This window comes from Rhea pennata, chromosome 13 (assembly GCF_028389875.1).
Source record: "Rhea pennata isolate bPtePen1 chromosome 13, bPtePen1.pri, whole genome shotgun sequence".
NCBI classification, from domain to species: Eukaryota; Metazoa; Chordata; class Aves; order Rheiformes; family Rheidae; genus Rhea; species Rhea pennata.
In genome coordinates this window covers 7952995-8025083 of record NC_084675.1, presented here as the reverse complement: position 1 = coordinate 8025083, position 72089 = coordinate 7952995, and positions in this window count along the sequence as shown.

Here is a 72089-nt window from a genome sequence, read left to right as displayed (position 1 = left end):
TATTTCCAGAATTGAGAAAAAAAAACCGTGGTTGAATTATCAAGAGGTATTACGTAAGCAATGGCTAATTTGAGATTAAGTAATATCTTAACATTCATTTTAGAAATGTCTAAATTATCAAAAACAATTCCTCCTTTATTTCATGTGCATGCATTCTCAGGTAAACTGATCCCTCTAAAAATGTATGTATTGAGAGAAACATACTCAGGTTCATCCTGATCTGGTCTTAAGGATGAAGACTCTGCTGTGTTCTCACTGATAGACCTACTACTGATTTCCAGAATTAGTGTAGCTTAAAGAACCTTTCTCACCTTCTAGAACAGTAGTGCCATCTTGATTTTCATAATTTCAGAAGAAATACTGCCAAGAATGAAGCAGATCATCCCCTGTAGACCATATATTCTGCTGTTTTCCTGTAGGTGCTGGTTGAGCTAAGGAGAGGTTATACTTATACTAGATTCTGAAAAGTGGAAGGCAATACAGGCAAACTGAAATCTAAGAGTAACAGCTGCTGAACTAGAAATTGTATTGGATTGAAATCTTCAGTCTGCTTTCTAGTTTTTAGAATCTGAGGAAGAGACATCATGAAAATAAATAAAACAGGACATATGTATTCTTTAACGTCCTGTCTTTGTTTTTAGTCTGTGTTTAAAATTCCCACCCATTTCTTAACAGGTCTTTTCATGTCACGAGAGGTTTGCAGGGGCTTGAACAGTATTCCCTAACATAGAAGGATGGTGTCCCTTGCTTTTACCTTGAGAGCCACAATATGAGAAGTTTCTGGCACTCTGATGTTGTGTCAGTTTTTAATGCAAACTCTGGAAGTTCACAGACACCATGCTCCACAATCTGAAGAAGATAAATCACAGTTACTTCAAGCCAGCTGACAGCAGTTTAAGCAGCTGCAATCATCAACCACCAAGGGAGTTTCTTCTTTTATCTTACTAAATGCAAAAGTATACCAGGAACTGGTAATATCACCAGCTATCAGGAGTCCTGCTTTTACATAAATATCACCAAGCAGTAAGTAAATTCTGTTGACGAAATGTAATAAAACAAAGACGGTTTCAAATATGACCATTCCCTGATGCATTCTGTGGCCCCGTCTTACTCACTTATTGCATGCTGCTGAGATTATAAGGTTTGCTTTTATCTGTCAGAAATCAATATTTCAAACATCGGATAAAAGAGGAAATTGAACTGGGAATAGGCTGAAGTGCTGTAAAAACTACAAAGCACAATTATCAAAAAGCACTTAAAGTACTTAATAGGACACACATATAAAAATGCTCAAATTAATGTCAGGGAACTATAATGAGAACTTTTTCTATGCTTTTTGATCCAAATGCAATGTAATTCGAGTGCAGCCTGGTCAGTCAATACAGTTTTCAATTTATATGAAACCCTAAGGATTTCTAGCAATCCATTTGCTAGAACTGAACCATTACATATGATTGGTTAATATTTCAATTTATTGAAAATACATTATTTTGTGTAAAGTGTTTAAGTTGTTCAGGTTCAAACATTATAAACAGTTATGATAAAAATAGATCTTTGGGTAAACAAAGACTTTACAGTCAAGCTTTTAATAAACACTAGTATAACTAGAAAATTGGATTTTAAGAGGAGTAGACATCATAAGGAAAAGCTACAGATATGGGGTGGTGAGATGAGAGGGAAATGTAGTATATAACTGATGTTTATCAGCATGCATTAAGCTGAGAAGGGACATCTTTGTAAAATGCTGGAAGTAATAGTTCACTATTAACTTCGATACTTTCCCCTTACATTTATATTTTCATTTATCATCTTTAATTCTGTTGAGCTGAAGGTCCTTACAAAATATCTATGCCAGATCAGAGGTCACTGCAGACTATCAACATGTCTGTATGCACATATTAGCATTTACAGAAAATATATTGTGTAGCTTTATATATTTTGGTATGAAATATGAAAAACTGCAATACACACAGGAGTTATAGCTAGGATTTGAGCAGCAAAGGCCGATACTAACTAAATAGATGTATTAAACTACATCACTTTTCTCTTACCTATACCACATATTTTAATATGGAATAACAAGAGTTTCTTGGGAAATTTTTCTTTGTGCAAAGTAACACTTAGACTTCACTTTTATACTTTAACCACAACATTGCACTTTTTTCATAAGAGGGAACTTTAGCCCAATTACAATTAAAAGGGACTTCTTATTGGAACTACATATGACTCCTTTTAACCCCCTTTGCTTTGGATCAGACTACAGTTGTTATTAACAGAAAAAATGCTCTATCAGACCAATGTCTTCCCACTACTTCATCTCAGTTTTGGCCTAATGAAGTGAAACATCTTGGTTAAGATGTCCGACTACTTTCTCGCTTTTGGTTCTTTCATTCAGGGTAAGTCCAAGTTCTGTTTCTTCTTCCCTTTCTAAGATGCAAATTTTAATTTCAGTCCGTAAAATCCTGGTTTGGGTCGTAATCTACTGCCTTAAATTCATCTTCCTCATCCTCTACAGTTCTTCATCTGCTTTTCTCTCCATAAGCCCTTTGTTTTGCTGTCCCTTTACTCTGCAACATGCATAGAATCAGTAAGGTTGGAAGGGACCACTGGAGATCATCTAGTCCAACCTCCCCGCTCAGCAGGGTCACCTAGAGCATGTTAGACAGGGTTGCATCCAGGCAGGCCTTGAAGATCTCCACAGAAGGAGACTCCACCACCTCTCTGGGCAACCTGTGCCAGGGCTCTGTCATTCTCACCCTGAAGAAATCCCCCCTCACGGTCAGGCGGAACTTCCTGTGCTTCAGTTTCTGCCCATTGCCTCTTGTCCTGTCGCATGGGACAACTGAAAAGAGTTTGGCCCCATAAAACTGAAAACTGAAGTAGCTCAGCTGGGAAAGTGTTCAAGCCTGGGCTTTGGCAAGTGGGGAGGGTCCTTGTTGCTTCCTCTTTTAGTTAGGGGCAGGTTTAGCTCAGTTGGTTAGAGCGTAGTGCTGCTAATGCCAAGGTCGTGGATTCAATCTCCATATGGGCTATGCTGAGGGTTGGACTAGATGATCTCCAGAGGTCCCTTCCATCCTTACCATTCTATGCCATTTCATTCGTTTCCCATATGCCATTTCTTTGCTTTTCTCCTGCTTATTTTGTATGTGTTGGCCTTCATAAGTCAGTTTGTAAGCTTGCTATCTTTCAATATTTCACAACTTTCCTAAAACTTGCTTTTAGTCTGATGCAAGCAAGAAATTCCACGAGCTACAAGGATTAAGTGGGTATGCAAAATGAAAAAAAATATTTCACACAAAATATTATTTCTCTTTGTTGATTAATATTTTAAACCCATATAACCAAGCACAAAGTATGTTTGCTGTCATGCAAAGATAATCTATTCGCATACACAGAAAGAAAACTGAACACAGAGCCAGAAATATTTCCATGAATATTTATATATGATATGATATGCAATATGTGACTTACTATCTCCCAGTGTGGCCCTTATATTTTCACACAGTGTTACAATTATATAAACCATGCAACTGCTGGCTACCCATAAAGCTGAATAAAACAAAAATAACATGGGCCAAATCCTGTAATCTAAACTCCAGCTGATGCCATAGAAGTTTTGTTTGGATAACACAAAAAGAAAGGCTGGGAGCTGGGATAAGTGTATCTGTATAATTCCAGACAGCTGTTCTTTAACCTGTTCATGCAGATCTCCAAAGACAGACTTCACAACATCCCAGGTAATGTATTTCAGTGCTTTATTATATTACTATTATAAAAGGGTTTTTTAAATGTCTAATCTGAATCCTTGCTGCTGTAATTTAAGCCCTACTTCTTGGCCTGTCTTCTGTAATGAGGAACGGGTCATACTACTCCCTTTTGCAACAGATTGTTGAGTGTGTGAAGACAGCCATCACATTTTCATTCCAATCCCATTTTTTCTGCCCTTCCTCATATACCTTCCAGACAGGAAGAAGAATGGCTTGGGGTTATCATACTGAGTGAAGATTCCTGCCCAAGATGTCTCTGCCCAAGACATCTTCTGCAACTACAGAGAAATCACTCCCTCATTCTCTGAAATGGGTATAAAGTTTCTACTGCTTCAGATCGTGTGGTTTTAGGTTTTTTTCAGGCCATAAATCTTTTTTTTTTGGCGCGCACAGGCTGTGTGAATAATACAACTAGGCTCTGATCTTGACAGTTAATGACATATGCAACTCAACAAATAAAAAAAGAATAAAGAATCTCTTTAAGTTAAACTGCACGATATATAGCCAAAACCTCTTTTCTACAATTCTGGTTTTCTGCAAATGAAGCAAAACGCAAGTTGCAGTTAAATTGTGGGAACTGTGAAAGAAATCCTTCCACCCCCGAAAGCTGAGTTTTGACATCCAAAATGCAATGTTAACGAGACTAAAAATAAGTTGATCACTTCAGCTGGATACCATATCCACTTGAATTCCTTCTGATGGTGTCTTCATTTTTTCAGATTTTCTGAATCAACTCAGTGTATAAACTTTTCCAAATAATATTTCCAAATAACAAAGTAATAAAGAAATATTTTGTTTAAAAAACAGTCTGAGTGGAAAGCATAATATGATCTGGTAAGGCAATTGTAGTTATGGCAGTTATAAGTTATTGCATAATGTATTTCACAGAAGCTTCCTCTATTGGACCTCATTGTATTTTTCCTTCAGTTATTAAATGTAGAGACTTAACCTCAAAAGCAAATGCACTTGTCTTTACATGCACTTGAGTTGTTACTGCCATTTAAAACTAATCAATGTTTTCTTTAGTACCACAATAGCTTGTTTGCAAAGCACCTCTTTTAGAAATATTTGCACTGTATTCAGAAGGAAAATGTTTCACATTCTAAGAAAAACTCCACATAAGAAGAAAGAGGGCTTCATTTTTTTCTCAAAACTTAGTTTAACTAAATTAACTTCACGAGCTGAAAAATTTGTGCATAAAGGGAGTTGATACTAGAGCATACCATTGTGCTCATATCCATTACGTGGAGAAATAATGTGCTGTACGCTATGCTTACATCCCTAGAGATGTCCAAGCAATAAATTTGAAAGGATTCAACCCATAAATATTGAGTTCTAGAATATATTACTTTCATTAACGGTAAAAGGGGAAAAAATGGTTAAAATCTTAAGATTACCAATGTTTAAATACATATTCCTTGGAAATATTATACCATTTCTGACTTGGATGTTCAACCACATAAAACTCATAGGACACTGAAGTCCCATTCAGTGGTGGAAAGCCCAAGCTACTCCAGTAAAGTCAACATATGCACTCAGATGTAGTTTGACACAAATAGGAATGTCTGCACTTTCCTCTAGGAATATAATGGAGGTTTCTAAGTTAGTCTCTCTAGACTCCTTCAGAAAGATGTCAGAAAAATAAGGTTAAGCAATGCAAGCACTCATAAAGTCTCAAGTTCTGCAGTCTGTTCAATAACCATAAGTCTTAATGAAGGAAAAATGAAGTTGTATAAAACTCACGAGTAGATCTTCTTCATTTCCAAATACAAATAGCTACTACTTTAGTAAACAGTTCCAACTCCAATTCCAACTATGCTTGTACTTAACCACATACAAATCCATTGTTTCCAGTAGGGTGGCAAGTGCATCACTAGGAAGAAAGATATAAAAACTAATTAGCAAGAATTATAACAACTGAGCATTTGTAAATAGAAAAGCTATTAAAATGCCTATGATTAGAACTGAGAAGTTAATAAGGTTTGTCCCAGGCATCCTTTTAAGCTTTATCGTGATATCTGTCCATATAGCTCTGCAAAGTATTTGTTTCATTCCTATGTGGAACACAGGCTTCTCCAGAATAATGGTTGTCTCTCCTGCCACACCTTCTGCCTAGGCTTCCAAACTCTCTATCCCTACCTTAATCTATACACTGCTGAATATTGATAATGATAGTGGCAGCAGGTGATTTATTTTCCAGTGTTAGACATGTGGAAGATGCAGTGCCGGGACGGTTCTTCAAAACTTTATAGGCTTGCAAATAGGTGTTCAAATAATGCAAGGAGTTGAGTATCTTAACTAGCGTAGCTGCAGTGTAAACTGGGTAACTGCGTTGCAGGAACAAAAACAATCAGCAGTTGAAGAAATTAAAGGCATGTTGGACAAACAGTTGCCTGTCTAATATAAACCGAGTGGGGGAGCACGATTACTTATTCCCCTCCTCCTCTACATGCAGTATATTTTTGAAAAACTGTTTTTGTTACAAAATTAATAAGCAAATTGACAAATTTTCAAAATAAGGATGGAGACTTTGAACCTTAAGGACAGGAAGTCATTCCCTTGATCAACAGAATTGCTCGCCTATGATAATTATGGGGTTCAGAAACATATGCATTTCAAAATGAGATAAGAAACAGACATAAAGGAATTTAACTTCACCAAAAAAAATCAAATTTTTCAACTAATAGCATAAGTAGATGGAGGAATACAGAGTGCCAATCCTCACCAAAAAGGAAGAAAGAAAGAAAGAAATAGAATTCTAACCCAAAACATCAGACACAGTGACTTTCTACAAAGAAATGAGACACTATGCCAAAGCATTTGCCACCAACTGATTTGCTACTGAAGACTGAGGAGACTGAAGTCTTACTCTTTTGTTAAATTACATGTTTCAGAATTAATTCTGTAGCCTGCAGCAGGTAGCAGATGCTTTATAGGGCAACTTACAGCTGACAGTCCCCTATTACTGCTCATTATTTAATAGCACTGCTTTAACTCTACTGCAATTGCCTTCACTGTTGGATAGTTTCTCTTATAGGTTCATATTTTCACAGTTCTTTTCCAGGGCTTTCTGATGAGATTCACACCTGCTTCCAGAGTATAATATTGACTCCAGTTGGTCTGGTATATAACAAGCAGCACTTAGGTGAAACTTCCTGTATGGTTTATCCTAGATGAATGTAAACTATAAGCATGGATTTCTTTTTCTTATTATCCAATGATCATAAGTTCACTGCTAACAAAATGTATTCATGTTTTCAGTATTATTTACTGTCAACTGTATGCAGTACAAAAGGAAAATATGTAATTTACGACCAAAAAGATGTCAGATTCCAAGATATAACTAATCATTGTTATGTAATGGTTAAAGTAGTTATGTTTCTAAAATCAAAAACAGGTAAAAGTAGTAATGTAGGGCAAAGATTTACAGAGGCCAGCAGAAAGGACAGAGATAACAAATTTTCTATTTATTTGCTGTATCTAGAAATGGACACACTGCAGAGAAATTGCCATACCAGTGATCTATGCATTATCATATCTTTGTCACTGATTTTAATCAGATGCTTAAGTCAATAGTTATATTATAACTTATTTCTCTCTAATCCACTTGATTTCTTTTTTAATAATATTAGACTTATTTTCCTTTTCAGTGACTCTCAGTATTTCTGTGAACAAGATTTTGATTTGCTTCATCTTTGTGTGTTTACAGAGATCTTTGGAATGGGAAAGCTTATCTGTTTCATCAAATCTGAGAAACTCCACTGAATTCAATAAAGTTATCCCATTTTTCATTCTAACTGGCAACAGATTTCGGTCCAAATTCTTTTCCAGTATCAAAAATCTGTTAAGGTAACAGCTGTCATGCTATGTATAATATTAATTCCTGTAGAAGTTTAAAATCATATTGTTCTATACACTTGCATGCATGAGTAGGTAATCTATTAATCCTTTTATCATCCAGAATGCCTGGCCAATATTTTGCATATGCAGTCTTGGAAATAATTTAGTAGAACATAGCAGAATGGTGTTGCATTTTTATCAGTATACTGTATCTAAATGTTGATGATTTATAGACCATACCATAGTGAGAATTTTGTTTTGGCTTGGCTTATATATGGTTGGGTACATATGTATCTCATAAAGAGTCCTATACAATTTTATCTCAGTGTTTCATCCTTAGCATTTAATCAGTATTATTGTTAGGTTATGTCAAAAACAGGACAAATTGAGAATAGGCAAAAATCAAAATTATCCTGCATATCGTATCTGTATGGAAACAGGTCTGCAATGCTCTGTTGAGTTACACTCGTGACCAGGGACCTTGCCTAAACACATGAGCAAACCTGACCTTCCTGCAAGCTCCCTGTGAAACATCTTGTCCTACATTGAAACAAAAATTAACAAAGCTAACCACTCCACAAAGCGACCATTGCACAGCAGTATACATTACAAAAATCAGTTCATCCCCTGATTTCCTTTTATCCTCCAAGATTATCTTTCCAGCTGGCCTTTAATTAAATATTTCATTAAGGATCATTAAGAAATTGTACACACATACTTCATAGTTCCCATTGTTAATCATAGACATTTCACTCACAAGCAGCAGTGAATCTGAACTTTACCTTCCAGTTTTACTACAAGGCCTTTCTAGAATAAGTACAGAAAAAAAAAGAAAATATCTCCATTTACAAAAGATAATTTTCTAATTATATTCATTTAAAATAATCAGGCATTTCCAGCAATTAAGAAAATTAAATTGAGGTGACTGAGAAAAGAATCCAAGCATTTTTCCATTCTTCTCCACTCTGGCTAAAATAAAGGCAATTCAAAAGTATAGATTATTCCTTCTCTTTAAACAAGGTAGAAGGTAGTGAGACAGTGCTGAGTACTTGCATAGTAGTAATGGGTTATGCAGACTTTCTCTCCTGGGCCACTGGTATGAATCTGATCTGAGATAGCAGTGACGAAATGTCAATGTCTTTTTATGGCTCTTTGCATGAAATCCTGACCCTGTTAGGTCAATGGCAAAACATCAGTGGTGCCAGGATTTTCACCTTTCAAATCTCTAGTGTGCAAAAGGAATTAGAGCCTGACTCAGCATCCATTGACTTTAATTGGTGTTATATTAAGTTCAAGGTCTAGATTTTTAAAAGGCTTTAGGTACTGCTTCACTTTTAGCCTAACAGCTGGATCTTTCAAGTGACATAAGCACTTAAAACCCTAGTGTTAAAACTATAAACTTTTATCCCTAAAGTGGAATGCCTTGATGGGTAAAATAATACAGTGATGCTAAATATACACCATATCACACCATATCCACACGCTGACTGTATGCCCTGCTATCACTCCTGTGGCCCAGCATTAGCTTAGCCCCACAGTGCTTCTATCCGAGCTCTCACTTCCCACCATCTCTCTTTCCTCTTCTAAGATCTTGGAAATCATCTAAACCTGCAGGGCTTCTCTGCTCCAGCAGTGAGGAGACCAAGGAGTTGGTGGACACTGCGCTGGTTACCAGCGCTTCCTCCTCTCTGGCCAGGAAAATGAATTCTGCTCTAGTAGAGGGGGCTGTTATCAGGAATGATTCCTACATTGACATTTTAAAAGGTGTTGCCCACCATAAGCATAAGCCATATCTAGTCCAACCCGGGCTCCCTCTCAGTGCATGAGGAGGGCTGAACACCTCTAAGAGATCCACAGCAGCTGCCTGCTGAGCCAGCCAGTGTCAGCATAGACCAAACATCGTTGCCTAAAGCTCAGCTGCAAACCTTTAAATCCATTTCTTTCCAACAGCAAAACAGATTCTCTCAACCATTTGGAAGCCATGGTTTGAGATTTTCAGGAACAGAGGCTTATCCATAACAGAGGAGAGCTCAGTTTTTAAAACTAACTGGAGAATCTGTTGCCAAATTCTCTGCTGTATGTATTGCCAAACTATCTTCTTATTTAGTCATTTTACTGGCCAGAGGAAGTGCAAGACATTGCTTTTCTTGCCTCCACTGCTTGATTAAACAGATCCCTCCCCACACTGTCTGGATTAACCTGCTCCACTAGGCTGAGCTCAATGTAAGGGCTGCTTTCACCAAATTTATCCACTTCTCTTGCTTCCTTCCCTAAAAGCAAAATTCTTGTCCCATACAACAGGCAGTGCAAAACCTCTCAGATTACTGTGTCTGTGACCCTTGAGAAATTTAGCACAGTTTCTGGCTTGTATCCCCACATTCAGCCTAGATTGACTCAGTAGCAAGGGATCATTCCCAGAAAGTTCATTACTAGAGAATTTGAGGTCTCTATAGTACAGGAATAGTAACTCTTCCCTTGCATTAAAATGACTGAACTAACAAAACAGGAGAAGTCACCAAATATCCCTTCTTGAATGATTAATTCAAACAAAATACTTACTGAGTCCCAGAAAAAAGGCAAAAGTGGCTTCTGATTTTACTTCATTCCCTTTGTGGGAAGTTGTTTTGTAGAAAGGAGGTTACAAGGTGTTTTTAACCAGGAGTTGCAGGACACTAACTCTCAATTATTGCAATTTTACTTGTTTGAAAGTATTTGAGTCTGAAAAGGCAGCCAGAATAGGATCTCAAAGAGCAGTGAGAATTTGAGCATTTATCCAAAATGAAACCAAGCTCCCAATATTATGCCTTACCAAAATATTAATGTACACAGATGTAAAAATTATGTCTTGCTGTAATGCATGCTTTCCAGTGGTATTTCACTTGTACAAATGCACAGTTCAGGCATGTGTTCTTTAAAGTATTTAGCTATGCTGAAAACCACCCAGGAATTAAACCGGACGAAGGCATGCTTAAGATGTTGTTGGAGGTTTAATTACCTTTGCCTTTTTTCTCTTTAGTGGGAGTTCTGAATTCTGGAGGAGTAAAACTCCAGTCTCTACTGTATTGAAATGATATTTTTTTAGCACTCCAATCATTGTCTCTACTTGACTAAGACATTTCTGTGCTAAAGCAGGTGCATTTACTTTTCAAGTATTATTTTACTAATCAATTGAAAAATTACCTCCATGAATGACAGAAGTGCAGACCTTTGGAGTATTTCATTAAAAGGAGCAAACATTAATTACAAATCCAGCCCAACCTTTTGCAGACATAAATTATGGGACAGATCTATTTTCTCCATGCTTAATTGCAAGCAGTGACTAGCTCTTTAAATTATTATCTCCAAAGTATCAATGAAATTCAAATGGATTTGATGATATTCTCAAGACGTATTTGTATCTAAATAACTTGGGCATGTACTATCTGGTGATATAAGACAAGTAGGCGAAACACCTTTGAGCCACCAACAGCGGCTGAGATGACCAAGAAAGATATGGGAACTGCAAAATGGAATTGGAACTATCAAGTCTTTGTGGACAGGATATTCTATCTGCAGGAGTAACAAGGGGCAGTTAATATTGCCTAAGCAATTATTGTCCAAAATCTTTAGTTGCTCATAACTTTCTAGAATATTCAAGTTTCAGACAGAGTATTCCAGGCAATATCTTTACTGGAAGGTAATATTTAAATTTTAATAAAACAGCTATATTTCTAGAGAAGTAAAACATCCTTCCCACAGCATAAAAACTGTAGAAATTTTAATTTAGGGACAGCTACAATGCTGACATATTTGAGATCAAACTGAAATCTGCCAGGAAAATAGATGAGTAAAGCGCCTTTGACTGTTCTGCTCAAAACCAACTTTGATTTAACCATGTTCATAGATAAGAAGTAGAGTTTCAAAGACATTTAGCAATGGCCAGATGCTCTACTGTTCCTTTTCCCCCACTAATGCATGTTTTTTGAGCATGTTCTTTGCTAGACTTTTTGGCTTTGAAATATCAAGAACCTGTAAAAGCTTGTCTCCATTTGTGTTAGTGTACTCTGAAACTCAAGTGAATGATGAGACCATTTTTTCCTCAAGCCTTCATCAGAACTTTAAGTCAGAAACACTGAAAACAACGTCCCCTAATTTTAAAATAGGCTTTACTAAAACTGTCTCTTTACTGAGCTCTGCTCTAACTATACCAGTTTTGCAACTCTGCCTGCTTTCCAGAAACAGGAACTATTCAATAAGTAATGTTGATCATGAGAATGACACACATTATTATTAATATTATATAATAAAACTTCCTCTCATTTCTAAGAAACCCTTAGCTCAGTGAGGCACAAAGAGAAAGAACAGAACAAAATTACAAACTGAACATACATAAGACACAAATAAACTACTACAAATTATCTGATCAACTCAAGCGTGAGGCAAAATCTGTCTTGCAGTTTCAAGATGCTTAAGATACAGAGATCTTCTAGTCCTTCTCAGATCTGGTTCTAAAAAGTTAAAATATCACTGTCACATATGTAAGCAATACCATACATATGCAGATGGGATACATGCAGTTAACTGCATGTTAAGAAACGAGGAATAGATGTAAACTAAAAGGACTATTTTTAATACAAATAAAAACAAAGACAAATATCGCATGTAATCATTAATTACATAATCATCAGAAGCATTTTCTGTAAAGAAAAATCCCCAAAGGGGAAAAAAAATTTGAGAAATAGCAAGCCTTCCTCTGTAAGAACTGTGACTCTTCCGTACCACAGAGCATGGACAAAAGAGTCTGAACAAAGAATCTGAATGGGTACTGCCTGCCCCACATTTTTACTCTCCTTCTACCAAAGAAGTTAATCATTTGGCACTGCGTACTTACAAAAATAGATAATCACTTGCTTGGAATGTAATTTACTTGTGTCATGATACAATAAGTACCAAACTGAATTCTCACAGTATTAATTATTAACCCAGGATAAAGCATTAGCTTAAAATGCATTCCTTCATCTTTGATATACTTCGTGAATATGTTTATAGGTATTTTAACAACATTTTCAAATATGCAGAAGTGATAAACAAGTACAAGGTCCCTCAAAAGCCAAGCTCTCTGGCACCTTTTAACTTCTGGAGATAATACAACCACCCATCTCCACTGCCAGAATTAAGACTTTTTCCAAGTTTTCCATTCTGACAGACCTATTAGCCCATGGCACAAAGTTTCTGGTGCTGAGTTGAAGACTCTGTAACTGCATTAGAATATTACCTAAAAAAATAATACACTCTACTAAAAGGCTAGAGACTGGTTCAAAGAAGTAGAAATAACTGGGCCAGCATGTAGAATACTTCACAGGCTTCATAACTGTAAGTGGCTCATTTAGAAGAAGGAAGAGTGTGGAATCCTTCCTATTTGCTTTGATTTTGGAAGTAGTTGTGTTCCCCCCTTTTTCTTTCTCCTTAGAATTTCAACCTAATTTAGAAGTGAGGAGTTAAAGATTGATTTGGAGCTTGGGAAAAGCACTCAAGCAGAGGACCGCTGGGGACAGAGTGAACCCTTTAACCATAGAGCCTGAGAAAATCAGTGCTTGGCAATCCATTCTTGGGAATGATAATATCATAGGTAATCTATTTGCTATGAATCAAAACCAAAGCATTACATTTAAGCTACTTGATCTAAAATGAAGGTAAATGTTATAGAGGATCTGATTACCTGAATGCAATGAATTATTTTTAACAGACCTGGGCAGACTCCTCAATCTTAATAATACACCACTTAAATGATTAAAAAAAAAAAAAAAAGGTGTGGTGACTATCTTTATTCTCCCTAAAACCATCCAATCTTAAAATCTGATCTGAATCTAGTCATTAAACAACATGCTTTTTATACTTCTTCAGAAAGAAAAACATCTTCAATTGGTTTTAACACTTTGCAGCTTAGTATATATAATAGAAAGAAACATCTTAAGAACTGTATGAACATAACACCAACATAGTTTGTAAAATGTGAAAACCTTGGAGTAGAGATGTCACGATATTGGTTTAATGTGCAGCTTTAAAAATAAGATTTTTTGTTTATCAGGGAGCATGGAAAGAATGTGAAGGAGGAAAGAGTATGTATGTTTAATCAATAGATACTTCTTTTTTTCTGAAGACAGAATTTGTGAGAGAATTTTAAGAAAAGTTTCACAGATTATTAGCTGAAACATTAAGAAATCATGATTTCCATCTAAGTATTAAACACTGCTCTAGTAATGCCTATCTTGTAGGGTAAATCAGGCAAATGTTTTTTCAGACATTGCTATATACCAAAGCAACATGCATTAATTATAGCTGTGTGAAAAAAATAGTGCTGTGAGCTAAATACAATGTCACAAAGCTCGCAGGTATAGTCCAGCAGGGCAATCTGACTCGTGGATGCTACAGCGTTTGTAACAAGCTCTACAGCATTTCGTGAGGTGGGCCATACAACACTATGGGGTGAAAGTTTCAGAGCAACATAGAGCAAGACAGCAAGGACAACCACACATGAGTAACGAGCAGTGCTCCTACATCAGGACAACAACATGAGTCCATTTAACTATAGGATCCAGGATAACCGGTGCAAACATGGGCTGTAACCTGAGATCACAGCAGGACAAGTTCCCAAGGCAGATCAGCTCATCTGCAGTCTGGTTTTAGTGCACTGCGGCAGGTTGCTGTACCTGGACCAAAAAGGGATGCTTCTCAGGGAGTGCATCTGGCCCATAGCATGAACACAGACTAGGTGATCAGCAACAGGACTGTGATGAGACATGGTCTGCTGGGTAACTGCAATTTTTGGCTGTAGGAAAGATGAACGAGTTTAGGTCATCAAGGCTAATATAGCTGGATTGCCCACATCCCAGCATGACCCATCCCACATAGTAACGGAGAAGCCCCTGCAGAGAGGTGCCCAGGTAGGCAGCGTTCAGCCCATGGCCATTCTGAGACTTCATTACGTAGCTTGCAGGATAAGGAAGGCTCGTCACCCTGATTGATGGTAGTCAACACATACACACAGAGCTGACAACGGTGTGAATGGGTATCACACTGTGGCCACAAAACACAGTAGTACCTTCTTGTAAATTATGAGTTGTTCTCATTCTGCTCTTTGCTCCTTTCTTTCTCCAGCAAATTCTGAAATAAAATATAAGAATAACATCAATACTAGATCCTCACAGATGACAGAACAAACATGAATGGCACAGCGAGATGTTCAGTGATTTTGAAACAAGTTGACTCCTGGCTGTGTTACCAGTCTACCTTAATTTCCTTCACACTAGCTTGTTTTTGTGTATTTACTTGAAATATGACATGATAGAACAAAATATTATTATAATTATTATTATTATTATTAATGATCCATCTGAGCTTTTCCAGCAATTCACGTATTCAGCCAGCTGTAAATTATGAACAACCTTCTTACACTTTGTGTAATCACTACAAGCTGAATGCTCATAGGATATAGGCCCAGCACGGTTCAAATAGTTGTTGATCTGTCTTTTTCTGACAGCAGAATATGAATAACAATTTATTTTGGCTTAAAAAAGCAATTTTTTGGTAAATTTATGTCTTAATGGGATATCTGCCATCTCAAATAAGAAGGGGATGTAGTTATAAGAATCAGTACATTGTAGTCAGAATATCTTAAATCAAAAGATACAGTAGGCTGTAAGGTTGCTGTTAAACCCATCTATTAAATCTTCATAATAAAGCAACAAGTTAGAACTCATGTCTTTTGCTTTATTAAAAAGGGGGCAACCACTAGGATAAAATAATATTGAGAAATAAAATTTACCTTGGATTAGTTTCATGTAAACATAAAAAAAATCAACTTCTCAGAACTCACATGAAAAACATAATGTAGTTAATATTAAATACAATGATTATGCAACCTATTACTTTTACAGTTTGTGCTCCTGTGTCCTTGATTTCAGCACTGTTTTGCTTATGATTAATGAATGACTCACCTTCAGTACTCTTTTATTTCATACCTCATTATGAATTTGGAAAGGCCATTTGTTATTTGAAAACAGCAAACAAAACATGTATAAAAATTGAACAGTGTTCATAAACACAAATTACATATTTTTATAAATAAATTACTACTACCAAGTAATATATCTTTTTAATATTTTGTATTTTCTAACTGCTTCAAGAGCGTACATGAGTGTTATTCCATAGAGTACCAGGCGATAACTTGTGCATATGTTCTGTAGGAACATCAGGAGTGTCTGTGCACTATCTAGTCGTTCTCACACACAAACACTAAAATGCCACCCGGTATACTTAACTGTTTTCTATTTTAACTTTTCAAAAACCTACAGTACATTTTCCTAAGCTTTCTCCTTTATTTTGTTTGGAATTCATCAAAATTTGATACTTCATAATGCTATGCAATTATACTGTTAACATTCAGGTAGGGATAAAACCTTGTCTCGAAGAGTTAATAGAAGTTTTGCACATATTAAATTCATAATTGTTAAAGCAAAACTACTAAATCATTTACACTAAAAACAAAGTTTCAAACTATGCTTCATAGTAATTCCTTCTTTTTGTTATATCCTTTTTCTTTTTTGATAACTACTTTCAACTAAGCATTTGGTAGTTGAAAAACATTTTCTTGAGCACAAAAATTTGGCTTGGGTGACATCTATCCTTAATTAGATTCTGTGGAACTGACAAAGGCATAAACCAAAAAGTCCACCTTTTCTCTTAGTTTCCTGAAAGTAAATTCTTAAATCATTTGGGCATTGTTGCTGTAAGAAGACAGACATCAGCCATATGAAAATACCTGTGACAAACTGGTAGTTTGAGGAGTAGATTATGATATCTGCAGAAGCTCATGGTAATGCCATTCAACAGAGTCACTGCCATAGCAGGGGAGCTGGCCTGGGGAATTTCTCAGTGGCACAGAAACCTCCTTTTGAACAGAGGGCAAGGAATACCATTCAAAGTGTTCACCTCTAGGACTATGTAATAACGGGGCTTGTTTATAGAGCAGAGGCCTATGGTGCTGTTTACAGACTGGGCTACACTACAGACCATGCAGATGTGTCCAGGCTGACTTTGAACTAGCTGGTTTGGTGATTTATGGCAGTATGGCTGGAGTTATACATACTTCAGTGGGGGCTAACCGTGCACCTCCAGAAGACTGCACAGTCTGCTCTTCACTCATCATGACAGCTACCTTTTCTGCAGGAACAAGTGGAGTTTAAAGCCATGCAAAAGGGACTTTTGCATTACCTCTTAACTCCCCAGTGATGGGTGCACCCAGCCCCTCTGCATAAGACACTCTCTCTCTATGCATTACCCTTTTTGGAGTCTGGCTCACAATGCGTAAGCAGCAGTACCTGCCCCTACTATTTTTGCCCCGACATATTTGCAACTGGATTTTGGCTGTGAAGTTTATTCAGGTGAGGTTTATTCAGGTTGGATGCAGAAGCTATGTTTGACTGGGAATAAACCAGAGTCCATGGACTTTATAAACAGAAATGTAACAATCAACCACAACAAATTGCATACTTCATCCCCCTGCACAATATGCATGGCTGTGAGTGGTGCCAAGTTCAATAGCTTAAATGTTGTGTCATCACTAAAAATAATATAACTCTGAGCATGGTTAGTAACTGCAGGCTGACCTTCAGCCTTGGCTTCGCTTAATATTGCAGCTTTATGTTTTCCCCTAATTTGTTCAGAACTCTTTGTACCACGGATTATTAATCTATAACTAAACATTGTCCTTGGTGTTCATCTAGCTGACGATATTTGGAACCAAAGTAAATCTATTATCTTTTCTTTGAATTTTGTAAACATGTTCATTCCAGCCCTTTATTCAGCTTCCTCTTCCTACAAATTTCAGTGCAAACTGTACAAAAAAAGTAATTGTTTATTTAGGATTATTGCTTAAAATCACATCCTGCCTATGATGCACTTTAAAGTTCTGTGGAAAGGTTCTCCTTAAAATTAACAAAATCAAAGTACCAGTCCCAAACTGTACCCTTATTCCTGCCAAGCAATACAGTAATTTTCAGTGTGAATAAAGGAGGGTAAAATTTCATTAACTGGCAAATCTGACATCAGTTAGGAAGTATATTTTACCAGTGAAAAAAACCAAAATTCCTAATGCTGGAAAAAACCTGAGTTTCAGAAAAAATGAAGCTATAATAAAAAAATGGTAGACATGGCAGAAGTCAGAGAAAACCACATTAAGAAGGTCTGAATATGTTACTACAATGTTTGAATATCATCACCAGTATAAAGCCTTTGAAACCAAAGCATATACATCATGGAAGAACAGAAGTTATGCAACGATGATTTACCTCCAAGAACTTCAACTTTAGTAAGTGTCTTCCTATTTAAGCAATGGGATAACCTATTTTCCTTACTTACAAGAAGGAGAATTTACTTCCCAAAATGAATGCTTAGAGATAACTATAGTCAGCCTTAAACTTGCAGGTATTCTGTTACTTGGAGAAACGCAACTATTTTAAAATAACATTTATTCTTTCTTTAGAATAAAAATTCCAAGGAAGATTTTTGGAAACTATCCAGTCTTTATTTTGCCACAAAACAGTCAAAATGGCTTAACTGGATGCTTATGCTATCATTTTTATACAGGTTTGAAACTAGAACCTACGATAACTCATTAGCCTAGCATTTCTACATAGAATTGTGAGCTAGCCATTCTTCCACAAGTCCATGAAAAGACTAAGCAAATATAAGCAGGTAATTTACTGTTGTTTGCAGATCCCCAGAGAATGAAAACAAGTCTCCTCAGACTATCAAGAGCACTACATGTTTTTGCTTTACTGTTAACAAAACAAATATAATTTTCCCAAAGCACTCTTAAAAAAATTCTCCATCTTATATTTCCTCTGTAGAAAAACAATATGTGTATAAACATAGTGAAAAGGGATGATTGTTTCTTTCAAGTGATAAAATAATACAGTAGCAATATTATGATCCTCAAATATCGGGGTAGTTCTTCTAAATTGCATTTCTGTGCTTACTATGATCCCACAAAACAGATGGTATAAAGAAAACATCCTTTTAAAAAAATAATCCACTTATCAGCATCTGGAAACATGAAGTGTAAAACTAAGGCTGAAAGCATCTTAACTCCTTCCTTGTCTTTCCTCATCTCCATCATGGACATTTATTTTCATTTGTGCAGATAACATGCCAGAAAGCCTCTGAGGGAATCATAGTCCTAGTGTGGAGCCCTAGGAACAAGGACACTAGCTCTTGTTATACAAAGCTCTGAATCAATGAGTTTCTTAAGTGAGATGTGTGGTGATTCCCACATTGCTGTCTTGTTCTGTGGCTACAGACTCAGTGGTTGCTTCCTTCATGAGCGCAACACTGCACAGAAATTCACTTTTGGAAAATATATTCCTGTGTATTCCAGAAACCAACAATGTTTTTATGCTGCAGCAGCTGACACAAGAAACATTTGGATGTATAAAATTAAGGGAGGAGAGGTGAGGCAGAGTGATCACTGCCACCTACTCCTATTATGTGCACATTTACATTGCAGGCTATTGCTTATTGACACCCACTGTGCTTCCATAGCATTAGGACAGCCCAGGCAGAACATGTGTTATACAGACTTAACAAGGTGAAAATATCAAACTGTCATAAACATCGTAATTGTTAACTGCAAAAATGACAGAGGGCCAGATTCCTCCCTAAAGTTCTAGTGGGGCAAATTCACCAATGATGCAACTCAGGCCCATTTGAAAGCGTAAACGATATCTTTGGCATTCCCAACCAAGAGACATGCAAAACTGTGGGAGTTTAAGCTACTGTACAGATGATTAGATTCAATTTCATTGCTTTTTAAAGACTAACTTACTATGAGGATGTAGACTACATTAAGCATTCAGAGAGGAGGTCTCAAAGGAAGGCAATGCACTTGAATGTTCGGCACATTTTAGGGATAGGTCTGAATGTACACTGTGGATTTTGTGCAAAGAAAAGGACGAGCTGACTGGCAGCAAAAAACTCAGAGCTAGAGCAAATGTGATGGTAAAATAGAATCGAAAGAGTGAACCATCTGCTTTCTAATGAAAACAGCTCTACTTGTCAGCAACATCCAGAAAAAATGATTTCTTAGTTGGAGTGTGTAACCGAGGGAAGTAGCTTTTTTGCTATATGAGGTAATACACTCAAATGATGTATGACTTAGATAATAGTGCGGGTTAATGATCTTCAGCTGGATCAGGGAGTAAAACAAAGTAATTTCATAATACGGAACATGATGGATTAAATCATGTTAATACTGGGTATATACATTAAAGAAAATGATCTTTCTGGCATACTAAATGGCAAAATAAAAAGCACTTTTAGTAAGTTATATGATTAATTAGTCTGCCCTTTTATTTATGTACCATGATAAAGTAAAATGTACTTCTTTGGTTACCTCCCAGGCAATTATTCTAAAAGTTATATTGAATGTACCAGCTTCATTGTATTGCACCAGTCCATCAAGAACAACAAAGTAGGTCCCTGTCTTTGTTTTAAACCAGGGATTTTCCTTCTTCTCTCCCTTTCCTGTCCTCCTTGCTAGAGGTTCGTTGGTTTCTTCTTTATGTATTTTTGAACTCACGGAAAAATAAGTTAGAACACGATATGTAAAAATAATGTAAACAAACTGTTTTGTGTGGAGTATCACTAACTGGAGAGAATGCAAAAAATAAAAATGAATGACACTATCTATAATTCAGATGTAACACAGGCACATATTTAAATACGGGAATGTGAACACTCCAAAGTCCATCTAAACTCTCTGAGCTTTTTCATTTCCTCTCTGTATGATTAGTTGGATATGCTACAAATTCCCACTAGATTTCAGTCTCATCCAAAATCACTTGGAAATAAATTGGAGATGGATTTCCAAAGGAAATTTCAAATGAAAGTAAAAATCTCAAATTTCAGAAATAACAGTAGCTATAGAGGGGCAAATACTATTTTTGAAGAGGGAACTGTGTCCCACCCAGTCTCATTTTACATGCTATCCAGAAATCATGGCAAGGATGTAAGGCACAGAAGCTTCCTGTAGTACCAGATTTACCTGGAAGGAAAAAAAAGATACCACTAGCACCATATTTACCTGAAAGTGTCACGGTGACAAATTCCTAAGCACATATATGCTCTGTCTTGAACTCCCACTGGGATATTATCTTCCAAAACTGACTACAGCTGTTCTCTGGGGTAGACGGTCCACTTTTCCTCTTTCAGTAATATCTCATGAGTCTGTGGAAATTGATAAGACACAAAAGATAAGTAAAAGTTCATTTCACTTTTTTTTTTTTTTATCTTGATAACACAGACAATCCAAAAAAACTGCAGACCTGGACAGCTCTGAAATGCTGAATTCAAAACTCAGATGGTAAGTGTCTTTAACAAAAAGTAATTTGTGTCATAGGACGAGGGGCTTGGGACTTTTGTGTGCTTACCCTACAGACATGCATGGAAAAACAAGTCTCGATTTTAAAACACTAGGCTGAAGGAAATGACTTAAAAAAAAATCTAAGAAGAGCTATTTCCTTTTTATTATTTTTTTGCTTTGTTTTAGGTAGTGCCAGACATCTGTCTACTACAGTCAGTGCTTTAAATTTACACACAAAATAACCTTGGCGTTCTAATCCTGGATTTTCTCACACAGAGACTACACACAGGTACAGAGTCAGTATTTGCTGATTAATGTTTTGTTTGCAAAATCACTAATGCTTTCTTCCCACCCTGGGGTTTTACCTTCTCCACATGATGTGAAGCATGTTGCCACTGAAAAGAATTAAACTATAGCAAATATAAAGTCCATGTATTTTCAGCATTTGTTTCATCTGTGCATTCTGAGCTTATGTACTAGCAAAGGCAATGCTCTGTCATCAAGCTCTAAAATGGCACTTTCCATATCATCTCATTTTAGCGTGTAGGGCATTCATTCTTTCTCATACTGCTGTCCCCACGTTTAATTCTCATCAACATTCATGGGAGTGCACTGTGCAGTTTGCAGGCCTCTCAATTTGCTGTTTAATGTAGAAAGACGCCCACAAACTTTTCTCTTGCCAAAAAAGGAATATCATTCTTTTTTAAAAATTAACATCCCTGAAATTATTCTGGACACGTTTATTAAATGTTCCTCTTCATTTCAAGGGAAATGTTAGAAGCATGAATCAGAAAAAACTTTTACATCCTCTTCAGCAGTATCATCTGTTTTGCTACCTTTTGCTACCTTTTGCAGGGTGCAGATTTATAGTAGATACTAGCTTTAGCTTACCAATTTATTTCAATAAAAGCTATTACTTAACAAGCTTTTATATATTTCTAAGAAGCTTCTGAGAATAGAAATGCAGAATATATACAGAAGTTCACAAATAGAAAAGATCTGATCACCTATGTTCAACTAGTAAATAAAGTGTAAAATGGATTTTTTAAGGCATGTGAATTATTAATTGGTGGTGAAACTGCTGTGAGAATATAGAAAATAGGTGAGACATATCATAGAAAAACAGTGTAGAAGCACAGCTTCTCCAAAGTGTTGGTCTAAAATAACATCCAATTATTGTTACATTTTAAACTTTGTAGGATATAACACCATGTAGAAGTGTGATTTTAAAATTAGTGTTTGCAAGTGCCTGTGATGTAGGTGAGGGTTTTTAGCAAACAGCAGGTTCTGAACCTAAAATTACATTAATTTATTTGCTGAAACAAAATTAGGAAGATTAGTTATTGTTCAAACTAATTTGTTAAACAAAAGAAAAGCTTTTGTCGTACAAAAAAAGAAAACTGAGAGAAGAGCAGTGTTGGTGCTCTTGTACTCCATTACTGTTGACAAGACTCAACTAGAAATGCAAGATATGTATAAAGAGTAATTTTGTCTCATTAAACGACAACACTAGTGGTTCCTCTTCATCTCCTTAATTCATTTCTTATAGTTTTTCTTGTCACATCCACTTGTTTTATGGCTTACTAAATTGCAAGTTATGGTTGTAATTTATGGTCAAAATTGAGTGGTAGCAAATCACAGAATATTTTCATTGATTACCCTAAATTGTCTAATCTCCTGTATGTTTTTAGGACTTGATTGGGTGGTATTTACTGATTGCCTTCATCTAATTTAAAAATCAATCAATAGCAACAATGAGAGGTGGTGGATAAATCGAGTCTAATGCAGCATAACCACAGCAAATATCCATCAAAGGCTCATTCTCAATCAAATTTGTGGGAAGTTTTAATACATAAGCCAAAATGTCTAAAAGCCTTACTTCTAGAGCACATCATTTTAAAACTGTGCTTTGCAATGTAACATCTTATTGCTCTTATGCTGTCTATTTAGGGTGATTTTCCACTGCTAAAATGAACATATTTCAGTACAATAAAACTGTAGCAAACAAGAAAAAAATGTGATCAGCTTTGGTTTAAAGGCACTTTGTTCCATCTTCCTCAATATTATTTGCGTATAATAATGGGAATTAACACATCAGCTTTTCTTATAAACTGTGTGCACTCTCCCGGAGATGAACATTCTAGTAAGTGTCTTAATGGGAAATGTGTTTTCTAATTTGAGAAATCAATTCATTAAAATTGTTCCTTATGTTATTCTTTTCTTAAGTATAACTTGTTTCCTGAAGTTTTAGATAGCAAATACGAGAGAAACTGTCTGGAAGGCAGTATTTTAATTTCTTGACAATATTAGGGCAAAGACATATCACATACAGCAAAAAAGGGCAGAAAGCAAAGGCAAAACTTCTTTTCTTTCTCAAGTGTTGGCAATACAAACTTAAAAGCCATCTTTCTAATCTGACATGAGAAAATAAGATACAAAATACCATTTTTATTTCTGAACTGTGCCTGGATCTCAAATTTATATTACTTTTAAGTTTTCTACAGGCATATAGAGGCAAACAGTTAATAAACTGAGGTCAGAATTATACCTTCATTTATGTCAGGCTGAGGAGCTGGTTCAATAGCCAGGAAAAACAAGCTAAAACTGGCTTCCATTCTTGAAAGAATTTTAATTCATGCTCAGAAATAGCTATTTAGTATAAGAACTTAATTAGTAAATATTGAAGGTACATTAAGGTTATAAGGAATGTATATAAGGTTAAGGAGATTGAGCTTTTATTTGTTGACAACATGAGACATATGATGCTACATACTCCGTGTACAATGGGAAGTTCTAACTTGTGCCTCCAGGTGTTAATACATAACCAGTGAGGGAGAGGAATTTGGAGCTCTGGGGCTTCTCTGCAATTTTGCAGTTATTTGATTTTAATTAGAGTCAAGGGTGCTCTCTGCTAGACAGACGTTCTTTCTTACTATATTCAAGCTCAAGCATCAAGGACACTAAGTACACAGTCAGGGAGCAAATTCTGGAGCATTACATAAGAAGTCAGAACTGCATTTCACCAAAGATTTCATTGAACAGAATTCTAAAAGAGAAAGCATATATCCTTTCATAAAATAAGACAAAGGTTTTGGATTAATTAGAACCAAACCCCTGAAATTACACACATCAAGAAGTAGAACTTCCTTAGTTTGTCTTAACTTTGCAGCACTCTGAAACAGGTTTCAACACCCATGATACTTAATTTTTGCAGAGTCCAGATGAAAAGACAAACTTTTATCCTTGTATTCTATCACAGACATATTTTCTTTCATGCCAAACTAGACTGTCTCATATTTGTAAAGACTAATCCTATAATGTTATCCTCCTCTGCACGATCTGATTTTGTCTGGGATTAAAAGAAGAATGGGACAGTGCCGAGGTATTAAAGCAAAAGCATTTTTCTCGAGTCTGCTGCACTTTCTAACCAAAATAGGGAAGTGTAAGGCATTTTATGAGGTGGTTTTCCCTCTCGAGAAAACAAGGTCCAGGAGGCTTGGACAGATCTGAAATGAGGTTTGGCTGAATATTCCAGATTTTGGTACTTACCTAAAGAAAGTACAAGTTCTATATCTATAATCCATCATTAGTACAAACAAAAATGTGAGTGTGCACCAGATCAGGCAAACATCACTCTTCTGGAAAGGAATTCTCCTGTTCCAATCAATTTTAAAGCATCCTTTGTTGCTAAACACTTAAAAAAAAAAAACAAATAAAAACCAAAAAAACCAACAACAACTGGTCTAAGGAACAGATCACAGTACACAAATATAAAAGAAAATCACCAAAGAGAACCCTACCAGCAGTCCGCTGTTTATTAAAATTCTGACATTCTGAGATATCTTCTTGCCAAGGGCCCTCTTACAATGACATCTGTACACTTGTCATTACATTGCAGTTCACATTACTTACATAAACATGCCACAGGGAAACCATGACTGATATAATTTTTATAAGATTGAAAGGTAGCCATTGTGATCATTAAAACAAACCTGAGAGAGGCTTCCTGATGATGGAATAGATTCAGTTACTTCTTCCTTCTCTGTGGGTCATTAGTTAAAAAGGAGAAGGTGGGGGAGGAGGGAGAGAAGGCCATATACTGCAGGTGTTTCATCCTTTGTAAGGAGACTGCACTGAGACAAATGATTCTAGCTGGCATTTTGTACACACCGGAGATTGCTTATCGATCCAGATCAGAATATTCAGGCTGGCCCCGGGGAAAAGGCAGAGTATTTTCTGAGGGAGTTAATAACCTGGCAGCTGAGCTGTCTTGTCCAATTCACTGAACTTAGGGCTCTAATCAGGCCAGAGTTTCTTATTTTGAGAAATCTTGCCATATGTGTCTGCTAGCTGCCTTCCACTCTATTGGACCAATGACAGTGATTGAAATGACAGCCTATAGATAGAGCCTAATCAAATTGTTTATTATCAGCCTAAATCAATATGTATAGATTGTTGAAACATCACTGTCATGCCATTGAAAAGTCATACTAATACTACATGCTGCAGACGTAATTCTCAAATGTATTTTTCCATCCTAAATTACATCTGAATTTAACAGAGTAAAAGAAATTATAATGGTATATGAGACAGTGAAAAATATACATGTTTACACATTCCAGTAAAATAACATTAAGGATTAATGCTAAAATGTCACGCTGTGCACTGCTTAAATATGCGGTTCCAATACATAAGAGAGGTAACAATGCTTTAAGAAGGAAAAAAAGGGATTAAAAGGAAAAGTATTTTGCCTTATGTCTAGAAAGAGAAAAATCTCATACAGGTTTCTGTAAACATATTCTACAGGGAGAAACAAATTTCAACACACCTAAAAGCTACTTTTGAGACATCCATGTTTCTGAAAAGAAAATACAGTAACATAAATTCCTTCAGTACTACAAAATATTCCTCCCAAAAGACTTCAGAAGAACTTGGACCATGAAGTCTAATGATTTGATAGGGAGTTCATCAGGGCAAACAATTTGTATTCTGAATTTGGAAGAGAGAGACTGCAATTGCAAGCATCTAAAATGTAATGCAAGAGCTAGTTTCATAAAAAAAAGCTACATCATCTGAAGCTCTTCTTGCACAGAAAAGCTATAAATGCATTATATCTTGAACAGTAAAAATTATTTAATAACATGAATGAATCAGATTCTTAAGGCTTAATTAATACCTCAAGGGGCTCAAACACACATGTATGCATGCACATACGTGTACACACACACACAAATTAGATGGAGAAGGGATATTCCTGCTGGCATGGCCCTGGATGGAACTACCTCAGCCTCGGGAGAGGCCAAGTAATCATTTTGGCCCCATGAAGCTCACCTGAGCAGTACATGTGAGAAATTCTTCTCTAGTGTAATTGACCTGAAATGGATAATCACTGGAGGGTTTGTGGCCCAGAAAGTGTCTATCGTGCGTTTTATAACTTTTGAAGTCAGTCTACTGGCTGAATTTTGCACTACCTAATGTGTCCCGCAGAATAATTTATTGCTTGCCTTGCAACAAAAGAATTTTAGAAACTATTTTGAAGCTTTCTGACAAGATAAAGGGGCCTTAGCCTTAGAGTAAATTATACTTTTTTGCCATGAAGAATGATGTAAAATAGCCCTCAGATTAATTAATATTTGCAGTGTAATATACTCTTGTGTGAATATCATTTGCATTTTGTGATTATTGGATTGAGTTACCTTGTCAAGTATGTAGCTGCAAATGCAGAACAACTTTCAGCATTACAGCATATGTGTGAATAAAAATAATATTACCCTGTAGGTTGTACTGATTTAAAGTGGTGCATTTTCTCTTGGATAAAATGTACTTTTCTTACTGTGTGCACTCAAAGCTCTCCAAACAATAATTATCTTTGGCTGACTGATTCTTGGAATTTTCCTATTACATTCAAAATAAGAATTTTTTTCATTGCATTTTTAAGAAATAAAGGTACTTATTCTGCATAAAGCTTTAGCATATAACTATTTCTAAGCATATGCTTAAGTCCCTCCTGAGTTGAGAAAGAGGTTAAGCAGATGCTTAGCTTTAAGCATACCCTTAATTCCTAAATGACTACAGCGGGACTTTCTCTTGTCTAAAGTTTTGAACATACTTGTGGCACACTCATGGCTACATGCACAATATGAACGCAGGTGGCTGATTTTGGTCCACAGCTGGCACAAAAACAAAATTAAACATTGCTTTTAAAGTGTTTTGACCAAAATCCAGCAAAGCACTTAGGTCTACTCACAGTGCTGATTTAACTGTCTCAGTTTATAGTTACACTGGTGCAATTTCCTAGCATGGACACAGTTCTACTAGTATTTGTCTTGGCACAACTTACCATGACACTTTTACAGAAATGAATGCCACTGAAAGTCATAGTAGGACAGAATAAACCTGCAAGAGATAAACCCAAAGTCCAATAAACTCAAAATGCAGCAGTCAGAGGGGCATCAAGAAATGGAAAATATCTACTAAATGAAAATTTTCTGTGACAGCTTTGTGTATATGCATAATGAAATTCAAAGTCACACATTCTCTCCACGCAGTGTCCTCCTTGTTCTCTACACACGGTAAACCTGCCTGGGGATGTATTTCAATGACAAAGTGAGAAGAATGGTGTCAACTAGGACCTTTGTATTCTTTGATGTGGAAGTTAGAAAATCTGCGGTGAATGACGCTGGAAAAAAATCTCATGATTTTCAGTATGGTTGTTCAACCACTGTAGTTCAACACTACTGCTGAAAACTAATTTCTGGCAACTCTTTGGCAACCACCTTTTTACAATCCTGGAAGAACTTTGTTTCTTTTTTCTCTTCCCTTACCACCAAGGGACAGGCAGAATTCTGCCAAATACAGCTTTCACAAGAAGTCACTCAGTAATCACGTACTCCTCTTTTGTGAGTCTATGGCTATAGACTGCAGATTGTGCTGCTGAGAAGTACTGAGCCTTTATGGCTCCAGAAGAAACAATGTATGATTGAAATACAGAGAGAATGTTAAATTGTCTGCAAAAGAGGAACTTCAGTGCATCATTCTTTTCAGAACCGGGCATCTCCTGTGAAACAGACATTACATTTTGACTGGCACTCATTTCAAATTAATGATGATTATGGCCTTAAATTTCCCTTGCAGTTCTGTGCATGAAACATATTCCTGCATCTAACACCGTGGAAATAAATTCATTACTGCTCATTAAATAAAATCATTTGACCAAAAAACTTCTGATCTACCCTCAACTGTACTTGACAAGCACTCTGACCCATATTTCTCAAATGCTGGCAGCAAGTGAGATTCTTTTAGTATTATGAATGACTGTTAAAATGTTCCTCTTAGCTTTTGCACTTGAAGTCTTTTATTACCCAGTTCCAATATTTGAAACTCTTCTTTGTCAATCCTTTAAAATCTTCAACAGTCCAATGGTAGCCTTTGGAAATGCACATTTTTGGCAACATGCTGCTATTCATATACATTGGTTTTAAAAATAGTAGCTCCTTCCTGGGTGCACTGATGAGATGTCTAAATTATCGCTTGTATACCGTAAGACCCATTGAGCTGGATATGCTCTTATTGTTGGGTTGAAATGTGGAAGTCTATTTTAGGTTCTGTATGGCATGCAGTGAAATCCCTGTTACAGTTTTCTGACTATGATGAGAATGTATTATTTTTGTATTGTTTGTTTGCTTTTGTTAAATCTTAATGCAGCCAAGTGACTCAAGAGAACAGAATGCACCATCTTTTTCATTTTCAAATGATCTTCAAGGGAAGAGTTTGACCACAAAGAAGGCCAATAAAAATAAAGAAAGATTACTGATTTTATTAAATATTATTTATAATGCTTAAGAGTACTCAAGAGTGGCACTGTTATCCAACTTTCCAAAACTTATGTCTCTGTTATGGATATTGTGCATGACCAGGGAATATACATAATAGACTAGTACTAACTTGGGGAAGGACTGTTTCTAAGACCCTCCTATAAATCCAGTAGAATTGTTATTTATACCACACAATTCAATTCAATTTAATGCTTCAATCTTCAGTTTCCCTAGGTCTGTCTACTTTCTTCTTGGCTTTTTTTTTTTTTTTTTTTAATTATTATTATTATTATTATGAGGTGGTTTGCTTTGTTTATGCAGTAAAATGGATTGTAAAACTAGGCACACTGATACAAGATCTACAGGTTTATTTGTTGCTTCCTCCCACCCTGGTTAGTACAAACACCAAACATATTAAAAGAATATGTAAGATGCACATCATACTGACTTCTCATCCTATTCAAAGAACATTATGATTGCAAATTACATCTTTCCAGAAACACAAAATGACACTATTAGGGTCACGAGTGCAAACTTCGCCCTGACCCTCCTTCAAGACATCTCAACAGTCATTGCATTATTTCTCTTCTTGCATTATAAGACTGTTGGCACCTTCAACTAAATGCATCATTGTATTTCAATACATGGACCTACTCAAGGAGTATTAATCCCAAATATGTTTTTTTTCTAACTGTATGTAAGAATAGAAAATAAAAATATTTTTTATTTAATAAGTACTTACATTGATTTCTCCCGCACCCTATGCAATTGCTATAGTTTTTTATACAAAATAATACTGTCAAAATTGAGAATAGTAGCAGTTTGGCCAGTTTTTCTGATAGCCTCTGGTAATCCACTTTCAGTTTTCTTGGAAAACATAAAGAATTTAACAACTTCCCTTTTTTGTCACATGAACCATACAGCCAGTGATTCTAAGATTAAGCAGATTTCTCCACGACCAGCAAACAAAGCCCTATGTTGAACTATTTCTGATTTTTCAGATGCACTGTGATGTTGCTAAATAAATTCAGTAATGTCATCACAAAGCCTTACTTGTGCTTAGGCTCACAAACTTTGCAACTTAAATGTCAGAACTAAAAAAATTACTATTTCAGTGAGAAAGGGAAATACAGTATAACTTAGCCCCATGCTCTACAAAATCTCTACACATAATCCTGTGTCACTGCAGAGGCACAAATAATTGATGCACTGTACAAATCAGGCCTGCAAATATGTATGCCTTCCAAGCTGTGCTTCAAACCTCATTACATTTAATAGTTCCGTACCAAAATGCCAAGTCCCTCAACTAAAATTTTGGCTAAATTTATGCACTTCAAAAAAGTAGTACTGAAACAGAGCAATACAGAAAAGTGTAATATTAGAAGGTTCTAAATTCAAATTACACTTCACCAGCATAAAGGTGGATTAATCAAGAACTGTGATGGTAAACTTCCAGAAGATAGGGTTTAAGAAGTGAAATCCATTCCAACAGTGCAGAGTCACACTGCTAGTTTTCATTATGGCATGTTGTCTCCTTCAACTGGAAAAACTGTTGCTATACTTCTTTGCAGAACGTGCTGGCAACCATCCTTCTGCATATTCTGCACTCCCATGCTTTGTGTGGAGTTACATCCAGGAGAGATGACATGTGATCCCCTAGACAGTCCATATACACTTCTGGACAGCAAATTCTCTGTTGGCCCCTATTTTGCTTTAACATGAGATACAGTGGAAGTCAGAATGCTGATCTAACATGTTAGGGTAGATCTGTAGAAGTGTAAACCAGCCCTAAATTCGTACGAATATACTTCTAGTTCTTACCAGAAGAAGGTGGGTACAACTTTGAAAAAAATAAATAAAAGGAGACTTCTGAAACACTTTGTGGAGCTTACCTGTGTAAATACTGAGCAGAGAACAAGGATTTTGTCTGCAGAGAGAAGACTGCCTATATCGTCTGGAAAAAATCATTAACCCAGTTGGGTTGTGTGGAGCTTGTGATCAAATACAGCCCCAGGCTCTCCTGCCTTATACACTTGTGCATCTTGCTGAGAACATTTAGCCCAATGAGAAAAATATTAGTTTACAACAATAAACACCGTGTAGGATTGTATTTGAATAGGCATGTATGAGCTACTCTTCTTTAGGTGTCTTGGAAATACTGCATTCAAGGTTTGTTAGATGTAAATTTACAGACAGTACATGCAAAGAATTTTAAGGTTACATTATTCAATTATTTTAAGTAGAACACTGAGTACATCAATGCTACAACAATACAAATTAATCAAACAAGAAAACGTAAAGTAATTAAAGCTGAGCAGTGAAACTGATGAATTCAGAGAGAGAGAAAACTTCTGCAATGCATATTCAAGAGCCTGAGTAATTAGGTGTAGCTGTAGAAAGATTGTTAATGTGCCCATTATTGTATATCTACGAAATCTACAATCTACAAGTACATTGTATTTGTGGTTCATTCCAGATAACTACACAAAGTCAGGGAGGGATGATGATCTTGTGTTTTAGAGCATAAACAGAAGACAAAAAAAAACCTCTTGAATCTTATGACTTCCTATATGACTCTAGGACAATGACTTAATTTCCCACCTGTAAAATAGTTTAACAACCCTTCCCATGGTAGGTATGCTAGTACAACATACATATTGGGAACCTTCAGATGGATAGCACAGAGGTGAATAATACCATGTCTACAACTACAAAACTCCCTATGGCCATGAGTTTTTCATATAATCAAAACTGGCACTTACATTGACCTCTGACCCCCACTATCACAAATATGTATGGTTGAAAAAATCCTGCACGTGCTTCTGTGCTGTTACTAGGCAGAAACTTATATTTCTATTCCCTAGAGAGCCTGACCAAAATTCTCAGATGGACCTTATCTGAAGAAGTCCAGCTCAAAAAAGCATGTGCTCAGTTCTTTAAAGTTGTCAGTATTGTCTGTAATTGTAAGTATAATTGTTGTCAGTTTTGTAAGTGTAGTTGTTGTCAGTAATTGCTGTCACTATTGTTTTAAGTATTGCCAGTGCTGGTTCCATTGGAAAGGATCTGAATTTCTGCAGTGCCTTTGAAAATGAGAGAAGAGTTAAGCTTAACTTTCTGAAGTCAGGAGCTCCTCCAGACACTGTTTCAAAGCATCTAGGTCAAGTCTTTCATTTGAACTGCATTCCAAACTCCCCTTTTTGCTCTTTTTCTATGCAAAAGTCAGGATCACTAAGTATAAATTACTCTTTTTGAATGCTTACTCAGTTTCCCAAATCACTTTCCAGAAGTTAGCATATAAAATCATCTCATAAATCACACTAACAAAAAGAATCTGATTAAACTGTATTCCTTAAGTTATGATAGTTTGTTTTCTTTTAAATACGGATTCTGTTTTATGGATTTGCCTCAGTGAACAAACTATTTAGTAATTAAGGTATTACTCCAGTGACTAAGACTGCTTAATAAGCCCACAGAGATTCACAGAACAGCAGTATGTAACTGTAGCATGTATTTCCAACTCTCTGGCAGAGTCTATATTGTCACAAAAGTAATTTTAAACAAAAGCCATAGTTTTAACTATTTATCCTAGGGTAACACTGCAATTAGGGATGGTTTCCACTTTCTGCATTCTGTCCAAACATGGGTCTAGGCTGTCCCTCCTTTGGAACAAACATGCTAAGGGATACAGAGCAGATAAAGGGCAAGGGATCAGTGTTAAAACATAGAAGAGAGCATGATGAAGACTTTATATGCTTCATTTAGTAAATCTTTTCTGGTTTATTTCTCTTCTTATGCAAGGGGAACTCAAAGTGATGAGATAAATCTATAGAGACTAATATACATAGTAGTTGAACCATACTGAATCATTTTTGCTGGCATTCTTTGTTACAGACATGGACAATGACAACTTCAAAAACATGAGACTGAGCACATAAGGAACCTTGTGTAATAATCTTCTCTCAGGAATTCAAATGGTACAACAGCAAGAAAAAGTCATCTCATCTGCCTTGAAAATAATGTAGTAAATTATTGTTCTGACATAACAACAGAATGAAAGAAAAGAAGAGTGTAGAATATCAGTTTGAATCAAAGTACTGGTGATGTAACATATTTATAAAAGAAAGTGATCTAATTCTTTATGTCTTTAAAAATATTTAGTGCTCCTCCTCCCTCAGGCTTTGTTATCCTGAAATTATTGCATTTTTTTCAGATAGAGAGGTAGTCAGTTCCACTTTCCCCTGCTACCTGATGCTTAAAACTCGCAATTTTAAAAATATTTGTCTCAATAAAGCACAGTGATCAAAGCATCTTGCTCTAAAACATTTATTCTATCAGTGTTTCATAATGGAAAGTCACATAAAATCCTTACCTGAATGTATGTGGATTTGACTAGATCTTTCAGTCTCCATGGTGTCACTGCATAAATGGAAGATCAGTTTTACATGTTTCTTCTTGCTTCTCTGAAACTGCCAGTGAGCCTATGAAATGGGAAGCATGCCATGATTCAAAAATTATCCAGTGCAAACTTCATCATAACTTTTTTAAAAGAAACAATACAAACACTGTACTGACAATATTTCAGATAGCTAATACAAGATGCCCTCAAGAGTTTAACTGTCTTTAAAATAAATAATAAATACTAGAGAGTTTCTAATATGGTAGCTATAGCTAATCCTTTTAAAAACAGTTAACCTCTGAATACTTACTTACTTACTATATGGTACTAACAGTAAAATTCATAGCGGTACAGTTGTTTCTTAGGCTGAAGCCTTTCCTCTCTGCACTGAAGGTCAGCCAGGTTCTAATCCTGTAGACTAGGGCTTCAGTCTTCATAGAAAGTCGTATTTCTGTAACAAGTACATTAACAAGAGACCTTTGCCTCTAGCCTCTCATTGTGCAATTACTCTGCATATTAGATTATCACAGAAAAGACTTTTTACAAAGTAAAGTATCTGAAAGATAATATCAGCAGAAATGATATATAATGAACTGATGGGGATTTGGGAAAAAGTCCACAGGATGCGATTGAGGAAAAAAATGTAGTAATATTCTGTAACAAAACTCTTCAGTACATAAAGAGGGAAAAGAGGATTCTCCTCATCAAAATTGAACAGCTCCTTAAGGGCTCCCTGTTAAAAGGAACTTTTTCTGCTTGACTCATGTCAATAATATTAAGTACTGTTTCTGTATCTCCTTGAGGAATTTCACTGTTACATAGGTGCTAATTCAACATACCATGAGAAAGTCACAAAGATGTCCTTATCTTTCAGATGAGTAAGTCAGGGAGGTCTAGGCATGCCTGAGCTTTGGTCCCAAGGGTGGAATGGAGCTCATTGACACCTACTGGATATAGGACTGGTGCCTTTTCCCTTCCTGGCTACAGTCCTGTCACAGCTGCTGAGGCAGAGCCCGTCAAGTTTTCTGAAAACAGTGTCAGCAACTTAAGGTATTGTTTCCATTTCAAACACAACAATTTAAAAATCAGACAAGGAAAATTATACTGCCTTCAAGGAAGTTTGGTGAAAGGTCAGGAAAATGTCTGAGGAGAACATTGTAAAAGGAACTGAAAATACACAGCTCCAGCTCAGAAGGAAAATTCCTATTCTAAGCCAAGAATGATGTGTAGAAAATACTTCACAGAGTTGTCCGTCAGCTAATGCTATATCCAGTGTGATGGACTATCCTGTAGCACATTCATGCACCTTATTTCTAGTTGCATCACTGTATCCGCAAACAGATGATCGTATACGTTGTATCTGAGACTCGAGGAAAATTATTCAGTGTATTTTTAACAAGCTGTGAATAGCTACAGATTTGTACTTTCATCAAAAAGTTGAAGTACTGCATAATAATTTTTGCTCCTGGATTCATCCTACTGTCATCTGTTTACTTACAGTTGTGTAGAGTTTACCTTGACCAAGTAAGTTAAAAATAAAGCTATGGACTTTCTACTAGAATTTTGAACATGACCCAGAAAGTACCAAAATCTCAGTTTTCAAGGAACAGCATTCGTCACTGTCGCAGTTTAAGCATGCTCCAATATAGTGCTTTTCCTTAACACAGACCAGACTAGAGTGGCTTAGCTGTACAGTTTTAATTTGGATTGAGAAATCTTTCTTCCCAGATCTTATCACCTTCCCTGTTGATGCTAATCTACACAGCTTAAGAGGTCATATCCAGCCTCTGCAACAAACTGCAACTGCTCTGTCCCCTGTTCCTGACATTATGCAGTGCTCGTATGCTGGGCTTTTAGTCAGGAAACTACCAGGTGATTCAGCCTAAAGTATTTTCTTGATGCTTAGATACTGATAGCAGAGCTTTGTAGTTTTCATGCATTTCTTTGCTGAGTTGGTGTTTGAAGTTGTTACTTACAACGTGTTTAGTCTTATTTTCAGAGGCTCTAGCTTGCTTTTTTATCGAAAGTCAACTTTTGCAGACCCCAAGACTTTCTGAACCTGTATCTTTTCTGATGCTTACATAAAAATAAGTAGGGAGGGCTGTAACGGAGTACACGTCAGATGTCACAATGAGAAAGTTAATTTCACTTTATTCTTGGAAATTCATAAATACTGTAGGGGAGAACAATATCAAAAGCCACTCTACACTGTATGATTCTGAGCAAGACACTAGAGAAGAGATTTATAGAAAGAAAGAAAAAAAGAGAAAAACTCTCTCATCTAGCATTAATATATTCAAGGAAAACACCAAGATACACTTTTAATTAAGTTTTGAAATGGATTTACTTTGTAGTACTCCATATAACTATACCACATTCACACGATATTTATTGAAAATAAACAGGTGAAAAGTAAAAAATGCAACTGCCAAAGGAAAGGTTATTTATGTTCAAACTGTACTTGAGAAATTAGTCAAGGGCAATTCATGCATGTGAAAATATGATTTGTAACACTGCCAAGGTCGACAGGACCTTAGAGAGTAAATGCTGGTCATACAAATCAAAGATGCCTAGAGGCAGTTTTGAAGGTGAGTGGCGAGGCTTTAATGGTTTAAAAAAGCTTGTTAATATTCCAAATGAGCAAGCAATGATACAGGAAGAACAAATAACTTGTTTATGACAAGAACAACTGATTGCTGCATGTCTTTCTCTCCACTAACTGGATTGCCCAACTCCCGAATCACATGCATTTGCTGCATTTCTTTTCTTTTCTGTCCCACTACTGCTGACATCATATTTGCACCAGAAAAAGGAGTGGCACTTAATCAGGCAGTTTAAGGAGAGTTCAGATGGTTCACAAGGTTTTCACTTGACAAAGCCTGCCCTGCCATTTGCCCCGCACAGTTATGGTAGGAGTATCTTCACAGAAGCAAGCATTTGATTGCTCCTCCCACCTGAAAAATGAATAAAGATGTGTGCCACCAGTAAAACTGTAGCAGAGCTGCTGAATTAGTTTGATCGTAAAAATATTTTAACAAAAAACAACTTTGGCAACCAAAATAATATTTTTATAGGAATTTTTCATCTTTTCCCAAGTTATCTGAACGAAAATCAATTTTATCTGAAAATGAATACTGAAAAATATTTTTATTTAATTGGTTTTTACAGTAAATGAACAAAAAGCAAGTGACCTTTTTTTCAACCTGACAATGACAATTTTTCTCTTTAACCCCAGACTCTGAAATAAGAGAGTACTCCTGACTGGCTAGCTCCAGATACACCTTTGGTATATTTAAACATCTCAACAGGTCATCTTCTTAAAACATTGTGTAAAGCAGAATGTGTTTCCCACATAGCTCGGATAGTATAAGTTACATATATAGTCAAAGATATTTGAAATCAAAATGATTTTTAAAATTAACTTTTTGAAGTAACTCAGCAGAGTTGTTAAAAATAGCATGAATTACTAACAGGGTGAGTTTGTTTCTGAGTCAGACCCTCCAAAGCCTAAACAAAGATGAATTCAGGATAGAGCTGGCAATTAAAACTTGCTGTGCATTTATTAATTTCTATTAATAACTTATAGTAGGTTTTTGAATGCCCTTGTATTGTACCAGGAATTTATTAGTTTCTTACTGAAGAAATAAAAAACATTTTTGATGTTGCTTCTGTGTAGGTGAACTGTTATCCCAACCTTGAACATAACTGAATTTATATATGCAGAGATCAACAGTATTTCTTTAGGTTACATTCAGAACTATAAATGCACAAATAAGCACGTAAAATTGTGTGTCTAATATGCACATACAACTAAACTGAATGAATCTCAGCCAAATAACAAGTTACCAGATAGCCATCTGAACTGCTCTAGAAACCATGTCTCTATTATGGAGTTTTACCAGTAAAAGTTTTGCTGACATGCTGATGCTAACATTGCTAATTTAACTTGGGGGTTCAGAAAACTGTATTCCAAATAGGCACCTCCCAGGCATGTGCTGCAGGTTGCATGACAGGGAAAAACACTCCAAAATACAGCTTTGCAGCATCCACCCCACAGCAGCCTTCTGGTGCCAGTTTATCTCAAGAAATGAGGTGTGGTACTATGGATAGGTACCTTTGTGTCATCTGCCCTGTCACACTATTGGGGATGCAGCACTCCTCCCAGAAGTCAAGGGCTTAAGTTACCACAGTCCCTTTCATTTCATCACTCTTTTCCTTCTCCTGCTCCTATCAAAAATGCCCATTGCTACTGTAAACTACCCCTCTACTTGGTGTTGATTTTTGGTGGCTCTGCCATCTTGTTGTCAGAACTAAGAGGCTGACTAAGTCTTCAGATTTCTCTGGTTTAGAGATACGGTGATCAATTCAGTATTTTCAGAACATCAGTGTGTGCAAGCAGCAAAAGTAAGAATAATGAGAAAGGGAGCATGCTGTGGAGAGCAAAACACAGCAGGTTCTCACTGACGAGGGAGCAAACTGCAACCCAAAGCCAAGTAGCCAATTTAAACCTGTTGGAGGTAAGTGAATCAGGAAAAGAAGGAAGACAGAAAAGGGAGTCATCAGCTAAACATGCAAAGCCACTGCATTCTTTTGCATTCCTCCTACAACTCTTCTGCATGAATCTTTCCTGTCTTCCTGGCCTTTTGGTCTTTGTTTTCTCTGGCATTCATTTACTCCATTCTTCAGTCTCAGGGCTCTGCACTCAGAAATTAAATAATTTGATTAGAATTTTCAAAGGGATTACAGAGTATGTGATGACAAAAAAGCTGCCATCTGCCCGGATGGCAGTCTTCAAAATGTAACTACTTTAGTCCCCTACTTTTTTTCCCTATGTAAATCTATCCTGGCTACTACTCCCGTAAAATAGTGTATTGAACTTAATAGAGAGGAGGTCTTCACAGTCCGAAAGCTCTGGAGAGATTAAGAGAGTTGGGTTAATTGCATGGAAAATATAGCAAGACATCATTATGCTTATTACAGTCACTGGTTATCCTGGCAAACACACTACTGAAGAGAGCAGCAAAGCTTCAGAGTCACAGCTGCTCAAGAATCTTGCAGCTCTTGAAACCAGGCCTGTATGTAGTTCATGCCTCACATAAAATTTCTACCTTTCTCCCTTCCTCACTGCATAGGAGGAAGGGAAGCTGAAAGAAAGGTATTCTTTCTTGAAATATAATGGAAAAGATCAAACAGTATTTGCTGGAGATTTCCAGTGAAATTTTGCCAGAGGACAAACGGCTGTACAGGCCAAGACAAACCAGAAGCTCTAGAAGTGGAGGAGGACTGTGTTTGTTGGCTGAGTTTGGAAATCAGTTGAAGCCAACAGCAGCTGTTTCTACCTTTTCTTTTCTTTCTTTCTTTCCCCCCCCTTTTTTTTTTTTTTTTTTTTAATGAATCTCAGTACAGCATGCAAGTAATATGTGCTTGGACTGGAGAAGCCAAATATAGTGTTATGGAACTAAAATCTGTAGATGGTAAGCTGACATCATTATTCCTGTTTTCATTCCATTTTCATTTTCTAGCTTGGTCATAGCACTTTTTTTTGTATCCTGATGTATTTAATTTAAATGCTCAGGTGTGATTTCACATTCACTTCTTCGGCTGTCTTTACTCCACTACAAATCTGTTCACAGCTTTTCAGAACTACCACCAGGCTTTGTTTATCAGACTGCAGTGAATGCTTCTGCCTGTGGATGCACTTAGGATGCTTTTGATTACAGGAGGAGTTTGTGGACACATTTTGCTTAGTATTGCCCATAGAATCATAGAATCAGTAAGGTCGGAAGGGGCCTCCGGAGATCATCTAGTCCAACCTCCCCACTCAGCAGGGTCACCTAGAGCATGTCAGACAGGGTTGCATCCAGGCGGGCCTTGAAGATCTCCACAGAAGGAGACTCCACAACCCCTCTGGGCAACCTGTTCCAGTGCTCTGTCACTCTCACAGTGAAGAAATTCCCCCTACAGTCTTGTAAAACAAACCAGCTACTATAAGAAAAATTTTCACTGCTCTGTGCTTGCAAATACTCAGTCACCATTTTGAAAGGGAGAAATTATGAAGTTTTATAGGTTATGGATAATACATAAACAACAAGCAATCTATTAATGGGACAATCTTACTTACTTGACCCCCTCTACCTCTGTTAGGGTTGACCGTCCTGGTTACCCTCAAACTCTCCTCAGTAATCACATGCCCACAGGTTCTGATAGGATTTCCCATAAGAAATGCAAGAAATACATTGCTCTCCACAGATAGGCTAGAGGCCTGTATGCGATATCTTCTTTGGAGGGTTCATACGGTGTTTTTTATCCTGCGGGAATAGGAATTCCTCCACTATGGCTGCACTATCCCTCCTTCCCACAAGCCTGCAAAATCCACAGCTTCTTCCTGGACATGGCGACAGCTGGGTGTTAGCTGACATGGTCTTAAATACAGCTTTGTTTGCCCAAAGAGACAGACGGGCAGAAAGACGAGTATTTCCAAACAATACTAATTGTTGCAGTAACTAATCTGAAAATGTTTCAGAGTTATTTAGAATAGACTTGTAATGATTTCAGGACTAATGAACGGAGAAAGATCCAAAAGAAACAAAATAGCCTGCACCTTGCTTTCTTTAAGGCCTAAGTGTCACAGGATATTTTAAATAAATACATAGGAACAATAAAACCTAAGGGGCATGATCAATTAAAATAGTGCATTATTTTAAGAAATAAAAGGCAAATAAAATTAGATAACATTTCAATCAACATACAGTCATTTTCATTAGTTGAGCATTTGACCTTAAAGTCCTGACATTTTTTGTTTCTAGACTTTAAAGATGCCTTGCTGTTAAATGGTACAGGGTAAGAGAAAGTCTACTGCCTGCTGCTTCTGGAGATAACACAGCTGTCACCTGCATCAAAATCACTACACAATTGGTTGGGTTTTTTTAGAAGGCAGAGTGAAGAATAACTACCTAACTATGTGCACGTAGGCAATTTTAGCTAAGTCAAATACAATTATACTAGCCAGAATTTCTTTTGGACACGATTAGTAACAAACACCCCTATACAGGGAAGTGCCAGGAAATTTTAATTGACTGTAGGTATCCAAGGTTGCCATGTAACACATCATCTGAAAGATGAATTTAGTGGGCCTAAACTTAATTACCACGTAACCTGCATTCTGGTTTACAAGACGGAATGATTTTGTTTCACATGACAGTTATTGGGCCTATTTCTACTTGCAGTTATGCCAGTGAAAATTTGGAACAAGTCCATTAAGTCAATGGCTCTATAAAACAGGGATAAAATTAGACTCAGGCCTACCACACAGTTTAATAATAACTGATGTTACAAACTGGATCAGTCTTCTGCTTTACCAATTGATAGCAAGTGGAACCAAGCACCAGATATAACATACTTCTAAGCCAAAAGTTGATTGTACTAAGCCTGGGCGCTTCCACAGGGTCCCAAGGCTCATAGTCATTGTCTGTCATGATACATAAGGCACTGAAGCCATTGCTATGCTCACCGCTCACAGGTAAGTTCCCTGACACTATGGGAGGGAATTCATCATGAAAATGCAGAAGAAAAGTAAGGAATTTAGGGGAAAAAAAGAAATTATCCTAATAACACTTGCAAATCACTTAAGAATTATACATTTTTTTTGCTAACATCAGTAGTCATGAGCCACTTTCTCTTCTACAGTTTGAGCTTACCTCTTCTTGTGAGTTTAAGGCTTGTCATAGCTTTAGATCAGGCAGGACTTTGCCTATTGTTTTCTGGCTGAGCATGCGACACAGAATGGAGCTCTGGTCTTCATTTGGACTCCTTTTTTTTTTTTTTTTTTTTTCCTTTTTCCCTGTCTTCTGGGATGCTTTCCAAGTGGATGTCCTAGCCAGCAGTCTTTACTTCTCTGCAGTTGAACATGCTTGTCATTTTTTCAGAAATGGAGCTATCACAGCTTAGACCTCAAGGAAGAACAGAGAGGTAATCAGCATATGCCACAGTACAAAATTAACAGTTTGACAGACGCTATCTCCTTCCTACAACTCAGCTTTTACTTTCCCTAAATACTAAGTAGTAAATATACAATGAGTGCTAGTCAGGTACCTTATCTGATAGAAGCTGTGCTTTTATATCAATCATTATATTATATATTCTTCTATTTTTTTAATTAGAAGCTTAAAGATATAAGAGGACTATAAAAATACTGGTAAGTGAAGTTTAAATTCAACATCTGGCAAAGTATGCTCTAAAGATGCAAACTAACAGGAGTGTTTTTTTTTTTTTTTTTTTTTTTTTTTTTTTTACTGTTGCTTTAGAAATAGTAATATTAATCTATACTACTCAATTTGGAAGCATTTGAATGGAACTAGATACATTGTACTGCTTGTAATCTGTCCTGAACAAATTGAATCAATCATTAGGTCACTGCATAAACCACTGTACTCAAGCACAGCTCTGGGCCAGAGACAGAAGGCACAGAAAGGAGGCAGAAGGGAAAAAAGATCCTGTGCTAAGGTACAAATGTGGAGATTTGTTTGCCTGCTTAAGAAATAAGCCAAGTTATTAGTGCTTTCTTGGGAGATTCATATTTTGAACAAATACAACCCAGTGACTTTTACCCCTCCTTTCTGTTGTTGGTGATACATTACCACATGTTGCTCACTAGCTGAGTTTTCAGATTGTAAACTGTTGCTAACCAACAGATTTACAAGGAATATGCATACAGAAAAACAATATTTCCCTCCAAAGTTCATAGAAAACTGACTAGCTTGAAAAAGTAAATTTCTATCTATTACAGCACATGTACGTAGTTTTCAAATTATCCCATTTATATTGGAAGTAGTAAAATGATATTCTTTTATTTCTTAAAAAATAAAATGTATCAAGACATTTCACTTTTTCATCTTCCTTCTATTTCAATATTCTTTTAACTTTATGCCATTTAACTAAAAGTTACCCAAAATAGTTGTTGTATATTATATCCATTACATTAAAGATGATCTCTGTGTTTATAAAACTAGATTGTTTTATGAATAAAATGCTTTGAGGCAATATAGCTGTCTCAACAGCAATTTTGTCAGTTAAAAATACAGTGATATAGCTCGAAATTCTACACTTCAGTGCCTCTCATGAGGGAGTGAAATGCTTATTAAATGGTAGCATACATTATTCTCCAAATCTTCTTTTATACGCCTATTTTAAGCACTTGATTATTGCCTGGCTAATAATAGGTGCTTCTTCACTCAGAGAACAGACTGTAGAAGATAGTGTAAATTGTAGCATGTAATTGTTCACTGACTGCCACTGAAAATGCTTCGCTACTACTGTATGACAATATTCCTCTGATGTCAGCAGCCACTTTATCATGTAACAGCAATTAAAGCTGTGGGAATCAGGAAAAATCCACCCAGAGAGCAAACCCATTCTGTCTATTTTTAAGTGTATACAGTACTCCAGAGTACAGGCAGGCCCAGTCTGAGTCAGTGAGAAGAAATCATATTAGTCATGGATTTATCAGGGGCAGGAGATGGGTGATGAAAGGGCTGTAATCACACCTCAGCCCCAGAGCAATGTGTAGCATAGCTCACTCCCGGTCTTCTGCTCCACCTCCCCCATAACTTCTGTGCTCCAGTAGCAGAGGGCCATGTTTTGGCTGCATCCTACCTTCAACAGGCACAGAGCTACATGTGAACTGAATCGAGAAGGGGCCAGGGATGCTGGCTGTTAGTAATTATTTCTGAGACAGATGACAATACGTCACGGAGGAGGACCTTGAGAGCACAGCAATCTGGCAAAACAGAAAGGTGAGAGGCTGCCTAGCCACTCGCACGCAGACCATCATGTTCCAGGCATGAACGGACTGCTCACAAAGCACAAAAACATGAAGGAATGAAACAAATAGTTACTCTTGGAGCGTGATGATTTTATGTCACAATGTATTCAGAGATAATTATCAAGGAGAAATAAACAGAAAAACTTACTTTCAATCATTTTCAGTTGAAAAAAATACGTCCTTGAGCCCCCAAAGATTTTAATGAAGTAATTGAAGACAGGCCTAAACAGTACAAAGAAGAAGTTTTTCAACCACTCTTTTTCCTTCATAGTGTCAAAAATTACCTCAGAACTTGATAGACACCACCACTAGCTGATCTCAGTGAAGACTGCACAGGACACTGGGCGATAGAAGCAAACATGTCCCTTTCCTTCTATTAGCTCTAACTCACAAGTTTGCCATGAGTGCTCAGGAGGATGTTAATTTTCTGAACAACTACAGGTGCTCAAACCAGCCTGCCCCATTGCTTTCAACCTTGTCAGAATGCCCACAAATTATTGTGGGTAATTGTACAATCGGTCAATTGTGTTATCCAGCTCTTTAACACTTAGAGAAGTCTTTTTATCCAGGAACAATGTAAGAAGTAAGGTGGCAACAGATCCAAATGAACTCTAGACTGATTTATTCATCCTAGGCTTCTAAGCCCCTTTTCCTCTGTATTAATACTAAGATTAATGTGTCCCATCAATGCATTGCCAACAGGAACTTTAATAAAAGCAAGAACAACCAGTTGGCCCAGCTTTCTTTTTACTCAAGGTTAGGACATCATAAAAACAGTAGCCTACAAAGGCTCTCCTTTTATTTTATTTATTACTTTACAAAATGAGAGTAATTTAATTTAAAGAAAAAAACCGCATAGATTGCATGCATATAAGTACATCACTGCTTGAAGTAAATTCATTAGCCAATTTTTTTAAAGGATAAATGGAATATATTTGCATATTTTTTGAAGTGATGCATATGTATCTTAAAATTTTCTTGAAAACTTAATGGCAGATATATTTAAACATAAGCAAAACACATCCTATACAATACATAAGAGGGATGCCAGCTACCTAATCAGAGAGACTGAAAATCATAGTTTAAATGAGACATGGGATCTATGTAATGAGTAATACAGAAGAATTTGTTAAAGTAAGTATACTTGTATACTTACTTACACCAGTAAGTACATTCCTTACTATAAATAAGTAAGGAATACTTATTTATATGAATCTCTTCAATTCTTGATTCCTTTCAAGGTTGCTTATCCATATATTTTAACACGGGACAATAAAAAAGATGCAGTACTGATGATACTGGCAGTATGGACACTTACCCTTAATTTCACAGTCTTCAACTGCCAATGATCACAACCAGCTGGGCTAGATTTTGCCCAGATTGACCTCATGTGAAGGGCTCTCGCTCTTTACCAGCCCTTCAACTACACAGTTTCTCCACCCTACATCCTCAAGCCTTCAGTTTCAAAATTCAAACCCATAAAAGGCTGTCCAAAAGAGCTTGAAGAATACACCTAAGGAATATTATTTGAACATATGGCAAAATATTTGAGAACACTGTGTCCATACTTGTTGAGACAGTTTAGTGAAATTCTAACATCCTGCAGTGTGACAAAATCACATAAATGGACTGTGAAGGATATTGCAGACTGTACGTTCAGATTAAATTGCATATCTGAATGCATAAAGTGTATCTACTTAGCATGTAACATCAAAGCTGCCTAAGACATTTAGATGTAAGCTTTCACATTCCACCCTGATCACATAGCTAGACTAGAAAATGTCCCCATTTCTACCTGAGAGATGTGTAAGCTGTTTTTCTTATAGACACCAAGCTTCCTGTCTTCTTTTGTGAAAAAGTGTGAGAGTGTGCATACGCTTCTCTTTTCTTTTTTCTCAGTCCTTTTGTCAATTGTTCACCTGGATCAGACACAGAAACTGCAGAACTGCTGCATGGCGGTGATGGGTGAATGAAGCAGAAACTTCATTTCTTCCTAAAAGGCAGAAGTTGCTAGAAGAAAAGAACTGAAAGGCCTTTCATTCCTATAGAGAAAAGAAGAGACAAAAGCTCTTCACAGTGAAGATGAAAAATATTATATTTGAATCTTAGGAAGATCCTGTTCTTCCTGTAGCAGAAAATGATCCATTCACAACAAAATCCAGATAGTCTTTAGCTTTTCAAATATCTGCAACTGGCAAAAAAGGACAATTCATATCTATTTACATTTATTTTTAGTTGTAGAAATTTGTCTTACGATCACAGTATGTATGTCAGAACAGGATGTTTCATGCTATTCCATTCAAATGAGGAAGTCAAAACTTCTTAACTATCTCAGGCACTTAGATCTACTATTTGGCTAATACTGTAATGATAATACATTCTAGGATTTGACTTGCGCTCTCTTATTTTTAATTATTACTTATGTAAGATGTACAAAAGACTACAACTGGTAAGAAGAAAAGCCCTTGCCAGTGGAACTTACCAACATCTAAAGGTCTAAATGAATATAGACAATTGATAAAGATTTGGCCAAATTCACAATGGTATGCTATTCAGTGAACCTCACCTTTCCGTTCTCTGAAATGTCTTGGAATCATTTGCAAAATTCTCACATGTGTTCCAGAACTACATATAAATTGCCCAGAATTCCCAATAATTTAGAATTATGAAGGGCAAATGCAGACTAAAAGAGAGAATTTGTACAATGTTGGTTGCTCACGTAAATGAAGTGTTTTATTTCTAGTTCTTTATTAGATGCATTATGCAAATCAATCAATTCAGCACAAACTGAACTGTAAAAGGTAAAACTAACATTTAGCACAGAGAAGTGTCAAATGGAGGTAATTATATGATTTCTTTAATCAAAGGACACAAACAATATCACACGATACATCTAACCTAACAGCAGAGGTGCAGATTTGGTTAGGAATATTTACCTTTAAAACCAGAGTTCTTTGTTTATACTGAGTAAATATCAGCAAAATGCAAATTCAAAATGTTACAATCAGAAGAAAGCTTGCCATTTTTCTTGCCATTTTAAGTTTTACATTTTATAAAGACTCCCACTATTAAACTTTTCACTAATTATAGTAATGAAGATTGGCTGATACATATCATTGCTGACATGAAGTTGACAAGAAAAAACATTCTGAACAGATTTAAATAAAAAGTTTTACTCTGTTTTTTAAAAAAGTTAGATTGAAAGGTAGACCCTTTAGCCAAAGTAGATTGAGTTATCCCAGCATTTGCAGTGAGCTTGGGGAGAATTGAGATAAACTGCTTAAGATATCAACCTACTGAGTTTTATTTCCTCAGCTAAAAGTGAGACCAATGATTTCTCATAGAACCCTACGCTCACCGATATTTGAAACAGAGAGGCCCAAAGACTGGTCTTTTCTAATAGCATTTAACTGCCAGCTTCCTATTTTCTTATGTTAAGCTGTTTTTTATTACAAGTCACTAGGTTCTATTCGGAGAGAAAAAAATGCCATCTACCCTGTCTTGCTTTATTTTCATACATACTTCACTCTCTTTCCATTTTATTTCTGCTGTTTCTTTTTGCTTATTTGACTTTCCTGTCTCACACTACCTTTGAGTAGTAGCCACAGAAAATAATTTGCTCCAATTCAGTACTCCAGATTTTGAGAATGTCTGAATGTGGATTTAGAGGTTCATAACTGGCTGAAACAAACCACCAGTGTCAAAACCCCAAAATATGTGACAGTCCAGGCTAAAATGCCTTATAGTGTGAGCCCATTTGCCCTTGAGAGTTGAGAGCAGAATGTCGTTGGCACCGATGGGATTATTTTATTTTTGGAGAACAGATCACGTAGGCATCTATCCAGGGTAAGGGGGAGTCCTACAATTATATTTTTCTGAACTGGTTAAACCATCTCTAATTAATTATAATGGTTTCAGCTAAAACTTTCCAGATGAGTAGTTCAAGCTGTACTCAGCACTGAACAATCATTGTGTTACTGAAATACTCTGGTGTATTCTAAGTCCTAACTTTTTGTTTCATGAAAATAACAAAAATGTGCAGCATATGTTATCTCAATCCAGGAGATTTATGAAACACAGATATCTTGTTATCATATTGCTACTTTAGCAGAATAAAAATTCCTTTTCATCCCCTTCACTTTTGCAAAGCTCCCCCTAGCTCCATCTTAAAAATGTCAGATATACTTTACTGTTTCCAAATAAACACATCATTTTTGGCAGAATTAGTAGACAAGAAAGGTAGGGGTACTGTTGTTATAGGAGTTCATATAAAAAGCAAATTTTAATCTTTCAAAATTTAAGACTTTCCTAAAGTTTTAAAATACATCCTCCCTGACTCCATCTGTACTATTGTCAAAACCATTATGAAGTGTCCCACTGGAAAAGTAAATCTGATTAATTAGCATCAGCCTCCATTGTAGAATTTAACAGCTATGTAAACAATCATGGACTTTTCTTAGTAAGTATTCTACTATGGCTTTCAGGATTGTTAAAACCTAAAATGATTTAATTGCTTAACCATTGTTCCTTGCATTGTTTGGAAGATTTGTCAAATAAAAAGAATTTTTCTTTCAGTGTTCTAGAAGGATACTGAAACACACTTTTTCTTCAGAATTGCTCAAATGCACTACACAAGCAAGATTGCTTTCAAGGGGGAATTCTGCATATAAAGGGATGAAAGAAAGCAGAGAAACAGGAGACAACTATGAACATGAAAATGCCAGAAAACATAGTGAGCATGAAAACCTAGAGAACATGAGAATGCCAGAAAACTTCCACTGCAGTACTCTACTGCAAGTTTGTGTGATTTGTGATTTCAAAGAGAGAAAAAATGCTGCTTTCTTAGCTGTTTTGCAAGAACAGGCTGGTTTCAGCTGCAGCAAAAAAACCCAGCACTATACGGTAACAATAGTTGGTTATTGACCCTGGTGTGGTGGTTTTGCTTTTGCACAGCAGACAATGTAGACAGGGGCCACTGCCAACAGAATTCTCCACAATTCACAGAAATTATTGCTGTGAAGGCACTACTGCTTCATATCCTTGCTAATCTCAGTTCAAAGCCCAATAACGTAGGGCAGTAGCTCTTAGCTAGCAGTACTGCAGCCTCTCAGGAAAGGGGTCCACATCACCTGCTTTTCCTGGTGCCAGCTGAGTATGGGCCATTAAGGAGCAGCTTACTGTATGTACTAACCACGCTGCCCCAGCTTGATACTGGAATTGCAAAGACTTCAGTTTTGGGGCTCTCAGTCTAACACCTGTCTTTAATATTAACCTCACACAAACAATTTCAGAAAAGTCCCCTAGCATTCTAAACAAGTTCAGCTAATACACAATGTTATTAGGAATTAAGGAAAGAGAGCAAAAATATGTGTGTATGTCTACTTTCTATATTAACATCTGCAACAATTCTTAAAGTGTGAATTGTGAATATAAATCTAAATCAGAAAAACAACAAAAATAACCAAGCAAAACTTCCGAATGTATACTTCTCTGAAATTCATAAAAGTAGGATTTCAACATCCACTAGAGCAACCATAAATAATATAGTCATCCATAATTTGGCCTCCCGTATCTGACCAACCTTGATTTATACACAGACAAAACCAAGCACCTCTAATCTGCTAACCAATCACTGCAATTCTTTTCTTACCAACCAATAATTCTGCCATCTCTAATTTACCAATAAATAATTCTGCACTCTCAAATTTACTAACCGATAATGTGACCAATTTGCTGACCAATGATTGTGTCAACTGTAGTGCCCCTAGCAAGCAGTAATTTGCCAAGTGATATTTGGACCTTTTCCCCTCTAGCAATAAAGAACTTCAGCAGTCTTTGACTTTGAAATTTGCTTTCTGTGTGACTCTTCCATTTGTTTGCATTGACTGCTTTCAGATTGCACAGGTCTCCTCAACTTCTGTGAGTTAGAATATTGTTTTCCCTTTTTGCAATACTAACCTTTGAGAGGAAGTGTACTGCAAATTCCTCTGTTTGTACCGTCGCCATCACACTGGGGATTTGGCAACAATTCCACAGTATTTGGACAGCGTATGTTGGTAAAGGAGTGACACCGCAAGCCAGCTCTGTCTCCTTGCCCTTACCATCCAAGCTGATTCTGTATAGAGAGAAAGTTGAGCAGAAAGCGTTCATATATTACACCATGGGATTGATCAGGCTTTTCTAATTTCAACATCCCTTGGCATGAGTGAAAAGCAGATCTTGAATTATTGGCTTCTTTAAATAATAATAATAATAACAGCATTGTGAAGTCATGTAGTAACTTTGCAGTCCAAGACTGTTACCTTCAAGAAACATTACTAGTTTTATGTAATTTTATTAGTCCATATTAAAGCCATTAACTAACACAACATTAACTCAGTGAATGACCACTCAAACACCCATTTTACAAGGATACCCTACAGCAAATAAGGGCTTAGAAAAAAAGGATATAGCAAGAATGACCACCAGAGCTGAAATTATTATAAAGAATTTCTCAGCTCCAAGCTGTTCACTCAGACTGCTACAGAAAATAAAATACCTATAGATTATGGGGGGAAATCACTGTGAAATTATATGACATAAAATTTACCGAGAGCTTGACTGTTATTTGGACACAGCTCCAGGCAAACAAAAGGCTCCACCAGGCCAGGATATAATACAGTTCACTGATGAATTTATTGCATAGTCCAGGAAATCATTCAAAGCAACATTAATTCCAAAACAGAACAAAATTTGAGATCTCTAGCTCTTCCAAATATTAAAAAATATTAAGATTGTATTTGAAATTAATATAGAAATAGTGATTCATCCAGGAAGCTGTAGAACAGAAATATATTCTAAAACTTTGCATTGCAGGTCCCTTTCTTTCTATTTTTCCTTTTCAGTCTTATGGAGTAAGCACAAGCTGAAGCAGCATTGTTGCTTCTCACTTTTTTCTTCCCAAAGTTTCCTAGGATTCCTGAAAGAAAATACAGAAATGCCATTCTGGGTGGCTTTTTCTTTAGAGAAGGTTGTGAACAGCGAAGGTTAGTCAAGAAGAAGAGGAGTTGGCCAAGAAGGCAGGAATTCCCAGAAAGCCAGAGGTTTGGTATGAGCAGTTGTTTAATGTTTTCTTGATGCTAGGGAGAATAAGCATAACATAGGCATAATACACCTGAAGCTGTACTAAACCTTATTTCCTGAACCTAATTGTATAACAAAAATAAAATATAAAAATCCACTACCTGAATTTTGAGGGTAAATAAACTATCTGATGATAGTTTAAGTAGTATTTCTGGCAAAGTTTCAATTAGTTATACCATTGGGTTTTTTCCCCACAAAATTATTTTTCACAAGTTTGGGCTTACTAGGTTTTGAGTGATAAACACTTTAATTAACCAAAACTGGCAAGATTAACTGGAGTAAAAAAAGGCAGAACTGTCAATTTGGAGAGCATGAAAAATAAGTGTGATAAGCTAAAGGCACAAAGAACGTGTGTATATGCATCTCTCCCTAACATACAGTGGAGGAGGGTGCGAAAATACTGTAAGTAGGAGGTGAAAATTGCTGAAATTTAACATGTGAATGAAGTATATGGTGTAGGACAGGACACAGTGAACATGAAGGCCAGAAATTTGCTATTAATGTGATACAACTAATGAAAGGACACGAGATGGTCAGAACACAAGTGATAGAAAGCAGGAGTGTGTCTGTACATTTACAGATGAGATGTGAGACTCTCTACTTGAGTAGCTGCCTGTGTTTCTCTCTCCAAAAGCAGGCATGAAAGAAAAAAATTTCCAGGAGTCTGGAAATTTGTTTGGAGTATGCATTCAAATATAATGCAAGCTTACAGAGGGTAGTACAAGGAGAGGTGCCAAAGGAAAAAAAAACACATTAAAAGCATATAAGCAAATGCGTGTAGTGCAAGCTTAGTAGTACACACTGGGGGCAGCATGAAGATTGATGCAGATAGGCAAGAAGGTTTTGCCTTGTCTGGTTAAGTTTTCTACGTTAGAATATTATTGATTTTCCTAAGTATATAGGATACTATATATACCCCATTCTGCTACCCTTACACAGGTTAATTCTTTTATCCATTTCAAACCCAGTCAATCAATAACAGTGATCAGGTAGGTTGTGAAATTGCCTGGAAACATATCCACAAAGTAAACCCAATACAACAGCCTGTCTATGTGACTTAATGCTTAGCACAGCATTGAAAAATCACTAATAGAACACTGTGCAGTTTGTTCATGCTATGAGCAGTCAAGAATCATGCATAATGTAATAGTGCATCTGCTAACAGCAGCTCACACAAGCTAATTTAATCTTGTTTTAAACCAGACACAAGGAATTAATCTTTGAAGCAGCTCCTGTGATTCTCTTTGGCCCTTAAAATATCCAGGGTCTTTCTAACTCTCCATTTACAATAAGGAGAAGCATTTCAGTTATCATCATGTATTTATACTTCAAGTATATTAGCTGGAAAATGAATGTAACTCCATAGTTTATCACTCTTAAAAAGCACATTGCTGGTCCAATCCAGAAGCTCTGTTTCATGCTGTCACATAAGAGAACAAAAACTGGTATTCAGGCTCAGCTCCTATTGCAGAAGTTACCCAGATTCCCTAAATAATTCATATTTTGAAAGAAATAAATTATACTTTTTCTTTCTGATTGAGTTTGTGTTAATTTCATGAAACTGTCTTGTCGCTATTTCTGGTGTAGAAGTTCCTTTTATTATTATTATTATTGTATTAATTATTTGTATTGCTATAGCACTATTGTGTGTGTTAGTGAGCAAATACTGAAAAAAGGGCAGCCCTCACCCCAAATAACTTATCACCCAAGTATAAAAAGAGATACAGGCTGACTGGAGAGTACAAGAGAAAAAAAGTCAATATTGACAGGCATGAGAAGAAATAAAATACCCATGTACAGCAAATTTGACCTTGGCAAGATTTCAAGGTGGGGGCTTGATTCTGGATTTTTGGACCTGTAGCCAAGAAGAAATTTTGGTAGGACTTTGAAGAACTGGTAAGCATAAGGAGGAGCAGAGAAGAAAAATATTTGGAACAAAAATTAATGAGGGAGGTGGAGATGGCCACTCAAGACCGGTGAGGCATATGATGTGATACTGGGTGGAGAATGAGAGAGGATAGAAGAAAAGGAAAGAGTAAACATGAAAAGTATTTTATTATTAATGTGATGGAGCTAATGGTTGAAAAACAAGGGAGGAGAAAAAGTCTGTGTAAATAGGCTTTGTGAAAGGACTCTGAAAATATGAAGCAAGAGTGTATATTTCAAGCAAAGTTTATTTTGCAATAAGTAATAGAGGATGATGAGAACATGGAAAAGTTTTTGATGCACAAGTGGACAGGGTAGGATATCTTTTAAAAATGGTTTTATGAAAGAATTGACAAGACCAAGACATAGCCTAGATGTTAAGACTCAGAAAAGGTCTAGGCCAAAGTCAAATAATGGGTTTTGGAACTGTTATAGTAAGTGACAGGATCATGATGCTGGACACTGCAATCAACAACAGAAACATTGAAAAGAAGTTTGGTTATCGTAAACAGCTGTCAGCCAAAGTTTAAAGCTCTGCTTCACCTGTGTCATGTTGAATACTCATGAGCAAATATTAGATGATGATAAGCCAGTATTTTACTTTAAAGAAGGGAAAAGTGGGTCTGTGAGGTTTCTGATTAGGCATAGTTGCTGAGTTTCCATTTGTGAAATAGCTGTATGCCTCAAACACAATGTATATAAAGAATAGCAAAGTAGGGGCAAAAGATGCACATAAAGCTGGAAAGGAATGGGGACAAAGAGTCAAGAGAAGACAGCTTCACAGGAACCAAAAAAGGATGCTCATTCCCCAAAAAAGAGAAAAACATGGCTTGATGGAGGACAACTCAAGAAGGATTGTCATGGGTTCTGAGCTCTGGCTAGGAAAAGGCCATGACGATCTGGACAGAATTACAAAAGCTGACAGGACAGAGCCTGAAACAGAATTAAATGACTTTAGAAAGTAGTTCAACAAATTTTGAGTCGAGATGGAGAAGGGAAATGAGAGTTGAAGTGCTAGAAGTGAGACCAAGAACATTTTCTAGATCATGTTTGTATGGTGAAGGATTAACCCAATGTAGCGATAGATAAAAGAAAAAGACATGGTTGGAATATTGACAAGTATGAAAAAGACCAGCAGACAGCATGAAGTTAGAGGAAGGGGAATAAAATAAACAATTGTCATGCTCTTTGAGAGAGGAAGAAGAAAATTTAGGGGAAGAAGAAAGCAAGCAAGCAGGGAAGGCACAGAGGTGGTTTCAGTCTTCCTTGAGAAAATATGAACTCAGGCAAGATTTTGAATAGTGACTCAAAAGATCACAGAATAGTGACTTCATCTGTTGGTATAGGCTCCTAATAAAACGCAGAACAACAAAACACTTTATGAAAGCTATGTGCTTTCATATCTGGTAAAATTTGATATTGATTTGATATTGATTGAACACAAGCAGCAACCATGACAGAACGTGCCTGTTACTCAGGTCTAAAACTAGGGAAAACACTGTGTTTCTGCAGCATATTAAGCTTGTACGAATAGCCAAGTTAGGTAAATGCCAACCCTTCCACGACTTTCAGTTTCAATTTTAGATTCAAGTCACCCTAATAAACCCAGCCAGACCCCTCAGATTTTTTTCTGCATCCTGAGAAATACAAACATTCCCCAGGTCTGCTGGGAAACTATGAATTGGTGTCTTTTGAAACTTGTTTAAGACTACTTCAGGGGTAGGTGAGGTGCTGCAGCCAGCACATTCACCAAGGAATAATTCTCATGAAACTGCATCAGATTCAAACCTATGTACCTCCTCCTCTGATTTACCACAACTGTTTAAGAGACTAGTAAGAAAAAGAAAGGAAAAGAGAGAGATTCTAATAGGACAATCTTTATCTCAGAGAAAGAGTTTTCTAAACCCATTAAGACTATTTCTTGTCAACATGCATTAATAGTATTTATTAATTTATTAATAGTATTTATTTACACAGTTTCTAAATACTTAGGTATGGTTCTGACCCCAAGGAACTCACACAATCCTAAGACAGTCAAGTAGGTAGAGATTACTGGAAAAGAATAACAATAATAGAATTATACAATTTATACACGTCAACTTGATTCATAATAACTACAGGAGATCTTTAAAAGGGACTTAAATGTTGACAGGGTGTTATGAATGAAAGGACAAAATAAACATCCATTATGTTGCAGAGTATGTGAAAAACTGCATAGAAAATAGAAATCAGGTTTGATTTAAGGTTATGAACCCATAAATTCACTTGTACTTCTTACATGTTCAGGCTGTCTCATATAGTACTTATTATTATTTCTAAAGGAAAAAAAAAAAACAACATCCTGTATAATTATTAGAATTTACTGGTTCCTTGTGTTTCCAGAGTACACATTGTTGCCTCCATTCTCATTTATAATTAATTTTAAGCTCCTTTACTGTTTGTTTTAAATGCATCTTAGCAAATAATTTGAGCGATAAAACCTCTTTCTGTATGTACACACATGCACACACAAATGATATATAACACACACATCCCCAAAAAAGAAAAGTGCTCATCTCTATGGCCTTCATGTCTGTTCTCTCAGATAATTAATGTAATTTTAATACATGATGTTTGGTATCAGCAAGCAGTTGAAGATAATATTTAAAAATAATTTCTTTAGAATTAGACTTGAAGCTGTGAATGAGGCCTCAGCTGCAAAGCTTCTTCATGGCCATAAACGGAAAGTTTAAGTAAACAATACACTGTTTTTATTTAAGAAAGGAAAAGAAAAAGAAAAATCATCCCATGCCAGGCCCAGTCAAAATGCATTATTATGGTGTCCAGGAAATTATAGCTTGTGTCCATTAGTCCTTTCAGGGTTAATATTGATGCAGATATTATTTCTGTCCACGGTACCATTTATTTGAAATATTATGACTGGGAGTAGCTGCAGCAGTGAATCAAATCAATTGATAGAGCAGTTAGCCCCGCAGTCAAGGCTGCCTTTACACCGTGCAGTGAGCATGAAATATTATGGAGATTGTTCTTTAAAGTGATCACTTTATCATCATTTGTCTGCAGCCCAGGCTATTCCTTCCTGCCTTGCTTCCCTGTTGGGTTAGAGCTGTCATAACTCAATCAGCCGTATAATGCTGTTCATAGCACCTCCGCAGCAGGTATTGAACCTGTCAAGGGCCACTGAGGGAATTATACTTATCCATTTTGACAGCTAGCAACACCACTCTGATATTTATGTCAGTTTATATATGTATGATATGTATTTCTTAAATGTAATTAGAAGCCTGTTTGTGTGTGATATATCTGAATTGCCCAGAGCTGCCCATGATTAAGACATTGATTTCTAACCTTGTGCATTACAGGAGAAGGGAATATGACAAGCTCCATCACTCAGGGGTTGCAGCTAACCTAGTCTGTCTATATACATCATATGAAATTGTCACTATTGTTTATCTGTCCAGCAAAGTTGACTACAAAGCAACTGTTTCTGCACTTTGTTAAATAAACTAAAAGACTGTAAAGCAAACCATCAGCCCTGTCCCTCCAGAGCACTTGTGTTTTGCAGAAATGTTACTCAGACCAAAGTCACAAAGGCAGACCACGCTCCAAAGGCTGAGTGAAGATCACCACCATGTTTGTTATGTTGCTTGTTTTAGCTGTGAAATACTGTAATGTCTCATACTTATTTATAACATATTGCTTGGATTTTAAAGTGACATTTTCAAACATTTCTTATGTACCAAGCAATAGAAAATATACTGTATTTCAGCTAGAAAAGGAATAAGGACAAATATTAACCAAAAAAAGAACAGCACAAAAACCTCATACTTATTCATTTATTTTGTTATGGTTTCAGGCTGAGATCGTTACATTAAAGGGTTGCTGCATGAATGATCAGCTTCTTGACTGTTTTCTGTGTCTTAATATCCTATTAGTTTGAGGCGGGTACCCTCTGCAGAGTATTCCTTCTCCTCACTGCAGAACTAATGCTAAAGTGATTTTTTTCTTTTAAGTTATGAAAACTTTAAGTTAGGATCTCTGGATTCTAATGTAGAAAAATCAGTTTCTGTGGCTCACAAGATATGAGCTGTATTGATCTTTATTTCTGAAAAATCATACCTTCACTTTTAAAAAATTAAAAAAAAATGTATTTTAAAGATTTAGGTATGTTTAGGTTTTATCTCCATTTCCTTCAAAAGCCAATCCTCTTGCAGACATTTAAAATAATAGTAAGATTTTGAGTCAAAAGTTTTGGATTTGGATAGTTTCAAGAAAAGTATCTGTACTAGATCATCTTTCGAAAATCCTCTCTATAGCTCTCATTTTAAAATATAGGATTCTAAGCATTTCAAAGCGTTATTTTAGAAGATCAGACCTTTCCATGTCTTTAGATGTATAGAATTTCAACAGTATATGTGGACAGTTCAACCCATCACTGATCAGATCATCATTAGTAATCCCATTTTAAGATGTCTTGAAGCTTGCTGAGAGCAGATAATTGTTAAATAATGTTAAAAGTATGAGAGTAAAGTGATCCCATTTCTGTTTTTTTTTTAAACAAAGAACAACAAGAAGCAACACCAAGAAAAGCAAGAACTCTGCAAACACTGCTTGCAAACAGAGTATAACTCGCTTTCTGGAAAACCTGCCTTTGTAACATTAGCTGTAATACCAATCATACATTAATTGCATTTCACTTTGAGATTCAGGTGTTTATGGAAGCTCAGTGAAACTCAGAAACTGCATTAAAAAGGCCAAAAGGATCAACCTCAGTCTCCAGACATCTCCTGTGGCAGATGCCTAAACAAAAATCTAGAAAACATCCAGTCCAGGTGAGTCTCCTGCAGTATACTTGACTCTTTTCTCCCAGAAGTCAAAAGATATTAAAAGCCACAGTGTGCCATGGAAAAATCCCAAGCACTCAAGGTTAAGCTCATTCAGATGATATTCTCCTGGCTTCCCTATACCAAATCTAAAGACCTCTGTAATCCAAAGACCTGTGATGTGGTTTATTTATTATGAATAGGGCTTCTGATCTAATTCTTCCAGACTTTTTTATTTATAACAAAAATGGAAACATACAGTTTTGTTTTCTGCATTATAGCATGATGTATTTTTAGCTGATGACTTTTACTGGAGAATTCTATATATTCTCTACAATTTTCTCTGTAACTACAGAAAAAAAGACCCTAAAAGCAAAACAATAATATTCCTTACTTCTGTATGATAAGGTGGCTGTCTAAATTATGTATTTTTCCCAATTTATCACATAAAAGTATGGTAGAAGACAGTGAAAAAAGACAGGTCTAAAGAGGAAAGCAAACTAAATGAATATTATCTAGCAGCAAATGAGATCTCCAGTACGAAGGACTAAACATTAATTGCTGCAAATCTGAAAAGCTTGCTAATAATTTTGCCAAGCTATATCAGCCATCCTAGCTAAGGATCTTGCCATTAGAAAACAGCTGGATCAGTCAAGGATACAAACCCCCAAACTGTATCTGGCTGTGCTATCTTGGGAGATTAAATATTTACACAATCTATAGTGTTAAATGATTCTGAGCTCAGCAATGATATGGGCCAGACTGTACAGTTACTGTCAGTTGCTCCTAAAATATCTCCAATGTATTAAGACATAAATAATTTCTCATTACTCATTACACCAATTTTCATTTTTCAAATTTTTTTGAATAAGCAGATGATCAAATATGCAGTTGGGAGAAGGAAAACCACAAAAATCACTGACAGCTGGTTGAAAATGATCTTTCTTATAGTCTCATGGAAATTAAACAAATATAGAACCTTTTAATTACTTCTCTTTTAAAAAAGACTTTTCCAAAAAGGGCTCCAACTTTTCATCATTCAAGCTAATTATCATGGTCCTGGCATGCAAGGACAAGGATATGCAGAATTTAGAGTTATGCTCTACTCTTTGGATGCTGAAAAACTTGCTCCTTCTTTCCAAAACATCTTTCAAGATGATTATAAGTGTACCGCTTAAACTGTTTCTGGAATTAGCTTTCTTTTAGTTGAACACTAGTGCTGTTCAACTGCACACAGAAACAATTCACAAGTGAAAATGAGGAATAATTCTTTTATCTAAATCATATAACAAAATTATATTTTTAACATATCTAAATCATTAAATATGTCACCTGACATTTGATAACTTTCATTTGACCAGCTATACAATTAACACTTCCCCAGAGAAAATAGGTGTACAGAAATAACAAATTGTCTCAGCTGGAAATGGCCTGAACGCTAGTGTTAACTAGAAGCACCACCCTTTCTTTAATAACAGTGATCAAGACTCTCAATTTACATCTCTGTGAAGACAGCTCACTTCCAGCAGCACAGTGCCCCGTTAACACTATTGGTTAAGAGCTGACGAGTCCCCCAGAAATGAATCACTCATGCTAATTCCATGCTTTGCATGGAAGATCACACAATTTCACAGTGTTACACTATCGAACTGCTGTAATTCAATGTGTACATATAATATTTATAATACATTCTATATCTTTAGAGCACTGTGCTAGTATTACACTGAACATGAAAATATGATAGGAATTATTATTTCCATTCATATAAGGAAAGAGAAAAAACTGAGTCAACAGCACAGCTGAGAAGATTCTTTGCCCTGAACTTTGCCAAATAGTCCTAATAGACATTTCTTGGGCAATACTCACAGTCTGATTTCAGACAAGTTGAACCTGATTCTGTTGCCCCAACACACATGCCTAGCACCATGTCAGACACACCTGGGGATCTACCTGCTTCTCCAGTTGCGAGTTCAAACAGCACAGTCTCATATCTGCCTGCCATGCAAAGACTTCTTGGATAAGATTAGGCAACTAAATCCAACCCACTATACCAATATTTTATGGAATAGGTTCCTGAATGTGCTGAATTTAGGAATAAAATTTTAAGATAGGCCCAAGCCACTACTCATTAACCAAACCTTTTCAACTCTTTTGAAGTGCAAGAACAGATGTAAAAAATCAAGACTCAGAAAAAACAAAACTGTACCTTCCGTGGCTTCAAATATTTTCACTCTTCAGAACAATTAAATTTCAGGGATCATTTCTAAATGCAAATATCTTGGCCTAAATTTTTATATAAATCTATTGCAAGAAAATCTAATTCAAACAATCTGCTCTGTATAACTGTGAAAAAGATTTTATGCTGGGGCTGCACCCAGGATATAGATCTGAACTCAAGAATTCAGATGTGCTATTAGCAAAGATCAGTAGATATTAGATTTGAACATGGGGAACAGAGAGTCAGGAAAGCAAGCAACCTCCAAAAGGCCGACCATTCATTCTTTGCTCTGTCTGATACAACTCATGCAGCAGCCCCTTGCATATTAGAAACTAGATGTTCCTACAGTTCAGCATAAAAGTAGGGTTGACTGGTGAGAGGAGTTAGAAGCAAAGGAACGGTGAACTGGCTGCCTAAGGTTTGTGTTTTAGAAGTGTGTACAAAACAGACAGGCAAGGGAGGAAAGATTCAACCATAGTGGTGCACACATTAAACCTTGGCATTTAGGTTACTGACTTATCTGCCCTATCTGAGCTCTGCAAGGATCTTAGAAGACTTCAAAAGGGAGAGGCACATACAACATACAAGACCACATATGGAGACTGCAAAACTTTCTTTGCAGGTGGAAAAGGAAGGGCCGTAACTGCTAGGGAACAAGGTGTTTCTGCGCATAAACTGCATGTTTACTCTGGCACTGCACACTTAGCAGTCTCAGAGCTGCAAGGAAAAGCATTTGGCAAGTTAAGAAACTCTGCATTCTACTAAGCCTGTACAAATTATTTTTCCTTAATGTCTGGCAACTTTTATTGGCCAGAATAGTCTGTCAATAAAACATGAACATCACAGACATTCTAGTAACATAATATCTTAGGTATCCATTAACTGATACGTAAATATAAAGAAACACCTATGGAAATATACTTAAGCTGTTACCAAAACCACTTATGCAATATTCATGATTATTTTAAAGCCATTTATAACTGTGTACTACTTGTTTCCTCCTCCCTCCTCCTCTTAGCTGCTCCATTCCTACAGATCTTTACGCACACGTGTCTTACTCTAAAGGGACTCTTTTTCTTGTGCCTCTGAGAATACCTTTATTCAGAAAATAAATGTGTTTTTATAAGTTCAGTGAAATCATTATATTCAGCTGTTGATGACTTAGACAGGTGTTTTAAGATCTGCAATTTCAGCTCAGGTGACACTGAAAAAGGAAAAGGAACCACATGTGAAATTTTGATCCACATTCAGATTTTGAACTCTGAAAGCCTAGGGATCTTTGGCTCAGAATTTTCTCACTAATGGATAGAATACTTGACAGTGATGCAGCTATTTCTAATTCTGTCACAGATCTACTGGGTAGATTTAAGAAATATTCTGCATCAGTAGAATATGGCAAATATAGGGCAAATAAAAATAACCTTTGTAAAGCACTCTGAGATCTTCTCATGAAAAGAACAAGAATATTACTGTGATATGTTTTCTCAGTAAGGAAGTAGACGTCAAATAACAACTGATCTTTCATTATTTAGTAAAGAAATTAGAAGTAAAGTGGTTTATCCAGCTTGTCTCTGACATTCCTGGTGTAGGAATGTGAGTGAAGACAGAAAGAGAGGAGGGGAGGGAAGAGGAGAGTAAATACAGACTGGTACTTCTGGGTGATGAAATTCATCACTGGCTATAAAGGCTTTGGAGAATGCGTACTAGGCTTGCTTCGAATAAACAGGCAATGTAGTACATCTCCACCGGCTTTGCACATTAAAATCAAAATTTAAAAATAAATTCAGAGCTGTCAAATTGAGAGCTACTGACATCTTGATCTTTTGCCAGAATGTGGACCTGCAGTACTGAAACAAATGCAGATGTATCTGCTAAATCGCTGCAGCTTATCTCAATCACCTTTTCCTTCCATGTTCTAGGGGGTGGAAAGTGTGCATATGTTATGTAAAATCATTCTGACACATCTGAATTCATTCTAGCTGTACCATTTGTTTTACACAGCACAAATAACAAGCAGTCAACAAAAAGGAAAAAAAGGGAGATTAACTCATCACAACTACATTCAAAACCTGTTCTTAGAACCTTCCTGCTCTACTCTATACTGATTCTTGATTATCACTCAGATTGAAAGTATTAACTTTTGCAGACTCTGTGACTGGCACAGATCCTGCAGTGACACAGCATTTAGCAGTGTACAAAGGAGCAGCCTAATGTTGGTAACAGCATCAGGGACACTCTCTCGTGACAATATGATGTGCGCCTTTCATAGCTAAGCCAGAATTCTAATGATACAAAAACAACTGCAGAAATTAAGTGAAACATTAGAGCTATTATTGTTATTATTACTAAAAACATCAGACTCTTGAATGCCAACCTACCATTTCAAAGAGGGTTGCTATGGGAGAGAGAGAGACAGAGAACAAATTCAGTTTTTTTTTCCTCGGGCTCTGGGATTCACTCCTATATTGGTCTGTCAGCCAGTCTGCTGGTCTCTGAGCTACTCTGCCTCCCACTGAGTCTGATATATCAGGAGTGCCAGAGCGGCTGAGAGATCAATGGAGCAGCTGAGGGAGCCAGCTGGCAGGGGAAAGGAGCAATGGATTGTAGAAGGATAAAGAAATAAAGGGCAAAAGAAAAAAAGATTTGTTGAATTAAACAGCAGTGAGGAAGGGGCAGAGGAACCTGCTAGCCCTTTTACAGGGGCCACATTGAGTCCACCACAAAACCCAGGGCCTTTCTAGTGATGCAGATTCTCCTTCTACCTTTTGCATGAGATTTTTTTTTCCTCTTTATCAAAGGATGAATAATGAATATCTAACAATAATATAATTCGCAATGCACACATTTCTAGAGTTGAGGCAGTGCTGATTTCCTCAGGTAATCATAGGCACACAACACCTTTACTGCTTTACTACAGAGCAGTCTAGCATAATCCTGATTTGGGGGAAGAGAATCTCAGACACTGTAAGAAGAGGCAAAGTTTGCAGGGGAGAGGAATACATTTTATTAGACTAACTGCTATATTTGAGAAAAAAATGGATACGTTTTCGGGCATAAAAGAGTATCTTCACACCTGGAACAGAAGCAACAAATTTGAAGCTAAACATAGATTGCAAACAATTGCTGTGATTCTACTTCATTCTGTTAATCTGCTAGGCAATTGGAGAGAAATGGGTGATCTGAATCAGCAGAACAGAGGGAGATACTAACCAGGAAGGGAGTGATAAGGGCATTAGCCACCAGCAGAGGGGAATGTGCACAGAGTAAGGAAAAGATGGGGTATGCACAATATATTGATTCATCAGAATATACTGATATGCAGTCCATATTCTAAATTTCATGTTCTGGGTTTACTCTCATTATGCCTGTTAGGTAGCTGATCTGACAGAGGAACATTCACATGCCCATGTTCACGTCCTGCAGTGTACTAGCTATCAGACAAGTCAACTAGCCTAAAGACATGACAACTTTCAACATATACATCCCTTGTGGGAAGGGAACATTCACAGTCATGAGTTAGAACACAGGCAACTGGGCCTGGCAAAGATGTAGTGGCTTCCTCTGGGACATTTACTGATTAACTAACCTAAAAGTACAGCTGTGATGACTAAAGGCACTGTAAAACACTGATTCTGTGACTACAACGATGTAGTGGTCTGTTTACATGGGTATATTACCTAACTCCCTCAGTCACATGTATGATCCCTGCTGCCAAAGGGGGAATCATAGGAATGCTTTGCACATGCTGTATTGTCGATGCTAACAGTAGAAGACAGCAGAGATGAGCAATATGAGGAACACAGGCTTTACTGTGCTGGCACATATGTCAGCTGATGTGCTTCCTTTGCATGAACAGAAGTAAAGGAAATGGGCTGTCCTTTCATAGGTATCTGCTGAGGCATAATGCAAACAAACTACTATTTTTTTTTTTTGAATTGGAAACACCACAATTTCAGTGACTCTGCTGGTATCATTGCTAGAAATCTGGTGACTGACAGCTCATATCACTGCAGGCAAGAAAAGAAGAGTTTCAAGAAGAAATACCTCTCTAAAATAAACTGAGAAGGAAGCACTTAGGCCAGAAAGGATGAAGGAAAGTTTATTAGCACTAAAACCTTTGTTCAAACATGAGAGTGCAGGTGGAGGGGATAATATTCATTATTTGAGATGGCAATTGGACTAAAAAGAACACAAAGTTTATTTCTGTAGTTAACAATGAAATATTTTGTTTAAGACAACCTGACATGCCTGAGGACAGTTACAGTATAATTACCAGAAGGCACGGTCACTGCAGGTTTTATTCAACAGATCAGTGAATAACTTTATTTTTTTGAAACACTCAATGCCTCCACTTTTAACATTAAAGAATTAACTAAAATTCATCAATAATACACATTCAAAACCAATGTGCATTTCCACAGATCATTTTACGAGTCCTTGCTAGATAACTCACGCTATTTCTTGTAGCTCTAACCAATCAAGAGCAAACATAGTTTCAAAATACATGCATTAGTAGCATGGATTTCTATGGAATGTAATACTTAAGGAATATTAAGGAACAACAAATGGATGCAGAGTGTAAATGAAGCAGATCTGGCATGCAATGTGGGATGACAGGCATTCTTACCAATATGTATAATATGGCTGTAAAAAACACAGGAGGCTGCTTAAGGCTCTCAATTGCTGAACAGACTATTTAGGAAATACCACATATATAAACATATATAATCAAAAAAGAAAAACCTCTAATTATCTGCGATACAGGTGAAAGAAACGCCTATATTCATCTACACTATTTCACTAAATAGTGAGGACAAGGCATACATATAAGGAACAAACTATACTCCTTTCTTCTCTACAAATTATAAGCAAAATCTGTCAAACTAGCCAGAAAAATGTCTACATTTAATGTTATCAGGTTGTATGAGAATGTGATAAAAAAATTTTTTTTTTCTTGATCTGCAGTAATGTGCATCTCTCCCTCTCCTTCTCCCCCTTTCCCTCTCCTGCATTTCAAGTTGATGTCCTCACGTTTGATATTCTGACAAAATAAAATCTCACTGGTCTCAGGACAAATATCAGAGGAAATCCACATGAAGAACATGGAAGCATGAGAAGACAGACATTATTCAAACAGAAATCAAGATGAGTTATTGCACTCTGCCCAGAGGTTTGCAACTTTTTATACAGAATCAAAAGATGTTTCACAGACCACTGCTCCAGATGCACTTTCCTGAATTTTCAGTGTTTCCTTTCCAGAGGCTTATCAGCCATCTATAGGATACAGTTTGACCTATTTCATTGACTTAATTCATTCCTTTGCTTGGAGCATGTTCCTGTGTCAGGTACCACACAAGAGGTAAGACAAAGGCAAATCTGGTCCCTGTCTCTATGTGGAGAAATATGATATCCACCAAATGGACAAAGAATGACAAATTTAACATTACTAAGCAGGCTTAGTTGAACTGGCCCCTAGGCTTGTTGTTTGGATAATTCAAGAAGCAGTAGCCCCAGGTTAAAGCCAGGAAAGTACATCTGGAGGACAATGTCCTTTCTTCATAAAATTCTAGGCATCAGGAATTTCAGCACCACTGTCATGCTATTGCCACACACACACACACACACACAAAAGAAACATTGAAAAAATCCAAATAACTTTAGTTCATGGATAATATCTAAGTTGTGTCTCTTTGATCTTTGCATGAGAATTACAGATGTAAACTACAAATCACATTGCTCTTCTGACACCTTTTTGGAGGTCTCTATAACATAGAACTTGGCAAGCATTACTTCACGGGCTCACAAGCAAATTAAAAGGATATTTCTACACAAGACACCTGGATTCTTATCCACCTTTTCATCATTCATCTAATTTATCTAATACTGCAATGAAATAATTGCTTTGTTGAAAAAAATACCACATGAATATCATCCAGCTTTTTCCACCAGATAAGACACTGACACAGAGGATATTTCTTCTCCATCTGCCAACAGAATATCTCAAATAGATATCTGTGCCTCAGCTTCCCTGTCTCCAGAGGATGAAGGGAAATTTGTTTCTCAAATTTTCCACTGAGACCAGGAAATATGTAGCAATTTTAGCTCAGTTTCATTTTATATTTTTGGGTTCATTTGATCTCAAAGCTCAAAAATATGCAAAGTCACATGACATTTACTTTGGAATATGGTGCATAAAAGATTGCAGAATACTCAACAACAAAGCAACGCCAAGCAATTCTTTTGTTCGTAATGAAGAAAAAATAATGGTACACTATAGCCTTTTTAATTCTGAAAACAAGAAAGAATGGCCATCAGCTTGCAAAATGGTGCTACAAAAAAATTCAGTCTAAATTGCCAGACCACAGAAAGTGGGTGATTTTGCCTTCCTTAGTACCTAAGGAAAGATATTAGAATGGGAAAAACTACAAAACAATGACTGAAATATGAGAGATCTCAGAACAGCACATACTTCATTAATGAAAAAATCTTTATCTTCACTATTCTCTTCTGGGAGAATTAATCAGATGTTGCAGTTCCAGATTTATAGATTGCTGTGGAAATGGGTAATCTGAGGGGAAAGCCTCATAAACACTTAACTGCAACACAGAGATAATCTGTGGGCTCACAGTGGCCATGTCAGGGCTAATTGAAATGTTTAAGAGCAACACAATTTCCAGGCTCCCTGTGATACATGCTGAAGACACGAATATAGACCATCTCTTTGTCTTGACTGGACGTATTTTATCACTCTATATCATGTGGCTGTCACCCTAGACTTCTAATTGCTCAAACCTTTAGACACAGGGCACCTAGTAATTGCAGTACCATGGCCAGCCTAATAATAAAGATAATTTACAGTTCAAAAGCAAAGGGTAATTTGTAATATGAATGGCTTTTTGTGTCCCTAAGCTCATTTCAGGACTTGAGGATCCACGTAGCAATATCTACAGTCTCTTGCCCGAGTGTGTGGCTTACCAGGTTGGTTTATTTAGCCATTTAGCACCAGAGAAACACAGAAGCTGCTGGATTTAGGGGAAACCAATGGGGTATTCTGCACTGAGCAGATTCAAGACTATCTTTAGAAATTCCTCTTGCCAAGGATCCCTCTTACACAAACAGCAAAGCAAAAGATTTCACCTTTGTACAATATATAGTTTTTTAAAACACCTGTGTTACTCAACTGTAGAAGAGCAAACGGAAGCTTAAAACTCATTCATATTTAGAGCAGTACCAAAATCACACTTGTTTCATTATATTTACACAGAAACACAGGAGTTGGACAAAGCAAAACCAGCAGCTTCTGGGAGGGAGAGAATCAAGGATTCTTGTCTTTATCAATGCCAGCAAGAGAACAAAATGCCAGAGGAGACGTTTTCTCTCAGTAACTGCAAACTCCTTACTGTTTTTTCAATTAGGTTTCAATCTTTAAAATGGACAACATATCTCTCTAGAATTATATATTTTGTGTCATGTTATTAAAATTTTAGCTTTGCCAAAGAGAGGATGGTCAGCTATAAGGACACAGTTATATGGAGACAGAAATAAATACACCTGTATTTTTATAGATGGAAATTAAAGAAAAAAAAAATCCCTAGAAAAAGGCCACAGCTTCTAGGCTTAAATACAACTTTAAATTAATCTAGTATTTGGTGACTAGAATTTTGCCGAAATAATCAATATTCTTATCTTTGGTAAGGACTGCAGATCTGTGGAAAAATTACATCTGAAAATAAAACTATGAGCAAAGCATAAACAGAGAAACATGATCCCAGTAGTCAGAAACAAGAAGCAGAACTAGATGTTACACTAGAAAAGAAAAAAGTCAAGTGTATATATTAGCAAGTTTAAGCAGCACTTGAGTCTCTTATATTGCACCAGTACAGCTACTTGATATGTGCAGTTTCAGCGTGGAAGTATTTGCCCAGCATAGGAAAGTACTGAACTCTGTGCCTATTCTGGAACATGAGATTTGTTTTAAAAATATGCTGGTTTAGCCCAGATAAAGATCAACTAGCATTTCATTTGACTGACTTTGCAATAGAATACTTTGCCCTATTTGACTCTGCCATACCACGACTATAGATTAGTTACCATTTCCCCTTATTCCCCTCTCCATCTGCAAATATTTGTGTTTGGAAGGTATATTCAAAGTGGTTTGCTTGCACCGTAATACATAAAATTCCCAGTTGTCTATGCTCAATAATACAGCTTAGGAACACAGTAAACTCCCTTTCGTTCATGTCATAGTTATTGACACTTTCAAAACTGAAAAATTAGGAAAATAGGCAGCCAAAAATCAGGCATCAATACAAAATATCCAAGTCAAAACTACAGACAAACAGCTGGGTTTTCTTTGTTTAAAATTAGAGGCTTGACTGGGTTTAAAACCAAGCTACTAAACCAAACATTTTTTTCTTCTTGCCAGCAGACGCCCACAAGCAACTATGTTTAGAAACTGGTAATTACCCTATATTACGGCTTGTAATAGAAATCCAGGTAATACAAGCACTCTACAATTATTAAGATTTATTAACACCCTTTGTTTTTCCAAATATGAATATAGTTAAAATCTAACAGGCTAAATTGAGGCCTCTTTTTTCAAAGAATTTGTGGCACTCTCCAAAAAAGCAAAAAACCTAAAAGGAGGAGAAGACAAATCAATACCTCCCGCAATGCATGTTATTCAATACGTGCAATTAAGAGCATTCCATATCTAGCAATTGAAATTCTTATTTTGAAAGGGAGAATACTGGACATTAGAACTTGTAGCTGCAGAAATAAAAGGGTTTTATCTCCTAAAGCATGAAGGATGACAGTGGAAAATAAATTATATGTATATAGATAGATACAGATATGTATATACATAAGCATTCATTCCATCTATCCATCAACATCTTTGGCAGGATTTGAGAAGTGCTTCAGCATTAGAAGTAATGCATGGAAGCACCCATGCTGACTGAGGGTGCAGACCAAATGCTTTTAAAATTTTTGACACTCTTCTTCAGAGGACATGAACGATTTTATTAACAGGCCAACAGAACTTAAGCATAAAAATCTAGGGTGTATCAGCTGAGAGAAGGCCTACAGCTTCACATCCCTGCTATAATTATTAGGATGCATAGCAGAAGTTTCATCTGATTATTAATTCATGTCACAAATGAGTGTAGAATATATTCCTCCGAAATCACAATTCTTTTGAATACTTGTCAGTTGCTATAGTCCAACCTGAGAGGTTCATCACAAAAATGTATGTAGTTTCTTTTAACTAAAAGATCTATTTCTACAGTGTAGGTTTTTATTTATGGTTGTAACAACATTTGTGATAAAAAGGATCCCTAGCAGGAGCACAGAAAAAGTCTCTTGTGTGAAGCAGAAAACCATTAGAGAGACTTCATATTGGATAATTTGTTCAGGATCAAATTCTACATAAATGGAATATAGAATAAGCTACTGTAATACTGTACAGAAGTCCAAAATTGCAAATAAATGAAGAAAGGAATGTTAGTTTGAGGTAGTCTTAATGGCTTCTTTTTCTAAATTTTGAGCTATTGAGAAAGTTGTATGTGTATTACTGCAGATCAACTGACAGGCAAAGTGCAGAAGAGCTAGATACTCAAACGTGTTTAATGAATGCTTCTACAAATTAATAACAGCAATTTTATTTTATTATAAATATATTACAATCAGATGGTGAAACCTGTGAAGTGCTTTGGGATTTATTTCAACATTGAGAAACTACAACAGAATCTCCTTTTCATGTTACACATTTTGGATTATTTTTATATGTATTCCCACATCAGTTTCTTTTCTTTATCTTATTTTTCTTGCTTATTTTTAAGGGGATGATTGGTTAATTTCAGAGAAAGAGGAGTGGTTCTTTGAGCACAAGGAACAGCTGGAAAGACAGATGTCACCTACGTTACCATTTTGTTGCTGAAGGAAAATAAAACAAGATAGCAATTTCCACTGAAGGGAGATTTTAAGTCAATTCCAACTGTGATCATATGATCAGCGTCTACTGTTTTTGGCCCACCAGCCAAAGCACATCTGGTAAAAACATTTCAGAGGTGTGGGGAGAAAGGGGCAGTTTGTGCGGAGATTATGTTTATTTTCGCATGTACAATAGTTTGTTTTTTGTCAGAATTTTTTAAAAACATTTGTGGGCAGAAGATAGATGGAAAGAACATTGAAAATAAGCATGAGCACAGGGTAGGAACGAGTGGTATCAAAATGACAGAGCAATAATGGAGGTCAAGTTATAACAGACTGCTTTAAAATTATTATAAGTTTTAACAGAGTGTTACTATTCAAATGAAATACATGTATGGACAGTTCTCCTTGAAAACATTTAACTGAGCTAAAATCAGTTAGACAGAAACGCTACCATCTAAATACTGTTAGTAAATTAAATGTAGTTAAAAACTATCAAGTATATTTATAACATTTTAATGAAAGATATGGAATCTAAAGAACAAAATCATTTTTGTGCATGTTACTGTCCAAAGCTAGATACCTACACCATATACAGGTCAACATCCAGCTTTGCTAACAGCAACGCTAAACAAATTTACTCCTGCTGACTTGCATCTATAACTGCACTAAGCTGACCACCCACATGTCCCATTTTTAGCATATTTATCAGATACAGCTGGTTAGATGACTGTGTTTTGTGTTCTGCAACTGGCAGCTTTGGAGACCTCTGCTCTGGAGATGCTCCCCTGATCCTCTGCTGTGCTTTCAGGACTAATGACTACATATGGATGTAGGTGCTCAACATTAGACATTTTAAACTAGCCTCAAATTCCTGCTTTTCAGAAACCTATGACTTGACACTTTCCGTGATACAGGAGACATGAAGTTAAAGTGCATGAATCCAGAACAACTGCTTTAAATTGATAAATCCCTTCTAATGGCTGTCTGCTCAGCTCCTAATCAAAGAACTGAGATGCTCCTGCATGCAGTTTCCTCTTCCAAGTTTTTATTCACCATCTGAGATTATATATATTACACACACACACCTAACACTAACATGAGTTCTTGCAGAGAGGCAAATCTATGACTCAAATATGGGCTGTAGCTCATTGCTTTAACAGTGATCAATGCAAAAAAAAAAAAAAAAAACAACCACATCTGGAGCTGGGGAGTCAGTCATTCACTACATTAGAACAAGTAGATTCAGGCTACTTTGCCACAGTTAATTTTTACATCTCCTATTATTGCAGGAAAGCACACGATTCTCCAGCTGCTGATAAAGCCAAGCAAAGCCTAACTACATTTTAAGCACTGCAATTTAGTGTAGCTATTTGAAAATAAACAATCTGCTCTGTCAATTAACCACTGTGTAGGTTACATTTTTCTGATACATCACAGAGCCAGGCTTCAGAGCATCTTTTGTGGAAACTGACATTCAGTTGCTACCGTCTGTATAACAAATGGCAAACAAATGGATCACACAATCCTAGCCTTAAGAGGATTATAATATCTCTCCTATCTAGAAGGTACATAGGAATTATTGTTCACCCGTATAACAGCATTCAGCTATAGTAGACAGCTATTGTTCCCTTCATTCTTTACAAGACCAAAGAGAAGCATAGAAGCAGGATTTAAAACGTTAGCAGAAATTATATCAGGGAACTTCCTTTGAATTAGCTACCAATTGCACAGACTCAAATGCACTTTATATTTGGCTTTTTTTTCTTTTTTTTTTTTGGTAAAATATCAAACATGATGCTGTCAAAGGTTATTTTAAATATTATGAAATTGTTGTTCCTGATAGACAGATCTCACTGTTGTGGCTTTAGTTACGTGATTTTTTCCCATTAGTTACTTGTCTAATGAAAGGCATTTTTTCTTGACCACACAAAAAACTGCAAAACCTCAGACATGAAATACTTAATTCATGTTTTTAAATTAACATTAGGGTGGTTATCCTTTAAAAATTAAAGTTAGCTACTTTTTATTTCAGAACTCTGTTTTCAAATGAAAATATCACATTCTTTATTCGACAACCTGCAAACAGTTCAGCAAAACTTTCTCAATTTATTCTTCCTTTTTGGTCCACCTTCTAAAGCTTTTCATGGCATCTCAATATTGAAGTCAAGATGAATTTACAAGTAATTTTAGTCAACTGAAACCAGTTGTACTGAATATAGATTCTTCTGAGTACTTCACCTAGCTCTATCCATGACATACAGTACCCAGAGGTTCTATGATCAGATTTTCCACTGTCATACTATATTTCAGAGATCAATTCCAATTTTGCAAATTACCACTCTTACTTGCCCAATGTATTGTTTAGGAAACCAGACTATATATGCCATTTTGTCAGTCTAGACAAGTTTTTTTCTCTCAGTGGGAATAGCACTTGCTATTTTAATCCGTGTCTTCTAGGGTTCATGACTGTGTTATACTCAAGGCTAGGAAATACTTCATAAAAGCACTGTCTCTTCCAGCATCAGGCAAGGGAGAGGCTAAGGAAATGCTGCAGTAAATAGAATGACCAAGAGGCCAATTACACACTTTTTATGAAACTTGTAGTTCCTGACAGTAGCAATTACCTGGAAATCCTATAAAATAGGATTACAGTCAGAATCTTGTTTGGAGTATGACACTAACTTACTATATGCAGGAATAGCAGCGGCAAACCATACTTTCAGAATTAAAATAATATCTGTGTTCTAAAATGACAATACATTTCAGAGATGAGGTAGTTTTCTCCAAAAGAATTGAGGACAGTAGAATTAAAGGGGTTCATAATCCCAGATTAAACCTGTGCTGCAGGGCAAAGAACAGATATGTAAGACCAGCAGTTCCAGAGAACTAGTGTTCAAACACAAATGTGACTATCAATCTACAAATAACACTATATAAGTAAAGCAGAAGTTGATCTGTATGTATGTTTATAGAATCACAGGTAAAATTTATACTTTGTTAGAACATATAATTCCACCACACATCAGTGCAC